The sequence below is a fragment of the Adiantum capillus-veneris genome, chromosome 1 (assembly GCF_014529385.1).
Source record: "Adiantum capillus-veneris isolate H3 chromosome 1, ASM1452938v2, whole genome shotgun sequence".
Lineage (NCBI taxonomy): Eukaryota > Viridiplantae > Streptophyta > Polypodiopsida > Polypodiales > Pteridaceae > Adiantum > Adiantum capillus-veneris.
In genome coordinates, this window is record NC_140931.1 from 187,537,745 (window position 1) to 187,609,833 (window position 72,089).

At 41.8% G+C, this 72,089-nt stretch overlaps 1 protein-coding gene across 1 annotated transcript; it reads left to right on the top strand.

Annotated features, from left to right (window-relative positions):
- The first annotated feature begins 19,042 nt into the window (after nucleotides 1-19,042).
- LOC147466183 (glutamate decarboxylase-like) lies at nucleotides 19,043-50,120 on the top strand. The gene is made up of 8 exons (XM_086524546.1): nucleotides 19,043-19,308; nucleotides 20,885-21,089; nucleotides 21,862-22,062; nucleotides 43,043-43,257; nucleotides 43,358-43,611; nucleotides 43,887-43,939; nucleotides 44,020-44,195; nucleotides 44,323-50,120. The coding sequence occupies exons 1-8, from the start codon at nucleotides 19,211-19,213 to the stop codon at nucleotides 44,651-44,653; spliced, it is 1,533 nt and encodes a 510-aa protein (XP_086380672.1). The 5' UTR covers nucleotides 19,043-19,210; the 3' UTR covers nucleotides 44,654-50,120.
- The last annotated feature ends 21,969 nt before the right edge of the window (nucleotides 50,121-72,089 follow it).

Below are 72,089 nucleotides of genomic sequence, written 5' to 3' on the forward strand. Positions count from 1 at the left end.
TGATGTAAGTCTTCCTTTACTCAAACTTTACTCAAGTTTGAAGCTAAACTGGTAGTACATATATTCTAACTTGCCTTTTCTAGCCCATTGATCACAGGTACACAGATTCATCGATTTAAACAGTGTATAATTTTCATCTTGGCATCGATTCACCGATTGACGCAATATCAACCTTATAATGTAGATTTTCCAATTTAGGTAGCACGACATTAGTGCAAATATTCCATTAAGGTAGCACAACGTCCATGTAGATTTTTCGATTTTGGTAACACAACCTCAATGTAGATTTGTCAATTTTGGTAGCACTAGTGATTTGCTAGTTTCAGTAGCACTCCCAATTGGTGTCAATTTGCCAGGTCAGGCAAGGTTAATTACAAAATTATAATGTAGTGGCTAGTGTGATTTTTTCAGCCTAGGTATATGATGTAACTCATTTGGATTATAATGATATGGATTTAAATTTGGTTTATGATAATGATGATGATATGATGATGACATTGTTTATGGATATGGACTTGGTATTAGTGGATTTTGGTTATTGAATGATAATTATGGCCAATGATCTTTTGATACATTAGGATTTGATACATACTTCTTATTCTAAACTTGATGTGAAGTGAACGGTAAACATCATGGTGAAAGGTTGTCCTCTTCAGGGTTGATTTTTTACGAGTATGCTTGCTCTTTAAATTGCCTAGATTCCACATATTTTGGCTAATTTAGTATAACTTTTAAACAGGAAAGCTCGTAGTGTTAGCCAAAAGAAAGGGACAAATATCCAATGGATCAAACCCCATAAAAATCAACCTTGTGGACCCTCTTTTATCGTTGTATTTTTCTTGAGAAATTCTGTTTTGGATGGCCTTGTAGTTCCCAACTAGAGTTTCTCACTTTATACATAGTTAGTTACTTGGATGCCCTCATAGTTCACTCATAGTACATGTGCACTTTGATTATGCTAGAGACAAGTGGAAACAAGTCAAAGACACGATATAAATGTTTGTCAATCGCTCTTGTCTTACACAAGCGCCAATGCTTGACATTTTTAAAAGCCAATTGGAAATTTTTTAACACTAAATTTCTCTAAATTTTTAGATTCTCTCACCTTGAGATTTTCAATTGATGAGATAAATTTCAGGATTTGTAGATGGGATTACACTAAACCTATGTATTTTTCCAGGCACTACCAAATGCCCACAAAATCTCAAGAAGAAGCTAGGTATTGTGATGACGCTTCTTGGTGATTTGATGCAAGTTCAAAAACAATGACAAATGAATATGCCGCCACAATTTTGGAAATGAGCATTTTAGTCAAAGGAAAAGAAAAATAAATAAGAGAAGGGGGGGGGTGGGGGGGGGGAGCGGTGAACACGTTGTCAGTCATGCTGATTAAACTTTTGTAAATAGTACTCTGTTCTTTGGTACCCTCAAAACCATAGTTTCTACCCTTCTCGACTCTTGAAAATTGGTTCTCAAGCAACCACACCCGTGGTTTAGAGATTGTTGATTGCAAAGAGTAGCGGAGAGGGTCTAACAGCACTCGATGGATTATGGTTCCTGTCGAGTTTGCTATTAGCTCAATTATGGTTAAGCCAAAGGCAAGTCCCTAAACACTCCATTATTAAGTCTATAGTTCTTAGCAGTGTACCTCAAACTAAGTTCTTCCCACCGAGAAAATAGATCCCTGTCCCACTTACCCTCTTGCAATTCGCAAGTCCAACCTTTCGTGCACAACTTAAGGACCTCTCTTCTTAAGCAAGAAAAGAGAATTTACCAATAGCTCTGATAGCTCTGATACCAATGTAAAGAAATTGGACTTGTAACATGGAAAGTAGTGGAACTAAAATAACTATAGTTATCATTTTTAAAAAATCCTTCAAGAGGATAAAGAGAAGACTTGATGATAGATAGCAATATATTCATTATACCTAATTATCTTGGCATGAACAATACTTTGCAAGAGAGAGAATTAGAGAAGTTGACAACAGTTGAGGACCGGATTTACTTGGAGAGGTCCCCCCTCCAAAAGGTTTTTGTATTATAGATTCTCCCATAATGAGAGACTTGGTACAATACAAGATTTGTGTTCCTTAAGACCTAATCACTGCAATGAAGATGGAAAGCTTCATGCATCAAAATTATGCCCTTAATCAGCTTAATGAAAGCATTTACTTGTCCCCGACCTTAGTCCCGAGACCTCAAACACCTTCAAAGGTGGAGGGATCTATCAGGGAATGAGGGTAGGGAAGAGAAAGAAGAAGTAGCGTACAAGAAAGTACCTTCCTCGCCATAGATTACTCTTGTAGCTTAGCTTAGCATAGTAATATAGATGGTAGAGAAGATGAGCATGCTATTGAAGCTTGGCTCTTGGTTGGATTTGCATTCCATAGCCAAGAGTTTTTGGTGTAGGCTCTCAACTTCTCAAGCTTGAAGAAGGAGATGGAATTATTTCCTTCACACTATCAAAGTGTGTGTGTGAGAGAGAGAATGAGAATAAGGATGCCCAAATCAGTCCCCCTCTCATGCTTTTCTCTCTCTCTCTCTCTCTCTCTCTCTCTCTCTCTCTCTCTCTCTCTCTCTCTCGTATTATTAAATTATATCATTTGGACAAGTGTCCTCTTTTACCTCTTTGAGAGAAAGAGCTTAATTATTTATTTAAATGCATATAGAACCTCATTGGACCCCTTTAAATCTTATCCAATACAATTCAATCACATCATGAGGGAAAAATGGGGATGATCTTGACATGTGTCTTTTATGCTTCCTAAGAGATCATGTTTGAATTGAACACTTCAAGCACCTTAGTCATTTAAGCATGACAATCTTTTATGCTTCTTGAGAGATCATGTTTGAATTGAACATTTCAAGCACCTTAGTCATTTAAGCATGACAAGCACCTCAAGCTTGGGCAAGGTTCCCACAAACACCTTAAGCACCTTAGTCAGCAAGCACGACAAGCACATCAAGCTTGGGTAGGGTTCCCACCTCAAAGTCAGCCCCAACTTGCTTAAGGTCCTAGGTCTAAGGACTTTTAACACTAACCTTTGGAGGTCTTTAAAAAAGCTAACCCTAAGGTCTCCATTATATGCACATGTCTATATTCTACCTCTTGTTCCCATTCATCTGTCCCATATTAAATGATCATTTCAATATGAGAAAGTCTTTTTGGAATAGGTAGATATTAGATTTTATGACATCATCCAATTTAAGCGGCAACCTGCATGTAGCCTAATTGAACCATCCTTTGGAAACTTCAAATGCTAGATCTTACCCAAAATACAGCCTTCACAAACATGCTTCATAGGTGCTTCAAGAGGTGACAAAGAAGCAACCATATCAAATTTTTGCAAATGTAGCAAGCTGGAAAAATTCAGATGCCCAAAACGTGCATGCCAAAGTTTTGCATCTGAAACAGCCTTTGAGTCCGCAATTGCATTTGCAAAATTTTGCCCACACTTTCCATAGCCTATATATACATGCACATCATAAAATGCAAGATGCAACAATTTCATCAAGAAAATTGAGATCATGAACCGTACATTTGTCATCTAGAATTTTGACAACAAGACCAAGTGTAGCAATTGCAGATACAAACAAAAGGTTCTTTTTTATCCCAGGCATATAAAGTGCATTAACAAGTGTGAAAGAACTGCCATTCACAGAAGCAGTCTTTCCAGCTCCCTTGATTGAGTGAGAGGCATTGTTAGCACAAGCGACTAAATTCCCATGAGGGACATCCTCGAGAGAGAAAAACAAGACACAATGAGAGGTGATGTGCTTTGTAGCACCACTGTCAAAGTACCACAAATGAGAATCTGCAGCAACTGATATACATGCATCATGGACAGAAGGATCACAATTGTGCTCTACACTAAAAGCCCATTCTACATTTACATCAGCATTATAATCTCCTTTCATAGAAGACTCTACAATTGTTGCACTTTTAGTGGAACTAGCCTCTTTTGCCTTCATTTTTGGACACTTTTTGATCAAGTGATCATTAGCTTTAAAATAATGGAAACGCATAATATTTTTTGCCCTATTCACTAGAATTCCCAGACGAGCTGTTGCCAGAAGAAGCATTGGAAACATGTGATTTTCCACTCGTCGAAGAACCATGAGAAGTAACTACATTGATGTTACCACTTTTCCTCTAAGCAACAATAAAAGCTTATTCAACTGCATGTTGTTTAGCCCTATTTTTTCTTGAAAGTGATTCTTGCAATAGAAATGTGCATAATGCACGAAACTTGACTTCTTTTGGATTTCCTCCGGTCATAAGTCTCCAAGTACCAACAAAAGTCTCGTAAGAATCCGGCAAAGCATCAAGAACACTCTGCAGAAGGGAACTGTCAGAAATGACCGCCTGCAAAAATAAGTTGCTCATTAATATCCTTGATACCATCAAGGAAAGTGTCCATTTCATCTTCCTCGTGCATAATCTTCGACTCCAGCTCTTTACGCAGCAATGCAATTTTAGCCTCATTTTGCGACTTGCGTAAAGACTAGCATTAGGCAAAATTTGGACTCACAAAGGGGCCCTTTGAGGAGTTTGACTTTACCTCTCTCTACCAAACGCATGGATAAATTTTTGCAAACAAACTCCGAAGTTGGAGGAGGTTTGACAGTTAGAATGTCCTCTTCAAGCTCTATCTACTGATATATAGCACGCCATGAGATTCCTCATATTTTAGAAGATTCTTTTTTTGATTCACTTAGATTTCGACAGAGTTGTCACATCATAGGTGAATCAAAAAAAGAATCTTCTAAAATATGAGGAATCTCATGGCGTGCTATATATCAGTAGATGAGCTTGAAGAGGACATTCTAACTGTCAAACCTCCGCCAACTTCGGAGTTTGTTTGCAAAAATTTATCCATGCACCCGTTTTGGTAGAGAGAAGTAAAATCAAACTCCTTAAAGGGCCCCTTTGTGAGTCCAAATTTTGCCTAATGCCAGAATATCCCAACCCTATTTTGTAGATTTAGATGAATGAATGTGAGGATTACTAGTGCGCTTCATGGATAACATAACCAATGCATGAGCCTGTGCATTTCTAACATCCCAATGAGCTTTCTCAGTTGTAGGTAAAACAGCTCTAGCAGTAGCAACCCTGCCACCAAAACCTGCAACATCCTCAACATCACCTACATCCTCAGAACTAGGACGTACATCAATGCACTGCACAACATTCCAAATTTCCACATGTGCATCATGTAAGTCCACATTGGGCAATTGTCCCCATCCAATTTATCCTCAGCGGCGGCAAACATCTTGAACACATATGTGTTGTTGTCAGCCATGGCGAATGCTTGCACCTGATGTGAAAACTACCCAAAAGGAGGAGAAACGAAGCGAGACCAACACATGCTATATAGCACAACCCAAGAAGATTGTAAGGAACCTATTATGCAAAAAACAGCATTGATAGAAATTCTACACAAAATGACAAAACTGGTTGTGTAGTACTATCTGTAGTGGAAACCGAAGTCGAAATGAGCCCGGATGGAAAACCTGAGCAAACTCTCACTAAAATTAGAGAAAATGAGCAAGCGTGTGTTGGCGATACTAGCGAAGAAGCTCGGGAGGATGCAACCTACTTTGATACCAATTGTTGAAAATAGGGTTGTAGGAAAACACACACATCTTGGAGAAGATGAAGGAGGCACACAACAAAGAGTAGTATTACTTAGTGTGAAAGGAAAGATAAGTTAGCCCTAGAATAATAAGCATATATACAGTACTGAGGTATGTTTTCCATCTGTGCATAGTGATAGCCGTTTTTTGCATATCCAAAATTGCCCAAATATTGTGGCTATTCTCACCTTTTAATTGTACATAGGCGTGTGTGAGTTAGGGGACTTTCCCCATATCTTCTTAAAAACCCTCCACTACCTAGTCGTACATGCATCCTCTCTATATCTCTCGCTATCATCTCTAAATTACAATTTCTTGTTACCTCTTCTCTGTATAGATAAAATTCAGCATGTAAACCATGTTTAATCTCTACTAATTGAGGATTCTCATCAACCAACATTGATACTTTCTTTGTGATGATCAACCTTGATGGCAGCGGCGACATAAGGAAGAAAAAAAGAAGACGAAGACCAATGGTCATTTTTTATGATTTACACAAGGGTGAGTCCAAACTTCTTCAAAGCTTGATCATCACAAGAATTCCCTCACTTCATTCACCCACCCTCCTTTTAACTCTTCAACTCAGGTACAAAGAGAAGAAGAGCTGCTCAAGGAGATAGCAGAGCTCAAGAGAGTTAATCAACTACTGCGAGATGGACAGCAAGAGACGCAGGAAGAAGCATGTACATTAGAACAATCCCACATTGATATTCCCTCTGTCATAAAATCTAATATCTAACCAACCCAAATGATTTTCTCATATTAAACTGATCATTTAATGTGGGATAATAACCGGGAACAAGGGTTAGAATATAGACATGTGCTTTACGAATCTATCTCAACACGCGGCCAATGGTAAAGGGGTCCAAATGAGAGATGGTCTGTCAAAGAGCAGTGCTACCTAAATGGAGCTTAAAGACCGTAGGGTTAGCTTCATTAAGAACCTCCAAAGTTAGTGTTCAAAAGTACTTTGACCTTAGGCAAGGTAGGGCTGACCTTGAGGTGGGAATCCTACCCAAGCATGAGGTGCTTGTTGGCTTGCTAAGTTTTAGTGGGAACTTTACCCAAAAAGTTGAGGTGTTTCTCACATGCTTAAATGATTTAAGTTCTTGAAGTATTCAATTCAAATATAACTCTCAAGAGACATGAAAGTGTCATGCTTGATTGAATAAGTCCTTGAAGTATTCCATTCAACCAAATGACTTAATAAGCATAAAAGACACAAGTTAAGGCTTTCGTAACAGTCCAACAGAAAGCACATTGTATGTAAAGCGTGAGGGTAATGTACTTCTCATTGTGGTTCTGTATGTAGATGATTTGCTAATCACTGGACCAAATGAGAGATATATTGCTGAGTTTAAGGCTTATTTGAATGCTACTTTCAAGATGAAAGATTTGGGGTTGTTTCATCATTACTTGGGTATACAGTTTAAGCAGTGTAATGGTGGTATTTCCTTGTGTCAGAAAAGTTACATAGAGACTTTGCTATGTAAGTTTGGACTTGAGGATTGCAAACCTATTGACACTCCCATGGAAACAGGTTTGAAATTGAGTCTTCATGATGCTGGTGATCCTGCAGATGTCACTCTTTACAAAAATTTTGTTACATGCCTCATTTATGTATGCAACACGAGGCCAGATATTCAGTTTGCAGTCTCATAGGCCAGAAAATTTATGCATAGCCCAGCGTCTAAGCATTGGTAGGCCACGCACCATATCCGCGGTTATACACCATACTATGGTGGCTGCTCGGATCAATTTCCAAGCAGGGGCTAAAAGAAATTCTAAGCCCACGGAAAACAAGGGTTCCAATGAGCCTAAGGGGAAGGACAATGTCCAAAAGTCTCCTAAGGGAAATTCCAATAAAGCTAAGGAGAAGGGACTTTACAAAGGCAAAAAAAAACTCTCTCCTGAAGAGCTTGAGCATTATCGCAAGGATAACCGTTGTTTCAAGTGCGGCGAGCAAGGGCATGCGTACCGCACTTGTCCCCAAAAGAACACCCGCCATGAGCCTCCTAGAGATACCTTGGTCGAAATCCAAGAAGAGGAAGCTCACCACAAAGGATCTCCTCTATGCCATGCTTGGGAAAAGGTAAGAGAACATGATGCTTTTATTCTCTTTGACCCTGGTTCTACTCACAATTTCATATCCACAGAGTTTACCACCAAGCTAGGCTTGGAAGACTATGATTTAAAGAGAGAGGTAATGTCATAATAACTAATATCTAATTTTCCTAAATGATTTTCTCATGCTAAACTGATTATTTAATATGGGGAAGTGCCAGGGAAGAAAAAGCTAGAATATTGGTTAAGCTGGCAGACTAGCCACAGTAGGGATCCAAAGGAGGGAAAATAGGGATCCAAAGGGGGGGCCATCTGCAAAAGAGCCATGTGCAACAATGGGCTAAAAAGACCCTAAGGTTCAGCCCATTAAGACTTCCAAAATGCTAAGGTTCCAAAATTCAAAGGTTGTGTCCAAAGGTCAACCATGGGGGAATTGGATGCTTTGTGTGTGTCAATAAAGTCTTTACAAATCCCTACTTAGGAGGGGGCGAGCCTTGCTTGTAGGGGATGAGAGAGAAAGCCACACACACACACACACACACACACACACACACACACAAGCTCCCTTTACACAAAGGGAATGAGGGACACATGTCAGCTCCCTAGGCCAGATGCCCACAAGGTGTACCCAATTCCTATTGGATGGCCTTGGAGGTGGACCAATGAGAATTAGGCTAGAGTAAATCTAGTTTAATTAATTTAAAAACACTTAATAAAAGAACCAATGAGAATTAAGTCCTCTAGAAGACTATTGGACAGTCTCCCAAGGGGTCGAATGAGCATTCAGCAGCCCAATGGCTTGCCTGATTCCTATTGGCCAGGAGGCAAAGGGGTCCAATGAGAGTTTAGTTGAATTATTGAATTACTGTAAAGCTCTCACAAAAGGGGAAAGGGGGACACATGTTAGAAGGCTATCCCTTATGCTACTTAATTGTCATTGGCTAGCCCTAGGGAGGTCCAATGAGAGGATATCAAGAGCAAATAGCAAGAGGGGTCGCCCAAGAGAGAGAGGGGGCTGATTTTTGCAAGGCATTATCACACACACTCTCACACAATCTCATGTGTGAAGTAAAGAAGACTCTCTCTCCTTCTCAAGCTTTAATGGAAAGCTTATCACCTACTCCAAGCTTATGAGAAGGGAGGCCTACACCAACAACTCTTGGCTTTGTGATGCAAATCCAACCAAGAGCCTTTCTCGTAAGACTACTCCTTCCTCTCGAACTACTCTCATACCCTTCTAGTCTCACCATCTTCGAAGGTGTGTGAGGTCTTGGGTCTGAGACTGGAGACAATTGATGTTGTGTTTGATAAGTGTTTTGCTTAGTGCATGAAGCTTTTCATCTTCATTGCACTAGCTAGTCTTGAAGGAACACAAAGAATTGTATTGTACAATGTCTCTCTTGATGGGAGAAACCGTAATACAAAGCCTTTTGGAGGGGGGACCGGCTCCATGAAAATCCGGTCCTCAACTGTTGTCAATAGCTTAATTTCTCTCTCTTTTGAAAGTATTGTTCATGCTATCTAACTAGGTGTTATGCTTTTTGTTGCTCTCTCCACCCAAGCACTCTTGTAATTCTCATTAGGAATCTATTCTAATGAAATGCCCACTATGTTCATGCTAATTTCCGCTACACACAAGTTTTTAGGCCATTAAATATTACATTGGTATAAGAGCACAAGGTTTCTCTTTTCTTGCTCAAGAAGGGAGGTCGTCAAGCTAGCTATAAATGGTTGGTATTATTAATTGCGTGTGAGTAAGTAGAATAGGGATTTTTCAGCCCTTGCAGTGCGTCTGCCTTTGTGCAGTTAACGGGGCATCATCGTCAAGAGCTATGGTCTTAATAGTGGAGTCCTACGGGGCTTGCCTACGGCTTAACCACTATTGAGCTATTAGAAGCTTGACAGGAGCCGGTGCTGTTTTGGTGTTGAACGACCCTCTCTTCTTTTCCTTGCAATTAATGGTATTCGAGCCACGGGTACAGTATCTTGAGTGCTTTTTCTAAAGGGGTAAAGAGTAGTAGTAACTAGGGCTTGAAGTGCCAAAGTACACTTAAAAATTTTACACCTTAAAGTTGTTAGAATGGCTGACAATAATAAAGAGAGTGAAATTAATGTTGATAACTTTGATTTTGCTAATGAGCAAGCTACTAATGATGCTCCGATGCTTGTTAACTATCTTGTTTCTAGGCTTCAACAAGCCATCGACAATCCATCTCTCCAAAGTGAAGTGCAACGGCAGCTCCGTGCTCATGGGATTCTCCAAGCTCACCACCATGACGAGAGAACACCTAGGAAGCCTCCTTGTGAGACTTCCAAAAGAGGTCTCTCTCCGATTCGGGAAGAAGAAGAGAATCCATACGAAGGGCTCAAGAATTTACTTCTTGATGATGCATCTCCTTCCCAAAGGAGAACTCAAGAGCCTCCACCGAAGGAACGAGAAAGAAGTGAGTCTCCCGCCACCTCGGTGGAGATGGCTCCACGAAGACGGCGGGCTAAACGCTCTCTATCACCACCAAAGCGGAGAAGACCATTGCACCCTTCTCCACACCATAATTCAAAGAGGGATGATAAAAAGCAAGAGAAGAAAAAGGCGAGAAAGAGGACACCCTCTTCTCCATCTTCTTCATCCTCTTCCTCTTATGAAAGTGATGGTGAAGACAACGAAGATCAAGACAAGAAAAAGGCGAGAAAGAGGTCACCCTCTTCTCCACCTTCCTCAAATTCTTCACCTTCTGAAGAAAGTGATGGTGCAACCTTTGAACCATAAAAAAGAAGAGGCCATAGGAAATCCTATGCCGCGTGGAAGAGGTCGTCCAAGCTGAAGAAGTTCAAAGAGGGAGGGAAGAGCATCTCTTTCCTTACCTATGATGGCACCTTTGGTGCTACGGACAAAGTCTTGGCCTTTATCCAACAGTTTGATGCGGCATTTGGAGATGAGGGCTTCATGGAGTCCTCTAAGCTACGCCATGTCACTATGCACTTTCAAAAGTCCGTCTTGCAATGGTGGTCTAGACTACGAGCCAATGGTGAAGCTCCGCAAACATGGAAAGCTTTAAGAGCTTCCATTATGAAGCAGTTTTTGGCCACCAATGCCAAAGACAAAGTACTCACCGAATGGCGAAGCTTAAATCTCTCTCCCTATGAATCCATCCACAAATATGTAGACAAGTTTTGGGACCTACAACTCAAAGCCACTGTCTTCAAAAAGTTGGATTTTGGAGAGCAAAAGCAACAATTTTGTGTGGGCTTAACCGAAGAAATGGCGGAGTATGTCAACTCCCAAAGGCCATGTACATATCGGCGGTAATACACCATACTATGGTGGCCTCTCAAATCAATTTCCAAACGGGGGCTAAAAGAAATAATAAGCCCACGAAAAACAAGGGTTCCAACGAGCCTAAGGGGAAGGACAGTGTCCAAAAGTCTCCTAAGGGCAACTCCAACAAAGCTAAAGAGAAGGGAGTTTACAAAGGTAAAAACAAAATCTCTCCTGAAGAGCTTGAATGTTATCGCAAGGATAACCGGTGTTTCAAGTGAGGCGAACAAGGGCATGCGTACCGCGCTTGTCCCCAAAAGAACAACCGCCAAGATCCTCGTAGAGATACCTTGGTTGAAATCCAAGAGGAGGAGACTCACCAAACTCACCACAAAGGATCTCCTCTATGCCATGCTTGGGGAAAGGTAAGAGAACATGATGCTTTTATTCTCTTTGAACTTGGTTCTACTCACAATTTTATATCTATAGAGTTGGCCACCAAGCTAGGCATACAAGCCTAAGAGATGGGAGATGTCCCACCCGCAGACAGTGCTTTCAAGGGGCAAGAAGCTTCAATCACTCCCTTGATCGGAAAATTGAGGCTTCATGTCCAAAGCTATGTGGACAAAGAGGACTTCTTTATCTCTTCTCTCAAGCATGAGGATGTAATCCTAGGGGCACCATGGTTTGACCGCCTGGCTGCCAATGTTAAATTCCCTGAAAGGAGAATCTCCTTTAAGATCAGGGAAAAAGACATGTATATAGATGCTAAGGAAATGGGTAACACTATCCCCATTGTACATACACCAGCTTTCAACAAGTCAATAAAGAGCTCTATTTCCGTGTACATTATTTTTGTTAAAGATTCTCAAAATGAACCTAATGCTTTAGCAAAAGAAAATCAAAGCAACCAAAAGGAATTAGAGTTATCCAATTTTCTCAAGGGGTTTCAAGATGTTTTTATTGACGACATCCCTTGTGAGCTACCTCCTAAATGAGGTAATGATGACCATGCAATTGAACTTCTTCCAGGAAGTTCACCACCTAACAAACCTCCTTATAGAGTTTCTCAAGCTCAACAAGAGGAGATTATGCGGCAAGTGCATGAGTTAGTTGAGAAGAGCATGGTTAGGCCTAGCTCATCTCCATTTTGCTCACATGTGCTATTAGTGCAAAAGAAAGACGACACATATCGTATGTGTGTCGACTATAGAGCACTAAATAGGATCACTATCAAGAATAGGTTTCCCGTTCCACGGGTAGAAGACCTATTTGATAAGCTACAAGGATCGACCTACTTCAGTAGGATTGACCTAAAAAGTGGCTATCACCAAATAAGGATAGTTGATCAAGATATTGTAAAGACCGCATTTCGCACCACATTTGGTCTTTACGAAAACATTGTCATGCCTTTTGGCTTGACCAATGCACCAGCCACATTCAACCGCTTGATGGAGAAGTTGTTCAGGCCTCATCAAACCTTCACTAGAGTGTTCTTTGATGATATTATGATCTACTCTAATTCATTAGACGAACACAAGCAACACCTCCAGGTAATATTTCAAGTTTTAAGAGAGAATAAACTTTATGTTAATCGAAAGAAAAGTGAATTTTTCTTGCAAGAGATTCAGTATTTAGGTCACATTATCTCTCAAGATGGCATCCAAATGGATCCATCAAAGTTAGAGGTAATAAAAGGATGGCCTAAATCAAAGAATCTTCATGAACTAAGAAGCTTTATAGGTATGTGTGCATACTATAGACACTTCATAGAAAAGTTCTCACAAATTGTGGGACCATTACATGACCTAACAAAGAAAAGCGTTAGGTATACATGGTTTGCTAAGGAGAACAATGCTTTCGAAAAGCTTAAAGAAAAGCTTATTTCTCAACCTGTGCTTACACTACCAGATCTCTCAAAACCATTTGAGGTCCAATGTGATGCTTGTGGTGATTGCCTTGGAGCTGTTTTGCTCCAAGAAGGGCATGCCATAGGCTATGAAAGTCGAAGGCTCGACCCTGTTGAGCAAGCTCTAGGAATATATGAAAAGGAACTCCTTACAGTTCTACATGCCTTAGACTCATGGAAGCACTATTTGTTGGGGACTCCTTTCATTCTACGAACGGATCACCAAAGTCTTAAGTACTTCATGACGCATACCAAGCTCTCCAACAAAAAAATGAGGTGGGCAAATTTCCTTTCGCAATTTCATTTTCATATTGCTCACATTGCTGGCAAGCATAATCAAGAAGCTGATGCACTCTCAAGACGGCCGAGAGTGAATGCGGTTTCCATAGCAACTCACAATGATCTATCTTTAATGATAGATGAGTATGCTATTGATCCCGATTTTAGAGATGTGATTTCAGCCCTTGCAATAGGGAAGAAAGAAGAACCATTTACTTTACAAGATGGTTATCTTCTCTTTGGCAATAGACTATGTGTTACTAACTCACTACATGAGAAAGTAATGTATGAATCTCATGCTCCACCTTATGCGGGGCATAGAGGGATTCAGTCTACCTTAAAGGGAATTGAAACATATTTCTATTGGCCTACCATGAAAGTGAACATACAAGAGTATGTTTCTAAATGTGTGGTATGCCAAAAGACAAAATTTGATAGAGGGAAGCAACTTGGATTGCTTCAACCCTTGACAATCCCTAATTCACCATGGGAGAGCATATCCATGGATTAAATCTTTGGATTGCCTAAGTCTATCCATGGGAATACATGAATATGGACGATAGTAGACAGGTTCAGTAAACAAGCTAGCTCATTTTATACCTGTCAAAAAGACTATCAAAGCCCATCAAATGGCAACCCTCGTCATTTCACAAATTTTCAAGTACCATGGCTTGCCAATGTCCATAGTGTCGGATAGAGATCCTAGAATGACCAGTAATTTCTGGGAGGGTCTCTTTGAGAATTTAGGGACAAGGCTAAACTTCTCTTCGGCCTATCATCCACAACGGATAGCCAAAGTGAAATAGCTAACCTAACAATTCTCGATCTACTAAAAGCCTATGTAACGGAAGTAGATCAAAGATCCCAATGGGAGAAGTACTTACCCTTAGTGAGTATGCTTACAATAACATTGTACATACTTCCACGGGAAAATCACGTTTCGAGGTTATTGAGGGAAGATCAAAAAGTCCCTTGCTACTTAAGGTACATGGGAAGATCTTCGCTGTTGCAGATGAGTATAGCCGAGACCTACAAGAATCTTTTCAAAAGATTAAGGATGCTATCTCTATCTCACAACAAAGGCAAAAGGCTGCTGCTAGCAAGCACAGAAGAGCCCAAGCCTTTAAAGAAAATGATTGGGTCTTATTAAAATTCCCCAAGGCTCGATTAAGGCACACGACGGACAAGAATCCTACGGGACATCAAAAGTACTATGCTAAACTAGCAAAAAGGTACTATGGTCCCTTCCAGATTCTTAGGCCAATCAATGAGATGGCCTATCAACTCAAGTTGCCCAATCATTGGCTCATACACACTGTGCTTTCCATGTGAGCCTATTAAAGCCTTACAAAGGAGAGCCACCTCAAGAACCAACTATTGAAGACCCATCGGAGATCGAGGACCAAGAAGAGGTGCTGCAGCCCAAGTCCATTCTCCGACATGAAGACAAGGTACCAAGAGGCGGTAAGACTATCCGACGATATCTTATTAAGTTTAAGAATTATCCTTTTGAAGATGCTAGATGGATGCAAGGCATACAATTAAAGGATAACCTAAACCTTGTCAATGCTTACAATGCTTCCCAAGAGTGAGCAAATGTACAAAATGTTAAAAATGAACAAATTTTTTGTCTTATAAGACTCTCTTTTTCTTTATTGTGCACAAAAATGAAGTAGTATGCATGCTTAGATCAAGTTTGCAAAGACGACGTCTCCCAAACACCAAGTAGAGCTTGTCACTCTACTATGGAAGATTGATAGGACTAATGTGCAGACATGCTTGCGGCAGCCTCAAGCTCTCAAGCACCAAATGGACTAGTCATCCATTGTGGAATGATGTCGTAGGGTAACATAGGGATCCTCTACCCGCTAAGAAAAGGACTCATGAATATGATTTATCTTCTCTACACCATAGTCGAGGACGATATAATTTCAAGAGAGAGGTAATGTCATAATAATCAATATCTAGTTCTCCTAAATGGTTTTCTCATGTTAAACTGATCATTTAATATGGGGAAGTGCCAGGGGAGAAAAAGCTAGAATATTGGTTAAGCTAGCAGACCGGCCACAGTAGGGATCCAAAGGAGGGAAAATAGGGATCCAAAGGGGGGGCCATCTGCAAAAGATCCATGTGCAACAATGGGCTAAAAAGACTGTGGCAGGACACGTATCTCTCAAAGTAAGTTCAAATACATTAAGCTATTTGTGTTCTTTTTATTTGTCTCCACATACTCACTAAACTAGTTGCATTCTTATTGTTTTTTGCTTGTAGGAGTAGGATACACATTAAGGTCTAGCACTACATGGCATAGGGCCAATGCACGATCTTCCATTGCTTCTTCCAATGTCCGTCGAAAGGAGGATATTTTGGGTGATGTGCATGAAGAAGAGGATATATTGAGTGATGTGCATGAAGAAGAGGTGTTCATAGATATTCATGCTACACAAGGTGAATTGGTGGCTCACAGCGTGTCTGAAGCAACAACAATTGTTGCTAAACCTCCCGATCATCCAACAGTATTTGGAAAGGACGTTCATGGTCAAATATTGGAGGAGATTGTAGAGGGTTTTATTGTAAAGAGAGGTGTGGAACCTCCTCGCATCCAGATGCCCACAAGGTGTACCCAATTCCTATTGGATGGCCTTGGAGGTGGACCAATGAGAATTAGGCTAGAGTAAATCTAGTTTAATTAATTTAAAAACACTTAATAAAAGAACCAATGAGAATTAAGTCCTCTAGAAGACTATTGGACAGTCTCCCAAGGGGTCGAATGAGCATTCAGCAGCCCAATGGCTTGCCTGATTCCTATTGGCCAGGAGGCAAAGGGGTCCAATGAGAGTTTAGTTGAATTATTGAATTACCTAAAGCTCTCACAAAAGGGGAAAGGGGGACACATGTTAGAAGGCTATCCCTTATGCTACTTAATTGTCATTGGCTAGCCCTAGGGAGGTCCAATGAGAGGATATCAAGAGCAAATAGCAAGAGGGGTCGCCCAAGAGAGAGAGGGGGCTGATTTTTGCAAGGCATTATCACACACACTCTCACACAATCTCATGTGTGAAGTAAAGAAGACTCTCTCTCCTTCTCAAGCTTTAATGGAAGCTTATCACCTACTCCAAGCTTGTGAGAAGGGAGGCCTACACCAACAACTCTTGGCTTTGTGATGCAAATCCAACCAAGAGCCAAGCTTCAATGCATGCTCATCTCCTCTACCATGCTAATTACTAAGCTAAGCTATGCTAATATGAGTGATTATGTGAGGAGATGTACATCTTTCTCGTAAGACTACTCCTTCCTCTCGAACTACTCTCATACCCTGCTAGTTCTCACCACCTTCGAAGGTGTGTGAGGTCTTGGGTATGAGACCGGGGACAATTGATGTTGTGTTTGATAAGTGTTTTGCTTAGTGCATGAAGCTTTCATCTTCATTGCACTAGCTAGTCTTGAAGGAACACAAAGAATTGTATTGTACAATGTCTCTCTTGATGGGAGAAACCATAATACAAAGCCTTTTGGAGGGGGGACCGGATCCATGAAAATCCGGTCCTCAACTGTTGTCATATAGCTTAATTTCTCTCTCTTTTGAAAGTATTGTTCATGCTATCTAACTAGGTGTTATGCTTTTTGTTGCTCTCTCCACCCAAGCACTCTTGTAATTCTCATTAGGAATCTATTCTAATGAAATGCCCACTATGTTCATGATAATTTCCGCTACACACAAGTTTTTAGGCCATTAAATGTTACATTACCACTATGTGAGGGAGAGGCTCTTAGTGGGAGAGATCAACTTGGCTTATGTGCCAACATAGGACAACCTTGCAGATCTTTTCACAAAGGCATTGTCTCGTGAGAAGCTCGAAGCTTTCCGCAAAGGTTTGGGCTTACTCCCCTTTGTAGACTGATCATTCCTTAGAGCATGGCACTTCCCTTTACTCATATGCCAACTCTCGTTCACCGCATCACTCCAAGGGGGATTTGTTACCATATACATGTGGTAGTGATGTGTGTGAACACACTAGGACCGTCGGGGCATTTTTTCCCTCTTTAGGAGGTTTTTTCCCCCGTGCATTGTATATACGCCCATCATTCTAGGGCTATCGATCTTTCCATTGCAGACTAAGTAATACACTCTCTGTTGTGTGCCTTAAGCTTCCTTCGTCTTCTCTAAGCTGTGTGTGTTTTCCTGCAACCCTAATTCCAAACTTTTATTTCTCAAGGATGTTGTAATGAATTGTTTTGGATAAGATTAGTTTCTTCACTATACACAAGTAAGTGCATCACTCTTAAGCTCTCTTTGTAGTGTGACATAGTGATTTGCACAACCAAAGACAAAGTGTTTGTATTTAAGCCCTCCCTGCAATGTGACTCAATGGTCTGCACAATTAGGGACAAGTCGTTTTCTTATCTGAACTTTGTAGTAAAGTCACTTGTTCAGAACGAACGACTATGAGGTCAATGAGAAATAGAAAACAAGAACGATTGGCACATCTGTCATATTTAAACCCACACACAGAAACATGCTTAAAGGGCACAACTTGTTATGCAACCGTTTAAGCAGATGTGTGTATGTAAATATGGTAGATGTGAGGATAGTGCAACACTCTTATTTCTTATTGAGTTTGTAATGCGTTGTATTGAATAAGTGATCAATTACTTCACTGTAGATACATTTTTATGCCATCTCTACAGTGTGACGCAGTGGTCTACACAGCTAGGGATAAAGTGATTATTGAACCCTAAACCCTCTCTATGGTGCCACAAACAAGGAATCTAACACTCCTTGGAGTGCGACGCGAAGCTCTACACAATCAGGGACAAAGTTGTAGTTTTCTAACCCTCATGTAGTGTGCGTGAGGATCTACACAATGAGGAACATGTACCTAAGCTAAACCATCCCTACAGTGTGACACTTTGGTCTAGACAATCAAGGACAAGGTACTAACTTGAAGACTAACCCCAAAGTGTGGGAGTATGCTCTACAAAATAGGGTCAACAAAAAATAAAAAGTTAATTATAAATAATAAACAATTAGAAAAAGTGCAATGATCACCTCAAGTAGCTCTTCAAAGGCTCTCTAAGGGCTCTGACTAGTCAACAATGGGGGGGGATCTGACACCTCGTTCGAACTGCCAACACTCTCCTTTTTTTATACACTTTACACGGATAAACGTGTATAATATGGGTATACAATGTTTATTATTGTTTTACACGTATAAACATCAATATAAGGGCGTATAAATGCAACTTAGCCGCATGTCGGTAGAAGTTCTCCACTCAAACGCTTTTCAACACCATGTTCACACAGAGCGGTGGCAACAAGGCATCTTGTCTGCGTGGGTCGCAATTGACAACGAGGATAGACATCATGCAAGAGCACATCAACGGCTATGCTACACGACTTGTTGAGTTCAAGCTCTGTGAGACGTACGTCAGCGGGCTTGATGAAACGTCTACTATAGTGGGAAAAAATTTTCTTTCGAGGAGGGGACAGGGGGGGCCGCCAGGAAAATGGTAAACCCGGAAGTTTTGAGATTTCGGTGCATCCAATGAAATTCTCCCACGTAAGCCAAGCTTCTTCTTCTGTTGGCCTGTCTGAACCCGGCCATAGCTTGTTTGACATCCGTGTGTGACACAGTCTTATTGGAGCCCCTTGCGGGCTATAGTTTACTGTTTGCCACCATGAAATCAACGGCTTCTTCAAATCGCGACGTCTAGAAATTGTGATCGACGTCAATAAATTGTGATCGTGGATCGACTATGTTTTGGCATGCGAATATTGATTGAGCTTTTAAAAATTGACAAGTGGAAGCTGATTCATCGCTCTACACGCGTAGCAACGTTGCTGGCTACACGATTGCGACTCCAGTCACTGCAATTTCTCCTTCGGGTCCTCCCCACTTGCACGCCCTCCCCCCCGCGTCTCCTCTCTCTCTCTCTCTCTCTCTCTCTCTCTCTCTTTTCTCTGTGCCACAAGCGCGAGCGCGAGCGCGCGCGCACACACACACACTCACCGGACATACAATCTTCACAACATCTCGCTGCGCAACATTTTCATGTGAAGGACCATGGTCTTGACTACAATCTCCGAGAGTCGCCATGGCGCTGAAGACAGCACCCTCCACTCCACTTTCGCTTCTCGCTATGTTCGAACGTCTCTACCGAGGTCTCTCTCGATCTTTAAAATGTCTTATGCGTCGTATGTAGACGCATATGCGTCATGAGGTCTGTGTTGGTTAATGTTTCCATGCCCATATGCATGTTTGATTCAGCTCCAGAAACTCGGCGAGTCTCTGCTCAATGTCTGCTAAATGTGCAAAGTTCGAGGATTTGTACATGCCGAAGTATGACCATTAGAAATTTATGTGTCCTCAGTAGTTCGTTGGTACCATAATGTTCGAAGAAAAAAGCAGTAGCTAGTTGATCCTTAAGTTTTGTGTCTGAATCGAAACACACGCAATGTTCAGTGTTGTTCAAGTGTAAGGACAAAGTAATTCTCTTAAACATTCTGCTCCTTGTAGATCCGTCTGAGAGGGCTTGAGATTTGTGGGGTTTTGTGCTTTCTGATGCAGTAAACTGTTTATCCTGCTAGCATCAGAGGGTGTTCGCCATTCCACTGCTCTTTGAAACATTTTCTTCCTGCTGAGATAGCAGTTACTATTGGGAGGACCAGGGTGGCCCTGTGCTTACATTCTGTACACACAGTCATACCTTTTTTATGCATTTTGAGAAAATGTCTCTCATCCATGAAGGACGAGTGTATGGAAAAATTGTCAGTATACTAGGTACATTGCCGTAGAAGGAGACATAAGTACTCAAGCAGGTTGCTTGCTGATATGTAAACCTTCCAGCTGTTTTTGTGCATTTTTCTTGTTGATTTTTGTATATCTCTCCTAGGATATATGACTTAGTGACTTTGGGAGAATAGAAGGCATGCATTGGTTTGCAAGCATTCGGAATGCTTGATGCATAGCCCAGAAGGTATAAGTGGAAGAGCCTATCTTGAGGGCAAAGGGCACCTTTCGTTTCATTTGTGGGAAAGTGATAGAGAATATAGCAGCAATAACTTCACAAACTTATCTTATGAGGGTCAAAGTGAGCACACACAGTGAACATTGAAAGGCCTGCTGCAAAACCCACAGGCATAGTTATGTAGTACTCCATACCGATATGAGCAACGGTTTCTAGAAATTTTCCTTAAGGAGACTGAATTTCAGTGCATGTGATTTCTTCCAAGAGCAAATTTGCAGACATGGACTGGTCCTTGGATTGAGAATCGCACTTACAAAGAGTCGAGCTATAATATTTTAAATAGCCTATCTTCAAACGTTAGGAGCTGATTCTTTTGAATAAGTAGCTTTCTTTTAGTGTTTTAACTGATTGAATTGAATAAGTGCAGATGATTTCAATGAAGGTGTTTGAGAAAGTGGTGGGTAGGTAAAAGGGCGAAAGCATGTATCGGTGATACCAAAAAGTGGTGTCTTGGGGTAGCACTTTACAAACCCCATTTTCATGTTTTACATGTGAATAAACTAGCATGTATATATCAATGGATAGCTTTTTAAAAGTAGAATCTAAAATTCTGAGGTCCGCTAAGTTTTGATATTTTTTGTAAGAATTTTACAAGTCGCCACTGTTTGTAAAGGTATAATATCTTGATGGAGGGACCCCTCGACATTTCTTGCATAAACTGGGACATATGGCAGTCTGAACTAATTTATGCGGCATTACCTGGTGTTTAGGTTTCGTATGCCAGATCAGGAAATCTCAAAAGAGGCAGCCTATCAAATTATCAGTGATGAGCTCATGCTGGATGGGAATCCACGTCTTAACCTGGCCTCCTTTGTTACTACTTGGATGGAGCCTGAATGTGACAAGCTAATTCTTGCATCTCTCAATAAAAATTACATCGACATGGACGAGTATCCTGTTACCACTGAACTCCAGGTTAGTGAAATGGAGGTTTCTGCTTAAGGTCAATGAGTATCGTACATGATTTTTAGGATTTACTAAGTAGTTGGCATCCATTGCTGGAGCTTCTGTTAGTGACTGAAATGCCTTATAGTCGTCCTTTTTCACCTCGTTCTTGGTGTCCGTCTTATAATATTGACTACACTCTGTCATGACGTATGATGAGATCACCACATGTACACCTGGATTAGAACTGTGGGAAATGTCTTCTGGCACAACTTGTAATTGATCATGTATTGCCTGGTCCTTTTTAGCCACCTGCAATTCTCTGATGTAAAAACTCATATCTTCACTTTCCGTGGGCTTTGTTTTGAGATTCATTATTAAAATGTTAGCATCTTCGGTTAGTTGTTCTGTCAGGTTTCCATCTGAGTCACAATCATTTGACATTCCTTTAACTTTATCCATCTTTATCACCGTTACCACTGTTCTGTCTTATTGATTCTTCCTATTTGATGTGTTTTCAATATTATTATTTTTATTTACTACTGAGCATGCTTGATTGAGGGGGGCTGCTGAACTCTCTCTCAAGAGTATGCTGCATGTTGAATTTGTAGTACTTCATTTTTGGACGACTACCATGAATTTGTAGTACTTCCAAGGGTGTATCTGGATGTTTTTCTTAGTACTTCATTTTTGGACAAATACCATGAATTTGTAGTACTTCCAAGGGTGTATCTGAGTGTTGTTCTTAGGTATGTATATCTTGTATCCTCATATTCTGTACTTGTCATTGTTCACCTTGCAGGATCGCTGTGTTAATATGATTGCAAGGCTGTTTAATGCTCCATTGAAAGACGGGGAGCAAGCTGTTGGAGCAGGTACTGTGGGATCATCAGAGGCGATAATGTTGGCTGGTCTGGCATTCAAAAGAAAGTGGCAGAATAAACGCAAGGCTGAGGGGAAACCATATGACAAGCCTAACATTGTTACAGGAGCTAATGCCCAGGTATATTAAAAAGTCAGGTAGAATTGAATTTCTATACAGCATCCCTTTCCCCACAAAATCTTATGCCCCTTTATCCTTTCTGTATATGTTTCTTTAGGCCCTCTTCATAGAGAGGTGGTGAGTATCATATTTTCAGTAAATGTTTTTCTAGGTTCTTACTTTTCTCTGTCCATCCTTTTGTTGTGTTCTGTTGTGTTCTTTCTTTTTCTCTCCCAAAGTTGACGGGATTGTAGGTTCAATATTTTAAAGCAGGTTACCTTACTTAACCAGTAAAAAACGTGGATTGTTTGGACCTTTCATAGCTGATGAGGTAAGTGTGACGATATCTTCAAGCTGGGGTGTATTATGAGGGAAGGAGTTTCGATGGTTTCAGATTACATAAACATACTATATCTCATCTTCATGGTTTTGGATGTGCTGCTCATGTTCATGTGCCATCATGTTCAAAGAAGACGACTTTCGATGCTCAATCCAATAGATATCTTTTGTGGTCATGGCTTTCGTTTTGCAAAGAATTTTGGTTTTGGGATCATACATTGGAGGAGACTATTTTCTCCCATGATACTTGTTTTGATCAGACTATATTTTGGTCTTGAGTTTCGATGCTAAACCAGTAAAAAACGTGGATTGTTTGGACCTTTCATAGCTGATGCGGTAAGTGTGAGGAATATCTTCAAGCCGGGGTGTATTATGAGGGAAGGAGTTTCGATGGCTGCAGATTACATAAACATACTATATCGTTTTTAAATGTGTTGCTCATGTTCATGTGCCATCAAAGAAGAGAACGACTTTCGATGCTAAATCCAACAGATCTTTTGTGGTCATGGCTTCATTGCAAAGAATTTCGGTTTTGGGATCATCCATTGGAGGAGACTATTTTCTCCCATGATACTTGTTTTGGTCAAACTATATTTTGACTGAGTTGATTGGAGCTTCTGCAACTCATGCTGGTGTTGACCTATTTCCAAATATTGAGATGGTTCAGCCTCTTTCTAGCATCGCACGTCTTGTCACCACCATTATCCCTCCTATCCCTTTTGTTTAGTTCCTTCACCCTCTCTAGCATCTACACTTTGTGCGTCAGTTGATATTGGTGGTATTTCTTCTCCCGTATCTCAACCACACATGTGAAGCCCAAGGTTTCTTCCAGATGGGATGGCTTGCGTTTTACCTTGTCGGGTGATTCGTAGTTCATAGCACGTGAATTATTCTCTTATGTTACATGAGGATAGACCAAATCTTGTAGAGGTATTTGTCTCTCTTTTGTTGGAATGAGGCTTCTTCTATGGAGGACAATCAAATTTTTGAGCATTTAATATTTAGAGGAGTATTTTGCATGGCTTACTTGTATATTGGTTTTGCACATGCATTTTATTTTAGTCCAATTTGGTCATTCTTTAGTATCCACGACCTTTTATTACTCTATTGAGCCTTTCCTGGTACAGTTGTCCCATTTATAGGTGGGGTGTACATTTATTGGTTGGGTTCCTCTCGAGATTCGACCCTTGGCTTTTCATTTGTCCGATCCCTTGGCCTATAAAAAGAAGGGCACCCCACTTTCTAGGGTTGATTTGTGTTGGGGGCCCTTCTTTTTATAAGTCAAGGGATCGCACAAATGAAAAGCCAAAGGTCGGACAAATGAAAAGCCAAGGGTCAAGGGCACCCAAAAGGCTAGGCTTTTACCTATATAAAGACCTCTTGAGGGCATATATGGGGATTATCAATTTTTGGGCGATCTCTTTCTTTGAGCATTTCTTGAAGATGACAAAGGCTCGAGTCTTGTGAAGATCAAGAAGGATTTGAGCACTTATAACAACATCTTGAAGATCAAGATGACAAAGACTCGAGTCTTGTGAAGATCAAGAAGGATTTGAGCACTTATGACAACAACTTGTATTAGCCATCTCTTTGCAATATAAAAGAAATATCCTTTGGGGGCACTTGTCTTGAGGGCCAACGCTTATAGAGAAGACATTCCGCCTTCCCGTGTCTCATGTTTGGTCTCTCTCTCTCTCTCTCTCTCTCTCTCTCTCTCTCTCTCTCTCTCTCTCTCTCTCTCTCAGCTGGACAGCAACGCGCTTATCTCTCACCAGCTGGACTGCGCCTCCCGCCGTTCCCCCCCCCCCCCGTTGTGACAGTACGTCGGCCCCCCCCTACTCGTGGCTGGACAGCCCCCCCCCCCCCCCCCCCCCCGTTGTGACAGTACGTCGCCCCCCCCCTACTCGTGGCTGGACAGCCCCCCCTCCCCCCTCCCAAAGCCCGCAGGTGCATTACAGGGCAGTCACGCCTGAAATTTTTCGAAAAAATTTTGTGACCTGCAAAATTTACTCAGAGCTGCAGAATTCAAAAATACAGAATTTACATTTGAATTTACATTTACATTTTTCACGAGTTGCAGACCTGCAAGGAAATTTCAAAATTTCAGAATTACATAAATTTCAGCATTGACAGAAATTTGCAGAAAAGGAAAATCTCAAAAATGTACGATTGATATGGGGAACACACATGTATGCATTATGCGGGACAGGGATGTATGTGTGACGTGGACATAGTGGGTTGACTTGGCAAAAGTGCATTTGTATTTTTGTATTTTTGATGGAGGTCATGACTGCTTCGCCGGTATGTAAGCCCCATCCGAAGGCAACCTTTGTGCTTACAAACAAGCGGATTACACAAATGGAGAGGGAGATGAAAGACTGGAAAGCAGATATGGAGGGATGGTGGAAAGAAAAGGCCAACCTTCTTCAAATGTTTCTCAACGAAGGCGCGCAGTGGAAGAAAGAGAAAGAAGACCTGCACGCAGAGCTACAAGCACTTAAGGCGGATTCCAAAGCACTTAAAGAAGAGGTCTCAGCTCTCAAGCGAGAACTTGCTGATAGAGCGAGCAGTGGACTAGAGGAGGGGGAATTCCAGCCTTCGGTAGTAGAGGAAATCAAGGTCATCAAAGAGCAGGTACGGATGATCAAAGAGGAGGAGAAACAAAAGATGGTAAAGACGTCTTCGTGGATGGATGTGATCACGAAGACGCAAAAGAAGGCGGATGAGGCCGAGAAGTGGATAGAAGTCGTTAAGAAAGGCAAAGGGAAAGAAACCACATCTGTCCCCACTCCTTCAATCATCAACATGACTCTAGAGGATGAACAACGAAGGAAAACTAGAGCTTTGCATATAAGAGTAACCGGTCTAAAGACCGAGATGAGGTGGAAGGGAAAGTTGAAGAACTTCTCCGCATGATGGGTAGTGAGGCTACTCATACAAAGGCATGGAGGGTGGGGAAGAAGACACAAGGCAATGGGGAGACTTCAAAAGGGAGAGCTCTAATCATCCGTTTCCCATCCATGGAGGCAAAGAAGGACTTCTTGAAGAAGCGTCCTACACTAAAGAAAACGGGCATATTTCTTAGAGATGACCTCACTCTCACACAGCTTGCACATATGAGAGGTAATGCCAGAGATTCAAGCGGCAAGGGAGAAGGGAAAGACGGCCTTCTACAGAGATGGCCGGGTTGTGATTGTAGAGCGGCGCTCCACATGACGGTGCGAGACCCATGGGACCACCCTCCAAGTTGCTACGTGGAATTGTAATGGATCTATGCGACTTGATGTGGGCGCCTTTGAGGGGAAGAGACATCGTCTTCTACTCTGAGACACATCAGGCCCCTGAGCAGTCTATGTCTCACATTAGTGGATATAGATGGGAGACTGCCTATAGACAGGAGACACGATCAGAGCGCAGAGGGCGAGGATCAGGAGGAGTAGCAGTGTTATTCAGGGAGGAGTTGCAGCCATTGATACATATAGCCCGCAGAGATGAGCAAGCTAGGTACATGTGGGTGAGACTAAGAGCAGAGACAGACATATATCTTTACATTGCTATTTGCTACTTTCCCCCGAGCACGTCAGGGTATGCACCACCCAGAGGACAGTCCCCTTTCTCTATTTTGGAGGATGACATATGGGAGTTCTCTAGAGATGGTGACATCATCATTCTAGGGGATTTCAACGCTAGGATTGCCCATCATCAGACAGTATTTTATGATACTTCAGAGGAGATGCTGAGAGAGCTGGATGCTGCAGAGACAGGCCTATCCAGACTATCACAAGATGGAGAACACACTGAGTATGGACGACCCTTGATAGACATGGGGACGGCACATGGATTGGCCATCTTGAATGGCCTACAGAGATTTCCCGCTTCAGGGGGTTTTACATGCTTTCCACACAGACATGAAGCCAGCACAGTGGATTATGTCATGGCACATCCGAGCCTCATCTCTAGTATCCAGGATCTCACGGTTGGACCCAGACCTGTTGGTGTGGCAGTGGATCATGCTCTTGTGTCAATGACCATCTCTTTTCAGTTTAGTGTAGCACACAGGCTACGGACAGCAGCCCCTACTCGCTACACCTTCACGCAGGAGACGGACTCTGTATACATAGATGGGATCTACAAACGCCTATGCACAGAGGAGCCAGGGCGACCTCTGGAGGAGCTTACTACTATATTGACACAGACACTACATGATGCAGCAGCAGAGGCATACCCACATACCCAGCCTGAGTAGAGACGCCGTTCGGGGAGCATGCCCCAGAACAGTTGGTATGATGAGGAATGCCGGGACACTAGAGCTAGACTTCAGAGGGAGGTGCTTTTGGGGGACATCACTCACAGACAGTCACAGATTGACTTCCGACGCCTAGTGCGGCGGAAGAAGAGGGCATTTTTGGCTCGGCTAGAGCAGGATCTATATCAGTTGTTCTTGAGTCAGGACTCACGTGAGGCATGGCGCCTCTTTCAGGAGCAACCCCCCCCCCCCCCCCTCTACAGAGGACTGGGGCCAGTACGCATCATCTCTGTACACAGTTCCTGAGCAGCCCTGTCACCAAGAGGTGTATTTTTCTTGTTGCCTTCCGTAAATAAGTACTAGATATTTTTATTTATTTTATTTTTACTTGTTTTCCCTGGAACCCTTGAAAAAGTGCAAGTGGACATTGCATGGTCAGTGTGAAACCGCTGCGGCTGAATAGGTTTCTCACAGCGGGAGTCTGGGTCGGTCAGTTTGGGATTGGTCGGGCCAGCTAGCACTGAATTCTGATGAGTATGGAAGCCTGTGTGCGCCAAATGAAGTTTGGGCCACTCGGAAAGTCGCTTATAACTTTATAAGTCAGTGGGAACTAGAAAATTAACTCAAAAGGGGCAAACTGGACACATGGCAGCTTCTGGGGAGTTTGCTACTTCCAGCTGAAGAGGAGGGCGCCCAATTTGAGAGAGGAGGCTGATTTTTGATCATAAGTGAGCTACAGTGTGTGTGTGTGTGTGTGTGTGTGTGAGTAGTGGGTGCAGGTCTACAGCTTTAATGGAAAGCTTGCCTTCTCCTTTGTCTCATGTAGCGCGACGATTTGCTCTCGTGCATCTCTCTCCCCCCTTTGGAACATATGGTAATGCCCCACTAGATGGGCTACTCAGTTGAACATGTACAGTTCTGGGGGTTTATGCGCGTTTGCCAAGGCCAAGAGCCTTCTGAACAGGAACCGGATTAGCTAATTGCTAATCCCCCACAGGTACGCACAGTTCCATCGCGAAAGATTGCGAGTTCGGAGAGTTTTCTCCTGTGAAAACTCATCCGATTCACAGGGAAACTGTCCCATTGCGTGCGGGAGCCCTTGGGACAACGTAGGCGTGTTCGTTCCGCTAAAAACGATCCGAAACAGCGAATTACAGCCTGCTGTGTTTTTCTGCAGGTTTAGGGTTTCGCACCTAAACTGCAAGGGAACCCCGGGGGAGCCTTGTGAGAGCCTTGGGATGCGTGTACAGGCTTTTGGGCACCCGGCAGTGAAAAACAGGGAATTACAGCCGCTGAATTTCTGTGGCAGCTCACCAGAAAGCTTCCAGATAGCGAGGGAATCCGTCCTAGACATGTGCTTTTGACCTACAGGGGTTTTTGCGTTTTTATGTTGCCAAAATCAGGTCGAAAACCTGCCCTCGCCAGGTTTGGACAGCTTTGTGAAAGCTTGTGTTAAGTGGTCGGATCGTCTACCTTAATTTGAATAAAGAAATACCGAAAGGGGCGCCAGTCTTTGGGGCCTATAGGGTGTCGGTTTCGTGTGCGCAGTGACATTCTAGTCGCTGGACGCAACTGTGTTCTCTTCCCTTCTCCGTGCTCTGTGTAAAGTTAACGGGTAATTGAAATAGTACCACCCTCTACGTTGTACAGGCCGGTTATATGGTTCCATCGATGGGATAGTCACTTTTTCTTCAAAAAGTGCAGCGTGGATTGTTGTGGGTGAAAGCAACAGAGAGCTTGTCGTTATGGCAGAGAAGAGAGACCAAGTCCTTGAAGAGGGATCTTCCTCACATGGCACGGAGAATGTTCCTTCAACTCTTCAAGAAGAGGACAGGTTGTTTAGAACTCAACTGCGTTGCTGCATGGACATGTTTCAGCAGTTGGCTAACAACCCAAGGATGCAGGAGTTCTTACAGGCTCCGACACATGGTTTTCAGCCTCCTACACAGGGCACGACTGAGCCGTTGCAGGAAAAGGAGATTTCCAATGCGCAGAGGACTCATGATGCTCGAGGGAAAGCCCATGTGGTTGAGCAACTAGCGGTGTCCAATGATCCAAAGCAACTTGCTTTAGCTGGACAGGAACCGTTTGTGAATGGTCAAGGGAGTAATGAACACGCTATGCGTCAGACACTTCCATTACCTAATACTTATCCTGGTTATTTTGGAGGTGGTTCAGTGTTTCAAGCTATGGTTGGACCTTCCATAGGTTATATGCCAAGGAATGTGTTCGGGACAATGCAAACAGGCATGGGTAACCCTATGTACGCGAACATGGGTGTCCAACCAGGTTTTCAGGGTGCCTATGGCCAGTTTCAAGTGCCTGGAACACAATTTGGTATGGCTTGTTGTTCGCAGCCATACGTACCAAATGCAGATACCACAGGTAAAACAATTGATGTGAGTGCTGGAATGAACAATCATGGAGCACCCCTGTTATACAGGCACCTGTTTATGACAATGTGGCTCCTTTGAGTCAGCTTAAGGATTACAAGGAAGGTGGGCAGGGAGTGAAGTTTGAAACTTTCAGAGGAACTGAGGATCAATCGAAGGCTTTGACCTTCATACAACAGTTCGATGCAGCTTATGCTGGAGGAAACTTCACGGAATCTTCAAAGATACGCAAGGCTGCCACTTTCTTGAAAGGGAATGCGCTTCAATGGTGGACCGCATTGTTGAACCAGGGTCAAGCCCCAACAACGTGGGTCCAATTCAAACAGCTTTTTGCGCCTGCATGGTTGACGAACACTTTTGAAGTGGATGTGATGACAGAATGGCACGAGTTGAATGCTAAACAGTGTGCGAATCTGGAAGAGTACAATAAACAGTTTTGGGCCGCACTGTTGCCAATCACCTCTTACAGGTTTGTGCCATTGTCAGAACAAATTGAGAAGTACTGTTGCGGATTGCCCAAGAAAATCAGGGACTATTGCACAAAGACTACTCTAATGAATATGTTTCAGTTGATAGAGAATGCAAGAGTGGCCAACAATCCGTCAAAGGGAGATTCCGATGGATTTAATAGCCACAAGAAAGGGTCCCAGGGCAAACAGTTTTCAGCCAAGGGCAATGTTTCTTAGGGAGGCCAAGAAATGCTACATTTGTGAACAGGAAGGACATTTTGCAAATGAATGCCCACAGAAGAAGTCACAGGATAAGGATGACAAGTCAGACCATAAAGGGAAGAAGCCAAAGCCAAGTGCAGGACTTGTTCCAGATTTGGTTGGAGACCAGCCAAACACAGATGCCACGGAGCTGTGCAGAGCTTGGGGCAAAGTTAGAGACCACACAGTGCTAGTTTTCTTTGATCCAGGAGCCCGTGCAAATTTCATATCACTAGAATTGGCATCAAAGTTGGGCATTCCTGCAGAGGAGATGGGTATGACAGGGGAAGCAGGTTTGGCATGCCCAGGTCATTCAGAGCCTGTTACTCCCATTTTGGGGAAGCTTCGTCTGCACATTCAGAGCTATGTGGATGCGGAAGAATTTCATATTATGCCACTTGAGGGCTGTGATGTGTTACTGGGTATCCCATGGTGTTACAGGTTGCATGCTATGGTGGATACTTACAACAAAAAGATTACCCTTGCTCATGTCCTTGATGTAAAGCTTAAAGGCGAGTCTGTTCCAGTTGTTTCTGCTATGCTATTTCATCTATAATAAAGAATCATCTTTCTGCGTACTTGATCTTTGCAAAAGAAGTACCTCAAGTTGTATCTAATTTGTCTACCTTAGATAAAGACAGGTCAACTTTTTTGAGTGGTTTCAGTGATTGTTTTTCGGACTCTTTGCCAGGGGAGTTACCTCCTGAGAGACCTGAGGATCATACCATAGATCTTGTGCCAGGTTCTAGTCCACCAAATAGACCACCATACAGGGTTAGTGCAGCCCAGCAGAAAGAGATTATGAGTCAGGTCAACGGGCTTTTAGAGAAGGGGTTGATTCAGCCTAGTGCATCCCCTTTTTGTTCGCCTGTACTCTTAGTGTAGAAGAAGGATGGTTCATGGTGCATGTGCATTGACTATCGTGCCTTGAATAAGAATACCATCAAGAACAGGTTCCCCATACCGAGGATAGATGACATTCTTGATCGGCTTGAGGGAGCGTCATTGTTTACAAGAATAGATCTAAAGAGTGGGTATCATCAGATACGCATTAGGCCAGAAGATGTCCATAAGACTGCGTTCAGGACAACATTTGGTCTCTATGAGTTTCTTGTCATGCCATTTGGTCTCACAAATGCTCCTGCCACATTTAATAGAATGATGGACAGAATTTTTAGACCACATAGAAACTTCGTGGGTACCTTCTTTGATGACATGATTGTCTATTCGAAGTCTGAAGAGGAGCATAGGGATCACTTGACTACAGTTTTCAATGAGTTACGTACGAACAGGCTACTCATTAATGCGAAGAAGAGTGAATTCTTTTTGCAAGAGATTCACTTCCTTGGGCACATTGTTTCAAAGGATGGGGTACGCATGGATCCCGCTAAAGTGGCAGCAATTAGGTCATGGCCAGACTTGAAGTCCGTACATGACATTCGAAGCTTTCGAGGCTTATGTTCCTACTACAGGAGGTTCATCCGAAATTTTGCTGAGATTGCTTCTCCACTCCATGCACTACAAGGAAAAGGAGTTACTTTCAAGTGGACAGCCAAGGAAATTTTAGCGTTCAAACACTTGAAAGAGAAGCTGACTCCAGATCCGGTAATCATTTTGCCAGATCTTTCAAAACCTTTTGTGGTTTAGTGTGATGCGTGTGGCCATAGTCTTGGTGCAGTTCTAATGCAGAATGGCCGAGTAGTCGCATCTGAGAATAGAATTCTTTTGAAGATTGAAAGAAACTTGCAAGTCTATGAGAAAGAATTGCTGGCAGTAATTCATGCTCTCACTAGTTGGAAACACTATCTGCTAGGGGCTGATTTTGTTGTCCAAACGGATCATCAAACGTTGCGATATTTTCTCACACAGACGAAGTTGTCTGAGAAGCACATGCGATGGGCAAACATCTTGTCAATGTTCCATTTTCAGATTGTGCATGTGTGCAAGGGAAAAAGAACGTGGTGGCTGATGCGTTGTCACGAAAGCTCCAAATTTCAGCAGTGTCAATTCCGTACCATTGTGAACTAGACGAAATGAAGACACAATATGCTGAAGATTCAGATTTTGCAAGGATCTATGACCAGCTTGTTGATGGGCAACATCATGAGCACTATATGCTTAAGAATGACTTTCTCATGATGCATGGAAAGTTATGTGTTACCAAACAGTTACGGCCAAAGATTTTGATGGAAAGTCATGCTCCACCTTATGCTGGGAATGGTGGAATTGATGCGACAGTGAAAGGGGTTGAGGCATTTTTCTATTGGCCAGCTTTGCGTCAAGATGTTGACACATTTGTAAGATCATGCTTAGTATGCCAAAAAGTCAAATTTGATAGACAAAAGCAACCGGGATTGTTGCAGCCATTGCCGATCCCAGATAGGCCATGGGAAAGCATAGCAATGGACTTTATCTTTGATCTTCCAAGGACGCAAACAGGCAATGATGGGATTTGGACTATTATTTGTAGGTTCAGTAAGCAGGCCCATTTCATTCCTGTGAGGAACAAGAAAAAGCCAGAACACATGGTCAAGATATTCATGAGCAATATCTTTAAATACCACGGGATGCTTCAGTCAATTGTCAGTGATAGGGATCCACGTATGACGAGTCTTTTCTGGAAGGCATTGTTTGAGAACATGGGCACTACGCTAAAGTTCTCTTCTTCGTTTCATCCGCAAATTGATGGATGGTCAGAAGAGGCAAATTCTACTGTCCTGGACCTGCTCAAATGTTATGTGTCAGAGCACAAGGCAACTTGGGAACACCATCTTCCATTGGTTGAATATGCTTACAATAACACTGGGCATACGTCAACAGGTAAGGCACCATTTGAGATAGTGGAAGGAGGGAAGAAAGTCCCGCCCATTTTGCAGACTAAGGACAAGATTTTTGAGGCAGACAAGTATGTGCAAGATATGGATGAAACATACAGGAAGATAAAGATTGCTCTTGAGAAGACTCGGGCTAAACAAAAGAAAGGTGCTGATCGTCACCGTCGTGAACTTGTATTTTCACTTGGTGATTGGGTGCTTTTGCGCTTTGAAAAGGCTAGGTTAAGGAAAAGGGAAGGCAAGGAACGCTTGTTTCCTAAGCTCAGTATGCGATATTATGGTCCTTTTCAGATTTCAGAAAAGATTAGCGATGTAGCTTACAGGTTAAAGCTACTAGAAGGCTGGAAAATACATAATGCTTTTCATGTCAGCCTTCTAAGACCCTTTGTTGGTGATGTGCCAGAGAATATGCTTGATGAGGAACAACCCGAAGTGGAAGAATTGGATGAAATCCTTGTTCTTGAATAGATATTGGCACATAAAGAAAGAAAGGTTAGAGGAAAGGTTGGAAGACGCTATTTGGTGAAGTTCAAGAACTATCCATCGTTGGATGCCAAATGGATGGAAGAGTCTGAATTGCTTGATTCACCTCAGCTATTGCAATTGTATCTTGAAGCCTTTCAGATGGAACCCACAGTGACTTGATGTAGACTTTTTGGAGCAAGGCAAGAGCATGGTTCATGATGCTCAAGAGAGTAGTTAAGCAATTGTATCTACTCTTTCCATACAGAATTTAGCTAGAGAAGTTTGTGCTTCAGAGTACACTAGAAGGCTTCTATGCTTGATATATGTGTCGTAGCCAGGTTGGTGGGATTGTTTAATCGTCCAACGCTACATTTCCGGAAGCATGTATATCTTGGATTCCCATCATAGAATATATGTGATATCAGGAGATACTGCATGTATTATTGGCATGCAAGCGAGGTCGCTTGCAGTATTTCAAGGGTGGGGTGTGTCACCAGGAGGTGTATTTTTCTTGTTGCCTTCCGTAAATAAGTACTAGATATTTTTATTTATTTTATTTTTACTTGTTTTCCCCGGAACCCTTGAAAAGGTGCAAGTGGACATTGCATGGCCAGTGTGAAACGGCTGCGGCCGAATAGGTTTCTCACAGCGGGAGTCTGGGTCGGTCAGTCTGGGACTGGTCGGGCCAATTAGCACTGAATTCTGATGAGTATGGAAGCCTATGTGCGCCAAATGAAGTCTGGGCCACTCGGAAAGTCACTTATAACTTTATAAGTCAGTAGGAACTAGAAAATTAACTCAAAAGGGGCAAACTGGACACATGGCGACTTTTGGGGAGTTTGCTACTTCCAGCTGAAGAGCAATTTGAGAGAGGAGGCTCATTTTTTATCATAAGTGAGCTACAGGGGGTTTTACATGCTTTCCACACAGACATGGAGCCAGCACAGTGGATTATGTCATGGCACAGCCGAGCCTCATCTCTAGTATCCAGGATCTCATGGTTGGACCCAGACCTGTTGGTGTGGCAGTGGATCATGCTCTTGTGTCAATGACCATCTCTTTTCAGTTTAGTGTAGCACACAGGCTACGGACAACAGCCCCTACTCGCTACACCTTCGCGCGGGAGACGGACTCTGTATACATAGATGGGATCTACAAACGCCTATGCACAGAGGAGCCAGGGCGACCTCTGGAGGAGCTTACTACTATATTGACACAGACACTACATGATGCAGCAGCAGAGGCATACCCACATACCCAGCCTGAGCAGAGACGCCGTTCGGGGAGCATGCCCCAGAACAGTTGGTATGATGAGGAATGCTGGGACACTAGAGCTAGACTTCAGAGGGAGGTGCTCTTGGGGGACATCACTCACAGACAGTCACAGATTGACTTCCGACGCCTAGTGCGGCGGAAGAAGAGGGAATTTTTGGCTCGGCTAGAGCAGGATCTATATCAGTTGTTCTTGAGTCAGGACTCACGTGAGGCATGGCGCCTCTTTCAGGAGCACTCCCCTCCCCCCTTCTACAGAGGACTGGGGCCAATACGCATCATCTCTGTACACAGTTCCTGAGCAGCCTTGTCACCAGGAGGTGTATTTTTCTTGTTGCCTTCCGTAAATAAGTACTAGATATTTTTATTTATTTTATTTTTACTTGTTTTCCCCGGAACCCTTGAAAAGGTGCAAGTGGACATTGCATGGACAGTGTGAAACGGCTGCGGCCGAATAGGTTTCTCACAGCGGGAGTCTGGGTCGGTCGGTCGGTCTGGGATTGGTCGGGCCAGTTAGCACTGAATTCTGATGAGTATGGAAGCTTGTGTGCGCCAAATGAAGTCTGGGCCACTCGGAAAGTCACTTATAACTTTATAAGTCAGTGGGAACTAGAAAATTAACTCAAAAGGGGCAAACTGGACACATGGCGGCTTCTGGGGAGTTTGCTACTTCGAGGTGAAGAGTGGGTGCCCAATTTGAGAGAGGAGGCTGATTTTTGATCATAAGTGAGCTACTGTGTGTGTGTGTGTGAGTAGTGGGTGCAGGTCTACAGCTTTAATGGAAAGCTTGCCTTCTCCTCTGTCTCATGTAGCGCGACGATTTGCTCTCGTGCATCTCTCTCCCTCCTTTGGAACATATGGTAATGCCCCACTAGATGGGCTACTCAGTTGAACATGTACAGTTCTGGGGTTTATGCGCGTTTGCCAAGGCAAGAGCCTTCTGAACAGGAACCGGATTAGCTAATTGCTAATCCCCCACAGGTACGCACAGTTCCATCGCGAAAGATTGCGAGTTCGGAGAGTTTTCTCCTGTGAAAACTCGTCTGATTCACAGGGAAATTGTCCCATTGCGTGCGGGAGCCCTTGGGACATGTGTAGGCGTGTTCGCTCTGCTAAAAACGATCCGAAACAGCGAATTATAGCCTGCTGTGTTTTTCTGCAGGTTTAGGGTTTCGCACCTAAACTGCAAGGGAACCCCGGGGGAGCCTCGTGAGAACCTTGGGATGGGTGTACACGCTTTTGGGCACCCGGCAGTGAAAAACAGGGAATTACAGCCCGCTGAATTTCTGTGACAGCTCACCAAAAAGCTTCCAGATAGCGAGGGAATCCGTCCTAGACATGTGCTTTTGACCTACAGGGGTTTTTGCGCTGTTATGTTGCCAAAATCAGGTCGAAAACCTGCCCTCGCCAGGTTTGGACAGCTTTGTGAAAGCTTGTGCTAAGTGGTCGGATCGTCTACCTTAATTTGAATAAAGAAATACCGAAAGGGGCGCCAGTCTTTGGGGCCTACAGGGTGTCGGTTTCGTGTGCGTAGTGACATTCTAGTCGCTGGACGCAACTGTGTTCTCTTCCCTTCTCAGTGCTCTGTGTAAAGTTAATAGGTAATTGAAATAGTACCGCCCTCTACATTGTACAGGCCGGTTATAAGCCCTCCCTTCCCGCCCCTCCCGATCCATGCCCACACACATGTGCTTTTTTCACCGCGGAGATGGTGAGGAAGGCCATTGACAGGATGAGGACTGGGAGAGCATACGATCATGATGGTTTAGTGGCTGAGCATTTCACGCATGCTAGAGATCTACTAGCAGAGCTTCTAGCAGTGATGTTTAACTGTGCCATGTGTGAGGGCTTGCCGGATACTTGGAGCCTATCTACTATTGTACCTATCTTAAAGTCGGGAGACCCTATGGAGCCTGGGAATTATCGCACTATCATGATTGGACACACATTGGCACGGTTGTACGCATCTATTCTTGAGGAGCAGCTGAGTAGATGGGCAGAGAGGGAGGGGATACGCGCAGTCGGGCAGGCAGGGTTCGGGAGGGGTTTTTCTACTCTTGACCATATCTTGACACTCAGAGCCATCATTGAGGAGGGTAGATCGCGTGGGAGACGGATCTATTGTAGCTTTGTGGATTTCCGCAAAGCTTTTGACACAGTGCCTAGAGCTAGATTGATGCGCAGATTACAGCAGATGGGAGTACACACAGAGCTCATTTGGGGGGTCATGGCATTATACAGGTCAGTAGTGGGGCAGGTACGCACCTCAGAGGGTCTATCCACACCGATTCACTCCACTATTGAGGTGAAGCAGGGCTGCCCGCTCTCTCCTACTCTATTTGGTATGTATGTGGATGAGGTTTCTAACTACATTGAGAGAGATGGTGATAGAGGTGCACAGCTGGCAGGGACATGGATTCCATTATTGTTATATGCTGATGATATCGTGTTGATCTCCGACTCTCCGGAGGGGATGCAACGTCACTTGGATGCTTTGAATAGGTTTGCTCAGGAAAGTGGTTTGTCCGTCAACCATAGTAAAACCAAGGTCATGGTATTTAATACCACCCCATAGTGGATCAGGAGGTCAGCGCCAGCATTCACATATGGCCAGGAGACTGTGGAATATACAGAGGCGTACACTTACCTCGGAGTGGTTTTTAGTGGGCCAGCATTTTCATTGAGGGGGGCAGCAGAGACTAGACTGACCAGAGCCCATGCAGCATTGGGTAGATTGGAAAGGATGTGTTCACAGGTTTAGTTTCAGGAGCCTCGGACGAAGCTCTGGCTCTTTGACACTCTGGTGGCTTCTACATTGCTTTATGGAGCTGAGATGTGGGGACCTTCATTAGATCACCACGGGAGGACAGGCCGCAGTGATGGATGGGGGGACATGGAGAAGCCTCTGGTCTCTATGATCTCGCGGCTCATTAGAGCCAAAGCCTCAGTACCACGTGCTATTGTTCGAGCAGAGCTAGCTGCCCCCCCACTAGTGGTTGAGGCGCTCACCAGATCGGTCTCCTTCATACACCGCATGTGGGAACTTCCCAGAGACAGATATGCCCGCCTTGCACTTGAGTCCTCTCGACAGTTAGCCATGCAAGGAGATACAACATGCTGGTATGGGGAGATGACATCATGGTTTCAGCATGCTGGTATGGGGAGATGACATCATGGTTTCAGGCGCATGGGTTCAGCATAGACAGCTTGCCTCCCTTCCAGTACTCACTGGATGCACCCTCTCTGACTCTTACACAGTCTGAGATCACCGGGCTGATCCGCCAGGACTTGACTCAAGTAGACACCAGGAGGACATGGATACAACCGGCATAGGAGCTGGGCACGAAGATGGCTTTCTACAGAGAGCATCTCCTCCAGCTTACGGTTGATGGTTTTGTGACGAGGCCCAGATACATGGACACCCACTTGTCTCATGGGATACAATGTGCTATCGGCCAGATACGTACATCTTCACACCAGCTGCGGATCGAGACTGGGAGATACATCGGAGTACCAGCAGAGGCTAGGACATGCCCCCTGTGTGACATCGAGCCTGAGGCAGAGTTGCACTACACATGCCACTGCCCCGTCTACTACGAGATACGAGGCCGCTTCCATTGCTTGTTCAGAGAGGGCTTTTGACCATTCTCCAGAGTCATGCAGTACGAGGATCAGAGATGCTTGGGTTTGTTTTTGCTCGAGCTACGTAGACACAGAGAGAGCCTGATGAGAGGAGAGGCTAGCCAGTCCCAAAGACAGATCACAGATTTCTTTAGAGCTGCCACTGGACACCCGGAGGAGTTACTACCACAGTAGAGCTCGTCGTCTCACACCAAAGGCACATTGATCGACCGAGCGACTGAGCTGGGAAGATCCAGACGCCCACGGCTGCAGAGGACTTCACAACATCGGCGGAGGCTGCATCAAAGGATTCAGATCACTTTGGCTCGACATGCACGACGCCCGGTCAGACTACTGATCATGGAGGAGATTGATGAGATCCACCTGCGACCGATGCTGGATCTCTTGTGATCTAGCTATCCCAGCTAGCTGCTTAGTTCACACCTAGTAGTTTAGGATTCCATAGTATTTTATTGTGACATTTGTCATTTCATTTTTGTCATTGTTGTCATCTTGTTACTCTGACTCTGTCTTTGTATCAGATCCACCACATTGTAACTTTCTGGTCTCATAGGTCACTTTGGCCTTTTGAAGACGTTAATATAACATTTCATTTCATTTCTCTCTCTCTTTCTCTCTATATATATATTTGAGAGTTCGAGATTGAAATATAGATAGTTATGCCTAAACATGTGATGCATGCCATGTGGTTTGTACCATTCATGCATGTAAATGATTGATTGACTAATTGATAAATATTATTGTGTTATCCTTATTCTGTTTTGCAGATGTAATCGAGGACGATTACTATTCTTTCAACAGGGAGGTATGTCACAAATTAGCCCTAGAAGTGAGGCACATAACACAAATCAACCCTAGAAAGTGGGGTGCCCTTCTTTTTATAAGCCAAAGGGATTGAAAAAATGAAAATCCAAAGGTTGCCCTTCTTTTTATAAGCCAAGGGATTGGAAAAATGAAAAGCCAAAGGTTGGACAAATGAAAAGTCAAAGGTCCGATAAATGAAAAGCCAAAGGGATGATATATGAAAAGCCAAAGGTAGGACAATTGAAAAGCCCAGGTCAAGGGCACCCAAAAGATTAGGCTTTTACCCCTTGAGGGCATCTGTGGGGATCATTAGTTTTTGGGTGATCTCTCTCTTTGAGCATTTCTTGAAGACGACAAAGGCTTGAATCTTGTGAAGATCAAGAAGGCTTTGAGCACTTGTGACAACAATTGGTATTGGCCATCTTTTGCAATATAAAAGAAATACCCTTCGGGAGCGCTTGTCTTGAGGGTCAACGCTTCTAGGGAAGGAATTTCGCCTAAAGCCATAAACAATCCCACATTACTTATGGATTCCAACAAGAATCAGTCGACTTCTTTTGCATTTGCTAATATGGGAGGAGATCACGAAGAAGATTCTCATGATCAAATAGAGGAAGAGTATGGCCCATCTCGGCCTACTCAGTACGAACTTGAAGAGATGGAACGTCGACAGCAGGTTGACGAGGCAACAAAGCAGATAATTAAGATTGCGAAGGATCCAAATTTGCAAAATTTGTCTCAGCAATCCATCACAGAAGTGCACACCCAGTGGCAGAAAGGCATACAACCACCCATCAAACCGGCGATCAAGAGCCTCCTACTCCGAGAATGTTTACTGAAGAAGAACTCCATGATGCGATCCAGGCCCAAATCAATCAACTTCTAGACGCGAAGAAGCCGTCGGAAAAGCAACTGAAGCAACGTAACAAGGGAACTAATTTCTCCGGTTACTTGGGTCAAAAATTTCACTTTTGAAAACGCCAGGAAGCAGAAGAAGCGTGTATGCTTCGAAGGATTGCCCAGTTCCTCCTCATCTTCTGATAGGTCGGACACCTCATTTTCTTTTGACTAAAGTGATGAGGACAGGAAGGGCAAGAAACAACGGAAAGATCACATGTTTTATGCATTTAGAGCCAATCAATATGATTTCCTCGACGACAAGGGCAAAAAACCCAAAGAATTCAAAAGAGGGAGGACAACAAGCAGTAAAGTTTGAGCACTTTTCAGGATTTCGAGATGTTCCCAAGGCTTTAGCCTTTGTCCAACAGTTCAACATAGCATTTTCTAAAGGCCGCTATACAAAGCACTCCAAGATCAGACGGGCAGCATCCTTTTTGAAAGGCAATGCACGGACATGGTGGTCCACTCTGTTGTTAAGGAAATAAGTGTTGACAAAGTGGTTGAAACTTAAGAAACTCTTTATTTCTTCATGGCTCACACAAGAATACGAACGAGACGTGATTATTGACTGGAACCATGTTCGGATGGTCAAGACAGAATCTTTGGATTGTTACTGTGAGATTCTGGGAAATTTTTCTACGTGTCTCATCCTTTAAGAAGATTAGATTGAACAATTTTGTTATGGGCTTCCCAAAGAAACTCGAGACTACCGTTCGAAAGGAAGTTCGAGTCTATACAACAGTTGATGGGACACGCGAAGCGGGGATTTGCTATACATTCATGTAAATTGACTTATCCATCAGATGAACCTTCAATAAGTCGTAGCAAGAAGAGATAGACGACCTTCTCTCACAAAAGACCAAAGAGATGAATATTTAAAAGCAAGAAAGTGTTTTGAATATGGAGAACAAGGACATATCACTACACGGTGCCCCAAAAGGGCACAAGAATCAGGATGACTTGCAGATTGAAAGAACAACAGTACGAGGTGATACTCGTTCCAGAACAGATTTTTGAATCAGCATTATTTTGCTTTATAAATTTATGAAACAAGACTTTTTGGAAGATGATTTTAAATTTGAATAACTAATGTTTTATGAAAGAATTTGTTAATTCTTGAAAAAGAGCAGAATTAAGAATGAGATGGAGTAGTGACGGCTCCCGAATGAACCTGATAACAAATCATAGATCACGACTGATTCAATGGAATGAATGACTGGACCACTCTATTCGGTATGAACTTAGTGATGGATTGGGATCCCAGAAACGATTCTCACACACGACAGTGCTTGAAGCGAACGATTCTTGCACACGACAGTGCTTGAGGCGAATGACTACTTGCACACAACAGTGCTTGAGTCGAAAAATCTCTATAAACATGATCGCAATATGGGATTAGTTAACCTGACATCAATGAGGTCCAGAATGGATCTAGTTGTGGTTATTAAATACGTTGTTGGCAGTCATTGTCTGAGATTTGAAATGAATATTTATGTGAAGTGATGTCATGTGTAGTGATGTGACTGTCGTCTTTGTACTTGTGCTAGATGTGTTGGTGTCTAGTGCGTACGTACCAACAGTCAGTGTCTACTAAGACAGTTTATGGCTTCTGTCTATTTTGCAGGGGTAAGCGAGGGTGATTACAATTCTTTCAATAGGGGGGTATGTCACAAATTGATGATGTGACAGTTTTGCCACACAGACACACACACGCGCGCGCGTGCTAGCTGTACGGACGTTGACGTGGCAGCAGTACGGATCGCCGGAAATTCCGTTGACGGGGCAGTTTTGTACGAACAGGACTGCTGTATACGGAATTCCGTATTTTGCGCTGGTTGATTTTTGGGGCAGCTTTTAGGCCACATGCTTTTAGGAGATGAATACTTTTGAGCCTAAAGCTTTTGTAACTTTTGCTTTTGAGTTTAAATGATTTCGGGGCTTTGCTTTTGGCATCCCTTGTAAGAATCTAAGAGCCCTAAGGGCCTCACTTCTCAGAGCATTTGGACGCAGATTCTGAGAGCGGAGGACCCTGCGGGAGTTGTACTTTGCGGGGATTAATATAAAAGAAATACCAAAAGGGTGCTAGTCTTTGGGGCCAATCTCTCTGGGCACGGAACTACGCCGGGCCGTGTCGACCAAATTGAAGTGTGATTTTAAAGTTGTGAAATATTTTAAGTGATTCTCTCGTGTCGTGACAGAATCTAGACTTGGTGTACCCAAGTTTGTTACAGTATACATATAGCTATACGTGTACGTGTACACACACACATATATACATGTATGTATATTGTGTGTGTGTGTGTATATGTATGTATGTATGTGTCTATACATAAATATATACACACACACACACACACACACACACTCACACATGCATATAGTAGGGATTCATCATCGTCTCGCCCCATGTTTATCACATGCATTTCTAGTAGCTCCCATCCCATTGGCTAGAATGATATCCAAGCCCATAGATACATTGAGTTCCATGATGACGTAAACGTCTTTTTCAAGGATGAAATGAGAATCAATGAACTTTAGTAAACAGTGCAGCGGTGATGGGAATGACAACATTAAGAATAATTTGGCTCTACGCTTGTCACTCTAGCCCCCCTCTTCTAGGCTCACCTCCCTCTAGTCCATTGCATCTCCCTTTTTGTGCTTGGGGACAGTACATGCATGGTGAGTGCACGATCTCTACTTGAATTGCCCATCAAGATTGGGGAACACAAGGATTGCTAATCGGGAGCTCTTGAGTCTTGGTAAACTGTATTGTTCTCCCCCTTAGGCTCCTGACAATACAATGAGGATTTTGTGAGCTGTGAGTTGGAAGGTGTTCACATAGCACATTTGGAGAGCAGTTGCATTTTTCCAAGCAGTCTTGAGTAACCAGGCAGATACATCTGAATTTGAATGTTTATCCTTGCCAGCTTAGGCAGGTTACAGATAGTGTGCCCAAGATTGGGCGTGCAGACGTGGAGGCCAGGGGGAGAAATCTGATACGCTGCACAGAACGGGCGGAGACCAAGTTCTTGAACAGGCACTGTTCCCTGCCCCAGCTCACCTAGAGTCAGACGGCAAGCCAATAAGATGGGCGGGACTGTTGAAAATCCTTTTGCTGTCCGAGAATATACTGCAGGTAGTGTGTAATGCATGCCCGCCCATCGCCGTAAGTGACGGGCAGGCGCTTAGGCAGTGTGTATCCAGCCTTACGACTTAGTATAATTCATTCGATCCCAATGATTGGTTCTGATGTGCCCGTAGTGCTCTGCCTGGTAACCCTTCTTGGTGCTCAGCGTGTTTCTCAATCAAAGCATCCGCCTTGAGCATTACATTCAGGAATTTTCATGTAGAGGCAGGCATTCACACAAACATAATCATTTCTATTTTGTTTCTCAGGTTTGCTGGGAGAAATTTGCTCGATATTTTGAGGTAGAGCTGAAGGACGTCAAGCTGAGGGATGGTTACTATGTGATGGATCCTGAGAAAGCTGTGGAACTTGTGGACGAGAATACCATCTGTGTATGTGCGATCTTAGGTTCGACTTACAATGGAGAGTTTGAAGACGTGAAGAGGTTGAATGAGCTTCTCGAGGAAAAGAATAAAGAAACAGGGTAAGATGACAGCTTGGACTTATTCATGATTGTGTGCACATTCGTTACATGCTTCTGGTGGAATGAATTGTAAACTTTACTATTTGTACTCTTCGTGTAGATGGAATACACCAATCCACGTAGATGCTGCAAGTGGTGGTTTTGTAGCACCATTCTTGTACCCAGAACTGGAATGGGATTTCAGGTTATCTTGTGTGAGGAGCATAAATGTGAGTGGGCACAAGTATGGGCTCGTTTATGCAGGAATTGGATGGGTGATTTGGAAGAGCCGTCTGGATTTGCCAGAAGAGCTCATCTTTCATGTTAATTATCTTGGTACTGACCAACCTACCTTCACACTCAACTTTTCGAAAGGTATAGTTACCGTGGTTATGAAGTAACTGGAGATTTTTTGCTATATGCGTAGAAGAGAAAATGTGTAATCCAATTCATTTGTTGTACATGAGAAGGCATTAATTATAATCTCTTTCAATCGTAACATCATGGCTGGCTAAGTTCTCAGTCTGATCTGTGTTTGAAGTCAAGCACCTAACACTGATTTGAAAAGGCCTTAGTTTATATGTAGTAGTTAAACTTGCTTGTATCGTGCTTGCATAAGAAACAAATGCTGATCAGATTCTATGATGTAGGGGCCAGCCAAATTATCGCACAATATTATCAATTGATGCGTCTTGGCTTTGAGGTAAGAAATTTCCCATGTTCTGTAAGAAAATTTGATAGCAATAGGTTTGCTAATTTTTACCACACCCCTTGATTGCGTAGGGTTACAAAAGTATCATGGAAAATTGTTGGTCAAATGCCAAGATACTGCGTGATGGGATCCTTGAGACAGGAAGGTTTGATATTCTGTCAAAGGATGTGGGTGTGCCAGTGGTGGCTTTTTCACTCAAAGACAAGTCTCAGCATGACGAGTATGAGATAGCTGAGCACCTTAGAAGGTGAGGGGTTTTTCTGTTTATTGGCACTGCAAAGAACTTTGGAATGTTTGGAATTTTGGCACTGTTAACTTATTAAAGCGAGGTACGAGTGAAAAGATCAGTACAATGGTTGCGATTAATTGTGCAGGTATGGGTGGACAGTACCTGCTTATACCATGGCACCGGATGCACAGCATGTGACTTTATTAAGAGTGGTGATTCGAGAAGACTTCAGCTGCACTTTGGCAGAACGCCTTGTGAGGGATATACGCAGAGTGTTGGAGTACTTGGATGCTCGGCCTCCCAAATTGATCGAGGCTGTTTCTGCGGCCTTAACAGAGAAAGAACCAGCCATGAAGAAGGGCGCTGACCCGCAGCTTTTACGCAGTTCATCAGTATTTGATAAAACCCTCAATTCTACCAGAGCTTTCAATGTGTGGAAGAAGCATTCCTTGCACAAAACAAATGGTGTTTGCTAGGCTCGAACTGCAGCAAAATAAACTTACCAAAACATGTGTTCCGTCCTGCATTCAGAATATTGCTCTATACATCTTATGTCCACATTTTGCAACGCTTGATTCCTTGCGACGCTGTATGTCATCAGATAATCATTTGTAAGTTTGTGCTGTAAGGGCTGTTCATTAAGTTGTGTGTACATTTTAACCTACTATTTGTACTATATGCTAATAATGTTAAAACTAGTTCATGTTCCAATGTATATTTAAATTGTAGAAATACGAGTCCTTTTTTTTTTTTCTCTTCGTATCACACTGGCTTCTGTTCAGTAAGATTCATTTCTTCCCCTTGACAACTCCGCTCAGAAATATGTGGGTCTGTTCCATTTATAGGATTTTTTATTTACCCTAATGTTATTAGATATATCAGAAGAAGGGACCTAGATTGACAAAACATATGCTAAGGATTGTATCCACTGTAGAAACTACCTTCTACAAATTAAACAAGTAAAAAAAGGGTTTACTGAAGTCTGCGGTTACGCTACTGCTTTGTGCATGAATCGATGAGAGAGATCCCTTTCCGCCTGATAAGGTCACCTGCACATTTCTCTTGGGCAGCGCTTACACAGAAAGAAATCTGGATAGGCTCGTTGCATGTTTAGGGTGGTTTCCGGCATTCTTCATCAGCAGAATTTCATCCATACATTCCATTCTGCAGAGATTGAGAAATGTTCATAAAATGCCTACCTCTTCTACCCCAACATCACCAAATGTAGACAAGCACGGATTGGCTGAACAGCATGCAAAACTCTCTTCACCATAAAATTTGTACAAATCTCACATTTGATTCTTTCGCTTGATACACACCAACTTTATAGAAATTCTCACCAATGAGATCACAAATAGTGCGAGTTGTCTTGCCCATGAGAGAGCAATACCAAAAAATCAGACATCATCAATCTAGACCAAAAAATAATGTTGAGAGATGTGTGCAAGATTATTTAGTATTGCTTTGATTAATTCATTGTGGAAATGGTGTCAATCAAAGAAGAGAAGCTCTATTGTACCTTACACCTCATCGTCTCTTATTCTAGAAGCTTTGTAGCATCTCTCATCAAAGCTCTTACCAAAAGCTCCTCGACCTTGCAAAAATGAAATTTGGCATTAATGGACGTGTGGAGAAGAATTTATAAATAGTAAGCATTCTGTGCATTGGGATGTTTGTGCCCATTTATAAGAAAGAAAAACCATACATACGTATGGTGTAGAGTTTGCACCCTTCTCCACATTTATAATAATATCGTAGAGAACATAGAAAACGTGCCCTTCCTTTGCTACTTTTATCCCCTCCAATGTTAAAAGGGGATTTATGCTTCTCCTCCGGTGTTAAAAATCTTTTTATTGTAAAAAAGTTGCATTGTACAAAGAACTCATTATCGATGTTTTATGAACACATGTATCATTCGAAGTTTCCATGCTGTGGTGTATTGTCCATGTGTCTTTGTTGAACATAACAACATTCTTGAATCCTCATCGCTTTCATTCACAATCTTTTCAATAAAAATTATGTAAATTCATTACTTTTGAGATCACATAGAGGAAATCAAAATACAAAATATAAGTGTACCTTGGGTATTGGTCGTCTGCATCAAAGGATAGGTGATTCCATTTGCAAAGGGGGCCTTTTCGCTTTGCATCTCATGAAAACAGTCAAGAGCTTCCTTGCCACAACCATGAGACATATCCTGCAATTAATTTAGATAACGTCCCAAGCAAGGAGCTCATGTAGAACTTTTCGAGCTTTTGTGAGGACACCACATTTAGCATACATATTGATGAAAGCACAATATGTTTCTCCACGAGCCCTTGACTAGCAACCTCATCATGAATACTATCGCCCATGACAATGTCTCGCACAATGCCACAGACATTCAAGGTTCATGCATAAATATTGCATTGAGAGCCACTCTTTTCGTGTCGCATCTTGTGAAAACAATTCAGACCTTTCTTGTTACGGCCATGTTGGGCATATGTTGTAATCCATGCACTCCAAGAGACTACATTATAGACACGAAGCTGAACCAAAACTTTTCGTGGGGTGCCACATTGGTATACATATCGACCTTCAAGCACAACATATTTCTCCAACAACCCTATTTAGCAACCTCATTGTGAATACTCTTACCCAAAGTAATGCCTTGCTCTACTTAGGTGATTGCACCTGGAGAGATGGCCTTTTCGCATTGCGTATGGTGAAAACATATGCAAAATTCCACGGGCCTACAAGTTCCATGCATAGGTGATTGCATTTGAAGCGGGGCCCTTTTTGCTTCACATTTAGTGAACATCCTGGAATGAACTCGCTCCAAGAGACACCCTGGGCATAGAGCTCATCCAGGGCCCTTCCTTTCAATTGGCCCGCGCTAGCTGGTATACATTTGTGCACTCCAGTGACCAATCCAGCCCTTGCAATCCCTGTTGCCCCTAGCCTCTGTTCAGTCCCTATTCTGCAACCCCAATGTTGGCCCTCAAACCTGTCCCCACTTCCTACTAGAAATGCCATTCAACATGGCCCTCATTCCTCACAATCGGCCCTTATTGTTGTGTTTCATATCAGTCTATACCGCCTATTTGTTTGCCCCACCTTCTGCTTTCCACCTCTAACCCATCAAAGAGCTGCACTGTCAGCCTCTTAGAGCAACCTGAGAGCTTCCAATTGACCATACACAGTTGCCTTTTTTCTTTGTATCTCGTGAGAATAGTCCACAGTTTCCTTGCCACGGCCAAATCCTGAAATCAACGCACTCCAAGAAACATCCTGTGCAAGGAGACATCTATAACTTTTAGAGCTTTTTCGAGGGCGCAACATTTGACATACATATCGACAAAAGCACTTGCAACCACAACATGTCTCTCCAACAGCCCTTGACTAGCAATCTCATCATCAATACTATCCCCCCATGGTAGCATCTTGCACAATGCTATAGGCCTTCAAGGTGCATACACAGGTGATTGCATCTAAAGAGGACCCGGGTCCTTTTCACTTTGCATCTTGTGAAAATAGTCCAAAGCTTCCTTGGCACGCCCATGTTGGACATATCATGTAATCAAGGCACTCTAGGAGACCACATTCCAAGCAAGAAGCTGATCTAGAACTTTTCAAGCGCGCCTTATGTTTCTCCAATAGCCCTTGACTAGCAACCCCATCGTGAATACTATCACCCATGGCAATGTCTTGCACAATTACATGCCTTCAAAGTGCATGATAGGTGATTGCATCTTGAGAGAGGCTCTCTTTGCTTTGAAAAGAGTTCAAGGCTTCCTTGCCATGCCGATGACTTGCAGGATACACTCAAGTCAACGCATGGTTTAGACATTGATGGTATGCTTACTACACATTATAGTCCAAAGACCAGCGTTAGTTTGGGTGCTTCTTGCTCCAAATACACACAAGACAGTCATGAAGCCTACAAGAATAGTTTGAGAGTGTGGAAGACAGTTACAACTCAAGGATTGAGGGTCCCGTAGACAATTCCGGTACAAGGGCTCTTAGGACAGACAATCCTAGATGATAGATAGAGGACACGCACCCCACCATAGGCTGACTTCGCATCCATCTCTCAGGCAAACTCATTCTCTTTAATGGTCACCTACACCATGTTCATCCTCCTCATCCAAAGATCTTCTTTTCGGCAATAGACGATCTTGCCTTGTCATTTGGTCCACATCCCTCATGGAAAGGCTAATTTTATTCCTTGGTGTGTGCTCGCTACCTATTGTGTTCTCCTAAGGACCAAAAGAAAGGAAAGTTAGGCTAAGAATCTCATCATGAATGTCGGTGTCTTGTGTAATTCCACATGGTTCAAGATGTAAGCATAGCCTTCGAGACGAAACAGTAGGTGACTGAATTCGGAGAGAGACTAGCTTTGCGTCTGCTGAAAACAGCCTAGAGCTTTCTAGCCCTGCTCCCGTTGCCCATATCCCGCAATCAATGCATTCCAAGAGACAACATTCCTGATAACAAGCTCCTCAAGCACTTTTTGTGCTTTTTGAAGCACACCACATTTGGCAAACATATCAACCAAGGCAGTGCCAAGCACGACATCTTTTTTCAACAGCCTCTGACTAACAATATAATTGTGAAATTTTGTACCCATATAAGCATCTTGCACAAAGCCACATGCCCATCAAGATGCATGCTTGCATCTAGAGAGAGGCCCTCACTTCGCATTTGCTGAAAATAGACCAGAGCTTTCTGGCCCTGCCCTGTGGGGCAAATCCTGCAATCAGTGCATTCCAAGAGTCCACACTCCGGACATGAAGCTCCTCGAGGCTCGAGCACTTCTTGTGCTCTCTGAAGTGCACCACATTTAGAAAACATGTCAATCAAGTCATTGCAAAGCACGACATCTTTTTTCAACAGCCCCTGACTAACAATATCAGCGTGAATTTTTATGCCCATATCAACATCTTGCATAGAGCCACATGCCTTCAAGGTGCACGCATATGTGATTGCATTTGGAGAGAGGCCCTCACTTTGCATCCGTTGAAAACAGCCTAAAACTTTCTGGCCCTGCTCCTATTGCACGTATCCCGCAATCAATGCACTCTAAGAGACGACCTTCCATACAAGTAGCTCCTCAAGCACTTTTTGTGCTTTCTGAAGTGCACCACATTTTGCATACATATCGACCAAGGCATTTCCAAGCACGACATCTTTTTTCAACAGCCCCTGACTAACAATACCAGAGTGAATTTTCTGTGCCCATATCAACATCGTGCATAGAGCCGCATGCCTTCAAGATGCAGTGATTGCATTTGAAGAGAGGCCCTCGCTTTGCATCCCTTGTAAAGCTTTCTGGCCGTGCTCCTGTTGCACGTATCCCCCAATCAATGCTTTTTCAAGAAACGACACTCCAGATAGGAAGCTCCTCACGCACTTTTTGTGCTCTTTCCACATTTGGCATACATATCCACCAAGGCATTTCCAAGCATGACATTTTTCTGCAATAGCCCCTGACTGACAATATCAGAGTGAATTTTTGTGCCCATATCAGCATCTCAAGTAAAGCCACATGCCTTAAAAATGCACATGATTGCATCTAGAGAGAGGCCCTCGCTTCACATCTGCTGAAAACAGCCCAGAGTTTCCTGGCCCTTTGTGCATATCCTGCAATCAGAACGACATGCAGGCAGCGTCATGACAGGTGCACCGCACTAGTAGAGACGACATCCCGCACAGGAAGCTTGTCAAAGACTTGTTGCGCCATGACAGGTGTACCGCACTTGACATACATACTGACCAACATGTTCCCCAAAGTACACGTTCTTTTCAAGTAACCCACTATCGCGAATATCAGCATGAATCCTACTGCCTTGGTACAAATCCTTCTTCTCAGCACAGTCTTTAAGTGAGCTCACAAAAGAAATGCTCATCTCTTGCTCTCCATGTTTGCTTGTGTAGCCTTTATTGCTGCTTTCTTGGCGGTGCTGAGAAAGAAAACGGATGTGGTATCTTCTCAGCACAGTCTTTAAGTGAGCTCACAAAAGAAATATTCATTCTCTTGTTGTTCTTTATCGCTGCTTTCTTAGCGGTGCTGAGAAAGAAAACGAATGTGTGTGTGTAGATTTACCAAAAAAGAATGTGTGTGCAGCGCGACCGCCATCGCACGTTTCTTCTGCTACAGCTACGATGCTACACGCGCGACCGCGATCGCATGTTTCTTCTGTTATGGCTGCGACGTAATTCTTTGGTATTCCACGTGGAGAATCGTGGTGTCGGCCTTCTCATCGGTATTAGGTAACGAGGGGTATTTTGGGAATATTGGTAAGATTTAAAGGCTTTTTAGAAATCATTGGTAAAATTAGCAAAGATGAGGAGTAGGGTGAGGAATAATGTAGGCATTTTTGTAATTTGAGGGGCAATATGGTAATTTTTCCTTTCTCAAATTTCTAGGGCATTATGGTAATTTCCCCTTACATGTATGATAGTAGTATTCACGCTGCTTACATTTCTTTGGAGGTTTAGCTTCAACAGGTTCTATTTGGGCTTTATATGGCTAGGTTTATTTCTGGATAGGTTGCTAATTGAGAACGTATATTGGCAAGCTATTTCTATTAGGATTGATAGATTACTTACCATTCAAAACATTAATGAGCATCCATAAACGGATGGTTAAACAAAATGGATTAACCAACTCTATGCTAAGAACGTGTGTGAATCAATGGCAAACTAACTAGAAAATAGTACTTACCTATTATAAGACAACGTCAAACGATATAGTCCATTTATGTTGATGTATAAAGGTTTTATGCTATAGGCCCCTATGCAACATAATTGCAAAAGAGGGAGAAAGGCAGCTAAGAGCTTCTTAGAAGATATGAATGAAATGCTTAAGCTTGCTAAAAGCAACAAAAGAAAGTCTTAGGAGAGAGCTTGAGCTTATATTAATCCAATCGAGGGCCTATACTTATCCAATAAAGGTAGCTAGAAACCTATTACGGGACATGAATGATTTGTGCAGACTACATCCAATGAATGCCATTCTAGATTTTATTAAAGAGAATCAACCACAGGTTGGTAAGATATATTTTGGACTCACTTTGAGGTTGGGCCATAACTAGTCTTGCTTGGCTGGCATTGTTATAATTGTTGATTATTTGTTAAGTTTGTTGTGGAGAAAGAACACATTGTTCTTGAGTGCTATGTAGTTGTGGATTATTTGTTAAGTTTGTTGTGGAGAAAGAACACAATGTTCTTGAGTGTTGTGTTGGCTTCTATATAAAATCTAGTATGGCACAAGTTGGACAGATTTTTGTAGGCTATGGGCAATAACATCACATGGCCCACTATGCATGTAATATGCATTGTTTAGCTTGTTTCATTTTGATTGCCATTCTTTCCCTAGCCTCTGTGTTTCTTGCATTTCAGCAGCACACTCCTACTGATCCACATCCTATGAACTCTTTGGTGACACAATAGAGATATCTAAACTTTGCATAAACAAAGGGCTCTCACACATCAACATTGCAATGGATGTAAAAAGTATATTTTGGATATTTATGTAGATTCCAAAATTTGCAATAAAATCAAAGTTCAAAAAGTGCAATGAAAATGGAAAATTTAATGTAAATTACTTGTCGATTCAACAATATTCATGTTATGAAAAAGGTTCAAAAAGAGCATTGAAAATGGAGAATTCAAGTTAAAGTACTTACATATTGATCACGCAAAAAATTGCAACTCAATGTGCAATTTTCAAAACTATGTTTCAATGAGATACAAACAAAATCTGTTGCTTAAATCCTTTATAATATGGCAAAATGTGCTCAACAAATTGTAGAGAATATAGCGTGTGGTCTACAAAGTGTCATACATAAGTACGGTGGAGAGTTGGCATTGTGTCTTTCAAAAATTTATAAGAAAAAGAAGCCATGCCCTACCTTGTAACCATATATATGTGAGTTTAGAGGGAGATGAGAAACCAATAGTCTTTTCAATATGTACTCTTATTGAGATAATATTCCCCCCTTGAAAAAGATCTTTCTTCGTTGTGAAAACATCAGCGAAAATCTTTCCTTGAAAGCACGAATGTCTGCCTAATAAACTGATGTTTGGTCTAACTATTTACTCATTCCAAAGGTAGAACATTGTAAAGCTATTTGATTGTAATCATATTGGAAACTAAAACTCTAAAGAAACTGTCTCTTCAACCAAAAGAGACCTCAACTAATAGAGGATCCTACGTCACTCATGATGCCCTGATTGAGCAAAACTTATTGCCCCTGCTCCTGAAATAATTCAACTCGACGATATGGAGTGTTTATATACTAGTATAGAACAATCAAGTCGATGATCCATAGGTGGACTTTCTTGTGATAAATAAAAAGTTTGACACTGTATGTTTGAGTCCACGGTACATTTACTCTCCACATGCACACAATCCAAAATTTGTTATTGCCCTCCTCTCGTCCTCCTAGAAAAAAGAAGATCCTTACATGGAGTTACTATACAAAACTCAATTTAGAGGGAACCCAAAAAGTTATAAGTTCTAACTTCACAATATAATGGAACGACATCTTTATCCTTCAAAGAATCAATCCCATACTGCTCTAAAATACTTTGTATTTGAGAAAGTAAAAATATGATAAAGCTAACCCAAATTGGACACTGTTAGTATTAAACTACTCGTAAACAATGCATATTGACAAAAAACATATGTTACAAAAAAGCACAATTAAATAACACATATTTGATTTATGGATGGTAACAACTAGGCTAAATGGATCAAAATATATCTAAAACATGGAAGGCATCGTAGAGTGACTATGGTTGGTGAACTTGTAGGAAGGATGCTGGTGATGCAGGTGCAAGAAGAGCGCGTGAGACAGTGGGGAATGGAACAAATGCAAACAAGATATGGGTGGAGCTTCACTTTGTGGGAATAGAGTGAGTGAGCTCGTTAACACTAGAATGGTAACCTAAAAGGACATAAAAGTGTCCTTTCAGGGTTTTGGGAAAAAATTCCAAAACCATAGTAGATCCACTCATTTTGAAAAATCCTTCATGAGCTTATAGTTCAATAACTACTACTTATGGAAAAAATGAGAAACTTGTAATTTTTCTCATCCCTTGGTCACTACAAGCCTCCAAAGTTGATGGACCATTGCATTTTGCCCAAAACAACAATTTCTTGCGGTTGATTGCATATAAATAAGAGTGGGGATTTTTGTAGGACATGAGATAAAATGCCCCGTTAACTTCAATGGGTTGGTGACCAAAAAATATGGTTGCTTTTACCTCACTATTTTTTTTTGGGCAAAAAAAATACGTACAAAAAAGTTGCATTTTTGCCATTCTGTGGACCTATCATTAAAGTTTCTATAGTCACGCTCAATACAGATACTATATACATGTTTTCTTAGTTCCCTTTGGGCCTTTGGATTCAAAAGGAGCCATGGATCATGTCAAAAGGATAATGGATCTCTTACAATTGGAACCTTGGGGGCAATTGTAAAGTGCTAAATACAGCAAACATGAAAAAACTGGGTTTAGCATTATGACCTCTAGAAACCCATAGAAACTACTTAATATCTAGCCAAGTTTGTAGTCTATGATTAGATATGGTTACTACCTACAAAATACACACAATTGGCTTAAGAAACTAGCAATATTGAGAAAGTTATACTTGCTACTCTAAAATGTATCGTATTCTTCAGCAATCAAAAAACTCAACCATCATCATATACTATGCTATATAGCATATTAGGTCCCCCAAAACTCAAGGAAGATTAGCTTTATGTTATACATTACACTTACACAATCAAAATTGAATTTGGATATCAAGAAAGCCACCAGAAAAATCATAAAAGTGCTAATTTTGGCCACTAAACAGGATTATGCAATTCTTGTAAATTGGTCATAACTTTCAATTTTAACACTTAGCTCTCCCTACAAGCATCAAAACATGTTGAGAACTATGAAGGCCTAACCTCTAGCCATCTAAAGCTCACAAACATGAAGTTTAAAGTGGTATAGTTGCCAAAAATTGAAAAAAAGCCAAAAACAGGACCCGTTTTTTCACACAGTTTAGGTTCAAAAATGTTGTGCAAGAGTAAGGTTAATGGTGAGATCGATACTCCAAAAAAAATGCTAAGTTTTTTTCAGCTCATAAGGCAACTTTGTGGATATATAGCACCTAGAAATTCATTTTCATACTCTTCAAATAATTCAATCAAAATGGTCACTTAACAGGACACAAAAGTGTCCAAGGACATAAAAGTGTCATGTTACCATTCTAGTGTTAAGAATATGTATATTAAGAAAGCAACGTAACCATACATTTAATTAATTTATCATGAACAATACTTTTGCAAGAGAGAGTTAGAGAACTTGACAACAGTTGACGATGTGGAGCCGGTCCCCCCTCCATTAGGCTTTTGTATTATAGATTCTCCCATCAAGAGAGACTTGGTACAATAAAATCTTTGTGTTCCTTGTGATCTAGGTGATGCAATGAAGATGGAAATATTCATGCATCACGAGCATAACATAATCTTGTAAAAAGCATTAACTGTCCCCAACCTTAGTCCCAAGCCCTCAAATACCTTCGAAGGTGGAGAAAGCTAGCGGGGAATGAGGGTAGGGAAGGGGAAGAAGAAGTAACATACGGGAAAGAGATCGTTCATCACTCTTCTTGCATAGCATAATAATGATGAAGAAGAAGGCAAGATTAAGCATTGGAGCATGGATCTTGGTTGGATTTGCATTCCATAGCCAAGAGTGTTGGTGTAGGCTGTCAACTTCTCAACAAGTTTGGAGAATTAAGGAGATGGAATTCTTGCACTTTGCACCTCACACAATGAGAGAGAGAGAGAGAGAGAGAGAGAGAGAGAGAGAGAGAGAGAGAGAGAGAGAGAGAGAGAGAGAGAGTGGGAGAGTATATCCTGCAAAAAGTCCCCCTCCTTGCTTGGGTCGACCCCCTCTTCTAGCTCATGGTGGAAGCTTATTAGACCCCTTCAAGCCTAGCCAATCACATGCAGAGTGCATATCAAGCAACCATGCTAGCCTTGGAACAAGTGCCCCCCTTTCCCCTTTGAGAGAGAGGACTTGATAAATGCATAAACAATTAACTAAATTAGCTAAATTATCAGTGGACCCCTTGAGAGGCTAACCAATAGGCTTTAGACACACCATGAGGGAAACATGGAGAGGGACTTGACAAGTGTCCTTGTTGCTTCTTTGGACCAAGCTTGCCTTGTGTGAGAGTGTGTGTGTTCTCTCTCATGCTCCTACAATGAGGGCTCACACCCCCTGGAGTAGGGATCTTGTTGACTTTTGGAAACACCTTGAACCCCTTAAGCACCTTAGTCATGGAGCATCTTAGCACCTTAGTCATTAAGCACCTCCAACACCTTGGTCAGCAAGCACCACAAGCACCTTAGTTAGCAAGCACCACAAGCACCTCAAGCACCTTAGTTAGCAAGCACGACAAGCACCTTAGCCAGCAAGCACGGCAAGCACCTCAAGCTTGGGCTGGGTTCCCACCTCAAGCACAGCCCTAGCTTGCCTAAGGTCAAAGGACTTTTAACACTAACCTTTAGAGGTCTTTAATGAAGCTAACCCTAATGTCTTTAAGCTCCATTAGCTAGCCTTGCTCTTTGACATACCATCTCTCATTTGGACCCTTTAACCTTGGCCCGGTGTTGAGATAGATCCATAAGCACGTCTATATTCTAACCCTTGTTTCCATTTATTCTCCCACATTAAATGATCAGCTTAATATGAGAAAATCATTTGGGTTGGTTAGATATTAGATTTTATGACAAATCCTCTCTCTTGAAACCATAGTCGTCCTCGACTATGAGGTAGAAGAGATAAAGCCTTAGTCATTAGTCGATGTTTCTTAGCGGGTAGAGGATCCCTTTTTACCCTACAACATCATTCCAAGATGGATGACTAATCCATTTGGGGCTTGGGAGACTTAGTTGCCGCAAGCATGTCTGCTCCTGAGTCCATTTCATTCTCCCAAAGTAGAGTGAAAAATTCTACTTGGTGTTTGAGAGACGTCGTCATCACAAACATGATTCTAAGCATGCATACTACTTAAATTTGTACACAATAAAAAGAGAATTAGTCTTATAAGACAAAAACATTGATCATTTAAAAGACACATGTATATTTGCTTACTCTAATGTAGCATTGTATGCATTGAAAATGTTCATACTATCCTTAAGTTGTATTCCTTGCATCCATCTAGCATCTTCAAAAGGATAATTTTTGAACTTAATAAGAGACCGTCGAATAATCTTACCATGTCGTAGTACCTTGTCTTCATGCCGAAGGATAGCTTCGGGTTGTAGCATCTCTTCTTGGTCTTTGATTTTGGGAGGTCTTCAATAATTGGTTCTTTTGGTGGCTCTCCTTTGTAGGGATTAAGTAGGCTCACATGAAAATCATTGTGTATGAGCCAATGGTTGGGCAAATTGAGTTGATAAGCCATCTCATTGATTGGCATCAAGATTTGAAAAGGACCATAGTATCTTTTTGCTAGTTTAGCATAATATTTTTGATGGCCTGTAGAATTTTTTCCCGTTGTTTGCCTCAATTGAGCCTTGGGAAACTTAAGTAAGACCCAATAATTTTCCTTGAACGTTAAGACCCCGGGAGATTCATCATGGAAAACTTACCGCACCATGTAAGTGCAGGGGAGGGTTTTTTTTAACAAGTTACATGAGCGTATAAGTTAGGGGTAGGTCCCCAATACTTTATCTCCCAAGCTTAAAAATAGGGGAGGGGATATCATGTTTATGTGTGTGTGTGTGTGTGGGGGGGGGGGGGGGGGGGGGGGGGGGGAACTTGACCCGTGTTAATTACTTGTAACGATTGGTCACCGGTGTGCATTAGGACTTGGATGAATTTTGGAAAGTTTTTTGGTAAGTGCAGAGGAGGGTTTTTTTTTTTACAAGTTACATAAGCGTATAAGTTAGGGGTAGGTCCCCAATAGTTTATCTCCCAAGCTAAAAAATAGGGGAGGAGATATCATGTTTATGTGTGTGTGTGTGTGGGGGGGGGGGGGGGGGGGGGGGGGGGGGGAACTTGACCTGTGTTAATTACTTGTAACGATTGGTCACCGGTGTGCATTAGGACTTGGATGAATTTTGGAAAGTTTTTTATTATCGGGAATGTAACTCTTACTTTCTAGATAAATAGCGTAATTGATGAGTCGGGGCTACAAGCTTCTAGATTGTATCAACCTATCTTTAGTTAGAGCTCCAGATTATTAGTTTTGACCACAGAAACCTTGGCTAAGGTATAAAAGCCAACTTTGTAAGTGTTTAAGAAGTTTTTGGATAATAGAAACACAGTATGAGCTAATGGCGCTCACTTCTGTCCTTCTCGAGCTTCCTACTCCCTTCCCGGTTGTCACATTGCAGTGCCGTCTGTTGCGTTGCAACCGCAGGTAAGAGCTCTACGATTGATGTAAACATCTTATGGTAATCCATAGCTTTTGGCGTCACTGACCCGCGGCCTTATTTCATCATAAGTAGGAATTTAAGCTTTTAAGTATAGGCAAGGTATTGGGGCATCATTGCTAAGCATTTAGCTGCATTCTGGATCGAAAACGACTAGGTCAAAAACTCACTGCTATTAATAGTTGTGATTTTTGCTTTTGACCTAAAGTGAGAATTGATACCTCTTATAAACATGTCCTAGAAGTTTCGTAACGTTTGGATGTCGTTTGATGCTGTAACGGTTATGATTTATTTGTCGATTAGCGACTAGCCTTTGGCGATTTCTGTCATTTGAGTGTAGCTTGAGTTAGATGCGAGTTGTTTGTTGTTTTTCAAGATATTGACAAACTCTTATAGGCTCTATGCACTACTCGAGTCAGCTTCGTCCCATGGATTGACAATTATATTCGTGGTTCTCGGTATGTCTGCAATAAAATAGGAGTGAGGTTAGACACTCGTCCCACATTTGGCGCCGCTACCGGGGATCGAATAGACCTAAAGTAAAAAAAAAACACGAGCGTTTTGTGTAGTTGTCCTTTAACTTCCTCTAGGATCACATAATAAGATTGTCGTCTTTTGCTGTGTAGAGGTAGCTTGGAAGTAGGTTGTACTTGCTAAGTACCTTTTAGGATTGTAGGATTGTAGGATTAGATTAGGATTTTGAGAATGATTGACGGACGAGACAAGTCTTAAGATCAAGGTTCAAAAAAACCATAAAAAACAAGAAAACGAGTGTTTGCGGACACTTTCCACAACCCCATTGCAGTAGAATCTAGGAGTAGGGTAAGTAGAATCCGAGGTGGATCTTAGAACATTGCTCTCTCCAAAAGAATCAAATGTGAGTTGTTTATGTGAAGTTGCAGAATTTCAGGTCTTGGAAACAACACCAAAAGACTGTCAACCATTGAATTCGACTGGAGATTATGCTTTAAAAGTTGTATTAACCAGTGGGTAAGCTTAAGGACATACTAGAGGTAAATTTTCAGGGGTTTGCAAAAACTCAGATTATTTACTTTTTTTTAATATTTTAGGCAAAATTAAGTTTTGACTTGACTCAGAGGCTTAAAATAGATCATAAAAAGACTGTCCCTGAAAAAGTTGAAAAAAGTGCTCATTTTAGGCCAAAGGTAAATAATCACGATTATTTGCTTTCAGCTTAAAAGTGACCAAAGTTGATACCTGAGACTCCATGCATCTGTACAAACATCTTTTGTAAAGGCCCATAGAATTTGGATCACCAAACTGACCAAAACCTTGGAAAAAACTGAAATCTGTAATGATTGTCGAGAACTTGAGTGTGAATTGGAAAAATCTTGTTCAAACTCAGTGAAACTTGATTCATAAGCTTATATTGAAGTGTTAAACAAGTGCACGTGGTCAATTGACCAAAAAGATGTAAAAATTTGCCTAAAGTAAATAATCGCGATTATTTACTTTTGTCCCATTTTCCAACTTTTTTGACCAACCAAACATACCACTAGTTTAGCATATTATATTCAGCCCACTAATCAAATTTGGTAAGATTTGGATCATCGAAGTGAAAATTGTGGCCAAATTTATAAGTCAGTCTAAAGACACAAAATTCTTGATTATTTGAACAAGGATTATCCAAAGTTGATGAAACTTGGCTAGTGAGCTTAAGTTGAGCTTCTTAACCATTCTATGTCATTATTGAGGCAAAAAATTACATAAAAATACCAGGAGTAAATAATCGTAATTATTTACATCTGCTACAAATTAGATATTTTTTTGCACATTTGAGTATACCACAAGGTCAAGCATATCACGTAGACCACACAATCAAATTTGGTGAAATTTGGATCACAAAAGTGAGACTTAAGCCAGATTCTCAAAAATTGAGTCTGTAAGTACGAAATAGTGAAACTTGTCCAGAGACCTTAACAAGTTGAATACTTGCCAAAACAAGCCAAAAAGTGTAAAAATTTGAGAAAAGTAAATAATCGCGATTATTTACTTTTGATACACAGAGACAGAATTTTGGACTTTTGAGCTTGTATAGTGTTAGAACAACATAATATAAGGCCACCTGTCAATTTTGGGTTCAATCGGATCCAAATTAGTACATGTTCACTCAGTTTCTAGGTTGCAGATTAGTCCTTTGGCTTTTTGTAAAAGTAGAATCTGAAAGTCTCAATTGCTGACTCACTTAGCTCAATTTGAAGTGATACACATAGACCAGTCACAATAGTTAGCAAAAATTGTACAACCTTTGTGAAAGACTAGCTAATTTGATTAAAACTGACACATGAATCAGGTTGCAGACAAGGGATTGAAAGCTTGACAGGAGTTGTAATCAAGTCAAGTGGAAGAAATTGATAACAAGTCAATCCAACAGTAGGTACTCTATCCAGGGCTTCACAAGTCTATATGAACCTTAGATCTGGTCGTATACTAGCAAACCAAGGTATATTTGGAGAGACCGCTAGTAGAGTATCCATCGAAGAGAGTGTGAATCAAGGCGATCACTTGGACACTATCTTTGAAGAAGTCCCGAACACTTTTTCAAAGTCAACATCTGAAATGTCTTACTATAAGACTCATTCAGGAACCGGAACGACGGTGCGATATAAGCACATACTCACCTTTTATAAGACTAATGGCCATGGAGCTCAGGTTCACCTGGATCCTAATGAAGAGTATGCTATTTGCATTGATGACCATGTAGAGTTTGAAGAGGAAATCAAGGCAAACAAACAAGGAAAAATGTATATGAATAAAAACGGAACTCACTATTTACAAGTTGAAAAGGGCCTATCACCCACAAACGGATGGCCAAAGTGAAATAGCTAACCTAACAATTCTTGATCTACTAAAATGTTACCATATACATGTGGTAGTGATGTGTGTGAACACACTAGGACCGCTGGGGCATTTTTTCCCTCTTTAGGAGGTTTTTTTCCCCGAGCATTGTATATACGCCCATCACTCTAGGGCTATCCATCTTTCCATTGCACACTAAGTAACACACACTCTCTATTGTGTGCCTTGAGCTTCCTTCGTCTTCTCCAAGTTGTGTGCGTTTCTCTACAACCCTAATTCCAACAATTGGTATTCTAGCAGGTTGCGTCCTCCTGAGCTTAGTCACCAGCTGCTCCAGTACACGCCTGCTCACTTTCTCCGATTTCAGTGAGCTTTGCCGAGCGTTCACAGGTTGACAAATATTTCGGGCAAGCTCATAGAGCTTGGTCTGCTCAGATTTTTGATTTGGGCTCATTTCGGCCTCCGTTTCCACTACAGGCAGTGTTGCACAGGCTATTTTGTCATTTTGTGTAGAGTTTTTGTCAGTGCTGTTTTTTGCATAACAGGTGTCTTATAGTCTTGTACGGTTTGTGCTGTATAGCACATGTTGTTCTCGCTCCATTTCTCCTATTTTCGGGCAGTTTTCACATCAAGTGCAACATTTACCATGGCTGACAACAACACAAATGTGTTCAAGATGTTTGCTGTTGAGGACAGGTTGGATGGGGACAACTACCCTATGTGGGCTTATATGATGCAACATGTTCTTGTGTCAAAGGGCGTCTAGAACATTGGGCAGGGCATTGATGTACATCCTGGTTCTGAGGATGTAGGCGATGTTGAGGATGTTGCAGGTCTTGCTGCAAGGATTGCTGATGTTAGAGCTGTTTTGCCTACGACAGAACAAGATCTTTGGGATGTTAAGGATGCGCAGGCTCATGCATTGATTGCATTGTCTGTAAAGCGCACCATTGTTCCTCACATCCGTTCAGCAAAATTTGCAAAACAGGCTTGGGATATTCTAGCTGGTCTTTATGCAAGCCGCAATGAGGCTAAAATTGCTTTGCTGCGTAAAGAGTTGGAGTCGAAGATTATGAATGAGGAAGACGATATGGACACTTTCCTTGCTAGTAAGGATATCAATGAGCAGATTATTTCTGCAGGTGAAGTCATTTCAAACAGTTCCCTTGTGCAGATGTTCTTGATGCCTTACCAGATTCTTACCAGACTTTTGCTAGTACTTGGAGACTTATGACCCAAGGAAATCCAGAAGTTTTCAAGTTTGATGCATTATGCACATTGTTGTTGCAAGAGTCACTTTCCATAAAAAATAGGACTAGATAGCGTGCAGCTGAACAGGCTTTTATTGCTTCTCAAAGAAAGGGTGGTAACAGCAATGCAGCCACTTCTTATGGTTCTGCTCCGAGTGGCAAAAATTCTGTTCCCAATGCTTCTGCTGGCAGCACTTCGTCTGGAAACTCTGGTGATAAGGGCAAAAAGAAGATGCGTTGCCATTATTGTAAAGCTAATGATCAGTTGATCAAGTCGTGTCCTAAGTTGAAGGCCAAAGAAGAAAGAGGGTGGTTCCACTGCAAATGCTGGTTCCACTACAAATGCAACCATTGTTGAGTCTTCTGTGAAAGGAGACTGTGTTGCTGATGTTGATGCAGAATGGGCTTTTAGCACAAAGTGCACTTACAATCCTTTTGTCCATGATGCATGCTTGTCAGTTGTTACAGATTCACATGTGTGGTATTTCGACAGTGGTGCTACAAAGCACATTACCTCACATCGTGAATTGTTTACCTCTCTCGAGTCTATCCCTCATGGGAATTTAGTCACTTGTGCCAACACTGCCTCTTATCCGGTTCAGGAGTTGGAAAGATTGTGCTTACTGCTGCAAATGGCAGTTCCTTCACACTTTATGTACCTGGGATCAAGAAGAATCTCTTGTCTGGATCCGCACTTGCTAGACTTGGACTTGTAGTCAAATTTGTGGATGATAGATATACAGTTCATGATCTCAGCTTTGGTGATGAAATTGTTGCATCTGGTCTTTTGTGTCGTGGGCTGTATAAGCTCACTTTGTATGACAAGTGTAGACAAAATTTTGCAAATGCTCAAATTCAAGGGTTATTTCAGACGAAAAACTTTGGCATGCACGTTTTGGTCATCTGAATTTTGCCAGTTTGCTGCGTTTGCAAAAATCTAATATGGTTGCTTCTTTGCCGCGCCTCTTGAAGCACCTGTCAAACATGTTTGTGAAGGTTGTATTTTGGTAAGATGCAGCGTTCTAAGTTTCCAAAGGATGGTTCAATTCGGGCCACATGCAGGTTGCAGCTTGTGCATAGTGATGTTTGTGGGCCCATGTAAACTACATCCTTGGGCAATTACCTGTACTTTGTGACTTTCATTGATGATTACTCCAGGCATGCATGGGTATTTCCGCTTAAAGTGAAGTCCGAAGTTTTTATGTGCTTCAAACAATTTCTGGCTATGGCTGAAAATGTCTCAAAATGTACTATAGGCACCCTCCATTTCGATCGAGGGGGGGAGTATATGTCTCATGAATTTAATGCATTTCTAGCTAGTTGTGGGATAAAACACCAATGTACAGTGCCTTATACACCTCAGCAAAATGGTGTTGTTGAGAGGAAAAACAGGTCACTGACGGAAATGGCACGATGTATGGTCAAAAGTCAAGCTTTGCCACATTCTTTTTGGCTTGAGGCCATCATGTGTGCCACTTATGTACTTAACAGGTGTCCTACAAAAGCTTTGCAGTCTATTACTCCATATGAAGCATGGCATGATAGAAAGCCTTCTATTGAGCACATGAGTGTTTTTGGCTGTTTGGCATATGCTTTGGTGCCACAAGTGGAACGCAGAAAATTGGATGATAAGGCTGTCAAATGTATTTTTGTTGGTTAGAGTGCTGAAAGCAAAGCGTATTCTGGTTTCATGGGATGTAGTGTTTGTGGAAGATTCTGTTCAGTCCTTGCTGTCATGTACTAGAGATAGTAATGTAAGCTCATAGGACATTTATGACACTTTTTCAGTGGTGGAAATACGAATGTAATTTCCAATGAGGCAAATGTACAGCCTATGGGGATTTCTAAAAATGTTACAGATCAGCCTATTACTGATGCAGATGTACACGATGTACTTGATGAGGAAAGGGTTGAAAATGAGCAGGCTAGAGGTATGCCAAAATGGCTGGTGCACACTTTGTGTGATAGTAAATTGGATGCACCTTTGTCTAGTCGTACTCATTCAGGCTCTCGCCATGTATCTTATGCATCAGACTGTTATGCTTTGGTTGTGTCTAGCTTACATGATGTTGAGGAGCCTCTGTCTTTTGATGAAGCACAAAATTTAAAAAATTGGATGGTTGCCATGCAATCAGAATATGATGCACTTATAGAAAATGACACATGGACTTTATGTGATTTGCCTCCTAGCAAAAAGGCCATTGGTACGAAGTGGGTTTACAAGTTGAAATGCAAGCCGGATGGTGAGATCGATCGCCATAAGGCTCGACTTGTTGCAAAGGGTTATGCACAACAACAAGGCATTGATTATGAAGAGACTTTTTCTCCCACTTGTCGTATGACTACGGTGCGTTTTCTATGTGCATTGGCAGCTCATTTTGGTTGGGATGTACATCAATCACACATTGTTAGTGCTTTCTTGAATGGTGACATATTTGAGGAAGTTTATGTAATGCAGCCTCGTGGTTTTGTCATAAAAGGACAAGAGGACAAAGTGTGCAGATGTAAGAAGGCTTTGTATGGGTTGAAGCAATCTCCTTGTGCTTGCTATGAGAAAGCCCAACAGAAAGCACATTGTATGTAAAGCGTGAGGGTGATGTACTTAGGAGGGGACGAGCCCTAGAAGTAGGGGATGGGAGAGAAACACACACACAGACACACACACACACACACACTCACAAGCTTCCTTTACACAAGGGGAAAGAGGGAAACATGTTAGCTCCCTAGCCCACATGCCCACAAGGTGTAATCAAATCCTATTGGATGGCCATGGAGGTGGACCAATGAGAATTAGGCTAGAATAAATCTAGTTTTATTAATTTCAAAACACTTAATAAAAGAAGCAATAAAAATTAAGCTCTCTAGAAGACTATTGGACAGTCTCCCAAGGGGTCCAATGAGCATTCAGCAGCCCAATGGCTTGCCTGATTCCTATTTTCCAAGAGACAAAGGGGTCCAATGAGAGTTTAGTTGCATTAATTAATTACCTAAAGATCTCACAAAAGGGAAAAGGGGGACACATGTCATATGGCTATCACTTATGCTCTTGAAATTCCATTGGCTAAGCTTGGAGAGGTCCAATAGGGTGTGAGCATGAGCAAATAGCAATAGGGGTCGACCAAGAGAGAGAGGGGGCTGATTTTCTCAAGGCATTATTGCATACACACTCACACTGTCCACGTATGGAGTAAGAAGATTTTCTCTCTTTCCTTCTCAAACTTTAATGGAAAGAATATCACCTACTCCAAGCTTTCGAGAAGGGAGGCCTACACCAACAACTCTTGGCTTTGTGATGCAAATCCAACAAGAGCCAAGCTTCAATGCATGCTCATCTTCTGTACCATGCTAATTACTAAGGTATGCTATGCTAATATGAGTGATTATGTGAGGAGATGTACATCTTTCTCGTAAGACTAGTCCTTCTTCCTCTCAATCTACTCTCATACCCTGCTAGCTCTCACCATCTTCGAAGGTGTGTGAGGTCTTGGGTCTGAGACCATGAGGGAATTGATGTTGTGTTTTATAAGCGTTTTGCTTAGTGCTTGAAGCTTCCATCTTCATTGCACTAGCTAGTATTGAAGGAACACAAAGAATTGTATTGTAAAATGTCTCTCTTGATGGGAGAAACCATAATACAAAGCCTTTTGGAGGGGGGACCGGCTCCATGTAAATCTGGTCCTCAAGTGTGATCATTAGCGTAATTTCTCTCTCTTTTGAAGCATTGTTCATGCTATCTAACTAGGTGTTATACTTTTTGTTGCTCTCTCCACCCAAGCACTCTTGTTATTCTCATTAGGAATTTATTCTAATGAAATGCTCACTATGTTCATGCTATTTTCCACTACACACAAGTTACTAGACCATTAAACGTTACAGAATGCGAAGAAAAGTTGGATGTCAATGTTGGAATGCAAGATGGGGTTTGCTTTGATGAGTAGGCCTCAAGGTTTGCAAATCCAACTTGGTTGGTACACAAAGGTGAAAGGAACCATACTCCTTTCTTATGATACTAAGTTGCATTTATATATCCGTATAACAAAATTTTACATATAATTCGGTATTATACGCTCTATATTTGTATTGTACGTAATAAAATATATTGCGATCAAAATATATTTCAATCGAAATACGTTTTACTCTATTAAAAAAATCACCGTGACAGTTCATTCAAACTACCGTGACAATGACGCTTACACTAGAGACAGAGAGAGAGCAAGTAGCCATAGATAATCACTTTTGCTTCCTTGTTTTAGTTTTTTCTATGACTTTGTATTTGCTAGTGTTGTTGTTGTGGATAATTGCTCACACCTCAGTATTAATTTGCAGGTTAGGGCCCTCTCTTTGACTGTGTTGACCCCTGTGTCACACTGCAGAGAGAGAGAGAGAGAGAGAGAGAGAGAGAGAGAGAGAGAGAGAGAGAGAGAGAGAGAGAGAGAGAGAGAGAGAGAGAGAGAGAGAGAGAGAGAGAGAGAGAGAGAGAGAGAGAGAGAGAGAGAGAGAGAGAGAGAGAGAGAGAGAGAGAGAGAGAGAGTTTAGACACCCGTCCTTGGATGTGTTAATCCTAAAGACATAGTGCAAGGGGGGTTTAGACTTTAGACTCTTCGTCCTTGACTTTTGCTGATCTCCGTGTCACACTGTAGGGAGTACCTTAGGATGAACAATTAGATTCCCCATCTTTGGTTGTGGATGACCACCGCGTCGAAATGCAGAGAGGGGTTAGCTATCTTACATCCTTTATTCCCGATTGTTGCTAACCACCACATGTCACATTGTAGGAAGATTGGGTTTAGTAGATTCCCTGTCTCTTACAGTTGCTGACCACCATGTCGCACTACAGGGAGGGGTTAGCTATCTTACATCCTTTGTTTTTGGCTATTGCTGACCACAATGTCGCACCGTAGGAAGATTGGATTTAATAGATTCTTCATCTCTGCTTGTTGCTGACCACCATGTTGCACTCCAGAGAGAGGTTAGGTATTTTAACTCCTTTACTATTGGCAATTGCTGACCATCACATCGCAATATAGGAAGATTGGATTTAATAGATTCCTCGTCTCTAGTTGTTGCTGAACATCGCATCGCACTGCAAGGAGAGGTTAGGTATTGTAAATCCTTTGTTCATGACTGCTACTAACCATTGTGTCGTACTATAGGTTGATTGGATTTAATAAATTTCCCGTCTCTAGATATTGTTGACCACCATCTCCCACTGCAAGGAGGGGTTAGGTATTTTAATCCTTTATTCCTGGCTATTGTTGACCACTACGTTGCACTATAGGTTGACTGGATTTAACAAATTCTCCATCTTGGATTGTTGCTGACCATCGTGTCGCACGGCAAGGAGGGGTTAGGTATTTTAAATTCTTTGTTCCTCGTTATTGCTGACCACTGCGTCACATTGCGGGTTGATTGAGTTTAATAGATTCCCTGTCTCTGGCTGTTGCTGACCACCACGTTGCATTGCAAAGAGAGGTTAGGTATTTTAATCCTTCATCCATGGCTGCTGCTGACTACCACGTCGCACTGCAGGGAGATTGGTTTTAATAGATTCTTTGTCTCTGATTGTTGTTGACCACGTGTCGCACAGTAGGGAAGGGTTATGTATTTTTATATCTTTCATGGTTGTTGTTGACCATCGCGTCGCACTAAGAAAGAAGTAGCATATTCTATAGTTGCTCATTTTCAAATGTTATTTGTCATTAAATTTCTTCGCAAAGAGGACTATTGTAATTTTAGAATTGTAAATAAGTATTTTAACTCATGAAATGTTTTTATATTTTTCTATTTGCAATCATATAAGTCAAAGTTATATCTATTCTAGATCTACCTTAACTTTATTTGATTTGTGCATTTTCAGGCTTTAGTCATGGTAGAGACAAAGCTATCGCAGCAGCATTGCAAAATCATTTGTGATGCTCTTATTTTGTCCCTTTATGGAGCTTCAAATGATCATTTGCATCGGGCATTTGATCCACTTCAAGCAAAGTTTGATGATTTTGTGATTGAACTTATGGAGCAGTGCTGGTTGAAGCTGTGTAGTGCATTCCCTGTTTCATTTGAGCCAGCTCTGCACACTAATGGAGTAATGCACAACACAGTAAAGCAATTATTGGGCCAAGTCACTAGAAGCTTTGAGAGTATGATTCATCCAAAAATCAAAGCCAAACCTAGAATTAGAGAGCGAATGCAGCTTGTGTCACAACTACATTTTGAATTGAAGAGCAAGGATAGGGCCAAAGGCTCTTCTAAACGTCTTAGGACAGAAGAGGATGTGCCTCCTACTTCAGGTGCTGAGCCCTCAGCTGTACATGTGGATGATACTATATGTCCTCCTGTCCTACACTTACTTGGGGACCATTTGATCTTTCACATGCAAGCACCTCAGATATGTGAAAGGCATTTTGCAAATGTGAAACAAGTTTCAGTGGCCCATCCCCTCTTCAAAGTTCTTTGTCTATGCGGCAAAGATCTATGAAGACCAGATAGAAAGCAAACCAAATGTACAAATAGTTCTAGAGCAAGAAACATCTACTACTATCCAGTACGTGGCATGATATTGCCTCGTGCTCTTATTTGTTATAGCAAAAGGCCCATGTTGATCTTCAACCTTTGAAATGGAGGTCACCTTGAGCAGTGGACTCAAGTGTGCCATCATGATGGAAGCAAGCCTGTAATCAGAGAGTTTCAACAGACATCTGAAACTTTACAATAGTTCATAGACAACATTTTGACAATCTGCAGTGCTCTTTTGCAAACCATGAAATTTGTGCATAGTCACGATTTCATTCACAACAACCTCCACACTAAAAATATTCTACTGCATTTTGGAGAGCGAGGAGTGTATATTGGTATCGTGGACTGGGGACAAAGTACACCATCAAACACTTTGGCAACATTTCCCAAGATCTTGAATCTCAACCCTCAAACTAGAGCTCAATTTGAGCGAGATTATCCATGGACTGCCCCTGAAAATAACAGCACCAATTCTCCTCCTTTCACCAAAGCATCTGATATATATACTCTTTCATATATTCTAAAGTGCTTTGTTGCGTGTATCCTAGAGTCCTCTGAGGTTCCCAAGAATGAACTTTTGAGAAATGTAAGCAAACATCTTGCTAGTGGAAAATTCCCCAAACCCTTAAAATATGGGATTTAGGCCTTTGTTTGAATGGAGTCCATAATGTTGGCTACCATGTTGTAATAGATTCTGGCTTGAGCCATGTTGATGATTAAACCAGTGACAATATTTTTTGTTATTGATGGTGTAAAATGTGTGGTGTTATTTCAGACTAGATCTTTAAACTTATTTTAAGTTAAGTCTTTAAAGTATTTCAAGTTAGGGTCTTAAAGTATTTCAATTTGGATCTATAAAATCTTTTCAACTATCTCTCTTTTTTAAGCACACATAAACTTTGCTCATTAAAGTTCAATATTTTTCAATTCAGATATGGAAGACATTGCCCCCAACCAGAATGCAAATCAGCTTGATGATCCTTTGCTTAATCACGCATTGGCACAACAAATTTACAAAGAGGAAGAAATCCAGGTGGCTCAAGGGGACCTTAGGACTTTGGCTGCATCCCAAGAGGACGAATCAAAACTTCAATGGGAGCCACTGAATTATAAGAAATACAGGTGGTTTTGCCCAAATCATTTTGTACACAATACATTGTTTTGAGTCAATGGAAATGCTAAGGCATCTTCTCTCTTAAAAGTTTCAGATGTGCAACACACTAAACTCGCAAAAAATATAATTTCAAGATTTATCCAAGTATACAGATCGCCAATAAATAATAGTCAAGTGGCAATTTACTTTGTGCAACAATGCTATTGTTATTATGTATTGTGGCTCTAAGTAGATTGGAATGATCGTCCCATTGCAGGAGGCATTGACAAAGGACACTTGGCCAAAAAGATTCATGCCTAGGAAGCCAATCAAGAAGACCCTCCTCGCAAAAGAAGGTACACATATTTGCTCGAGGAAACAACGGTCATTTCCCCAACCATGTTGCATGCTCGTATAGTAGAGCTAGAAAGAAAGTTGGCATGGTATGAGGCAAGATATGGGCCTATAATCGAAGAAGAGATAGGCAATGTTGGTCCAAGCAATTCATTGAGCAATTCAATATTTGCGTATCTGATCTCTTCGGGGAGCCAACCCATGATCTAAAATAAATCTCCCAAACAATAATAAGCTCTTTTTGTATGTTAAATCTCAAGATTTGTAACTATAACCTCTTTTTGATATGTAGATCTCTATTTATTGGAGCAAATGAACATGTCAGATGTTCTTGCAATTATATAAGTCTTATTCTCTCTCCCTCTCTCTCTCCGACAATGATAGAAAGCCTAGATGGAGAGAAAGAGAGACAATGAGAGAGAGAGAGAGAGAGAGAGAGAGAGAGAGAGAGAGGGAGGGAGGTTGATTGTGAAGCTAAACTCCACACAACTTTCACATTACAAAACTAATTGTGAATATAGTACAAACTTTATAGTTCATCTGTCCCCTCAATCATAGGCACCATGTCATCAATTTCTTTCACATATGAACATTCTGGATCAATGTTTTCCGGATTACATTCCATTCTTTCATCATAGTTGAGCTCATTTTCAGTTGCTTTGTGTGTTTGAAAGCGTTTGAACTTTCTTCAGTGGCATGTATGACTAACTTTGTTGGCTTATGCCTAAGTCACATGTTACAAAATACAGACACCAAGTCCGCAGCTCATATACGACTTAATTGATTTTGTTTTTTTAGTATGCACGAAAGAAAATAAAGACCAATTTCTTTCATAGCTACCACTTGAAGCGGCAACAGACACTACTCACAGCCACATATTGAAGTTTCACTTTTTCTCCACCATACTCCTCCCACCAAACTGGTGCGCTCATCGTCTTGATAACATCTATATGCCAAGGATCTGCAAACATTCCAAGCGGCAACAGACACTACTCACAGCCACATGTTGAAGTTTCACTTTTTCTCCACCATACTGCTCCCACCAAACTGGTGCGCTCATCGTCTTGATAACATCTATATGCCAAGGATCTGCAAACATTCCAAGCAGCAACAGACACTACTCACATCCACATGTTGAAGTTTCACTTTTTCTCCACCATACTCCTCCCACCAAACTGGTGCGCTCATCGTCTTGATAACTCTATATGCCAAGGATTTGCAAACATTCCTTCTTTGCTAGTGTAGGCCGTGTTCTATGTGTATGCCACATGTCCATCCACTTTGCCTAATAGATGGGTACACACTTTCTTAAAATCAGTGATCAGTTCATTGTTTGAAGATTGATTGTGCATCTGTAACTTGGGATCTAAGATGAACCCTGCTCCATGTAAAGGAGTATGTAGCTACTCCCATTGTCTTTTGACAAATGACATGTCTTTTGACAAATGACATCATCATGGCTTTCTCCTTTTCTGCTAGGATGTACAGTCTTTTAACTTGCGGAGACTTCATGCATGTACCAGTACACCCATTTAAATATAGAGGCTTCTTTGTCCACTAATCATATCGGATGAGTGAAGGGATCTGTGACAATAAAAATTTTGTTTACATTTCTCCAAAAAATAGGAGAGTTTACAAGCTGGTAGCATTTGGAAGTAGCAGGTTCACACAAAAAATCCATAAATTTTTGGTTGGGGACATTGTTTTAAACAAAGCATAAGAAAATGAATGCTCTCTTATAAACTTCACCAAGTGGCTTGCATCTAGAAGAGTTGGAACTTTTCCAAAGTCCTTCAAGAGCAGATTCAAAGTGTGGGCAGTACATGGAAACCATGTAATCTGTGTATACTTTGGTTCAATCTCTTTTCCATTTGCTTTGTAGTTAGATGCATTATCTGTGATAATGGCTGTCACAATTCTAGGCTCCCTTACTCTTCTGATCGGATGCTCATATACACCAAGAAAATATCCACTAGTTTTCTCTTTCAGTGATGTGTTGATCGCTTCAAGAAAGATGGATCCTCTTGGACAAATTAACATCACATTAGTCAATGGTTTCTTCTGATAACTTGTCCAGCCATCTAGAGCGATTGTGCATCCATACTGTGGAACATAATCAAGAGTTGTGTGCTTTAAAATATTCTCTGATGTAGCTTTCACTTTATCTAAATATTTTATATGCATCTCGTTATAATCAGGTACCACAAAACCCTTCTTCGATGTGCTCATTAAAGCATCTTCGAAGATAGGATTTTGAATGACATTAAAAGGAATTCCACATGCAAAAAATGCTTGCGTCCATTTAAGATGGAGTTCAAGCAACCATTTTTTATCGTACTTCACACCAAGCAGGTAAATTTTAAACTCAAAACTCCATAACCTAAAAAAAAGTACATTTAACAAATATAACTTTTTACACTAAGCTCTGACTTTTTACTTAAATAGATAATTGATT

Bases quoted from the DNA above. Each gene is read 5' to 3' on its own strand.
- LOC147466183 (XM_086524546.1), top strand. From the start codon at position 19,211: ATGGTCTTGACTACAATCTCCGAGAGTCGCCATGGCGCTGAAGACAGC. The intron at 19,309-20,884 runs GTCTCTCTCGAT...CCTGGTGTTTAG, and splicing joins GTTCGAACGTCTCTACCGAG to GTTTCGTATGCCAGATCAGG. The intron at 43,258-43,357 runs GTAAGATGACAG...CTCTTCGTGTAG, and splicing joins GAAAAGAATAAAGAAACAGG to ATGGAATACACCAATCCACG.